Source organism: Paralichthys olivaceus, chromosome 3, assembly GCF_024713975.1.
Source record: "Paralichthys olivaceus isolate ysfri-2021 chromosome 3, ASM2471397v2, whole genome shotgun sequence".
NCBI lineage: Eukaryota > Metazoa > Chordata > Actinopteri > Pleuronectiformes > Paralichthyidae > Paralichthys > Paralichthys olivaceus.
The window spans coordinates 25,729,517-25,801,605 of record NC_091095.1 but is presented as its reverse complement, the minus strand read 5'-3'; the positions used below and the strand labels follow the sequence as shown (position 1 = coordinate 25,801,605).

Genomic DNA, 72,089 nt, shown 5'->3' with positions numbered 1-72,089 from the left:
TCAGATGTTGTACTTACTATGGATATGGGCAACAACTGCATGATTTCAAAGGGGATATTCAATCTATAAGTCTAAAATTTAGTTAGGCGGACAGTCCTGTGAGAATGAACAACGCCCCCATTCATGTTCAGTTTTTTGCATATAGTGCTCTTTGAACACATTCATGCAACACTGCTCCAGAGATTGGTCCGAACAGTCAGCACAGGGAAAACTTCAAACATGATTTTATCTTTTATCACTTTAATAAAATTCCCCAAAACTACAATTTATAAGATACAATAACGTGTTCTTTTTTTCAACTAGTAATACAATATGAGTTCAGCCAATATCAAACATGGTTTAACTTTACTATAATTGGCTCCAACAGAAACCTGCAATAGCCAAAGAGAGAAAGCTGAATAGGTTTGTGTGAGATTCCAAGTCTCTGGAATAGCCACTGTGAAATCTTTTTTCCTACAAACGGCAAATGTGTGTTCTTACATACTGGCAAAATAGTCAAGTGTTTGCATTCTGAGGATTATGAGATAAAAAATCTGTTAAATCTGTTATTATGTCTTAGGTCTCCCATGTTTTTAAAATCTGTGGAGTTGAAAATCCTTGTGGATGCATGAAGCTTAAGCTCAGTTGTAGTTCACCTCAGGGTTTAACCCTCATCTCATCATTTAGCTGCTGGTAAATAAAACAATCCACTTTGCTTGGTTCTTTAGAAGCTTTAGTATCAGTTTTGTGAGGAAAGTCACAAGGAAACTTCACAGTTTACTGCTTAAATGATTCCATACTGTCCAGCACACCTGATTGTCCTGAGCTTAGATACACTGTGTGAATGAAAATGTGTCCTTGGACATTTACAGTTTCATTGTAAAAGTATTCTTACACTTCTCAGTGGTTCAGATAATCTGTATGATGTGTAGCCACTGACACAAAGTTAACACTGTTGATTTATATATATATTTAATGAGTAAAATCTTATTTGATTTTGAAATAAAACACACAAAGGTCCCATCTGTGATAGTTTGACTGGCTAAAAATATCCTAACCTTCACCAAGAAGGTTATGTTGTCATCGCTGTTTGTCTGCAATGGGATTACTGAACTACTGAAAGTACTAATCCAATTCACTTTTTGGAAGGCATTCTAGATAAACTGCTGGTCCAGGATTTTTTTTCTCTTTCTTTTACATGGTGACTGAGTAAGTTAGTCTTGGTGGAGGTATGCACTCTCTGAGGGCCTTTTATAATTTGCTCTTTGTTAACAGAAATCATGTACACAATACCAGGTATGAACTGAAGTAATCAGAGCTGTCAGCTTGAAATCAAATAATCACAGACTGATCTTAATATTTGGTCTGAACATGGTTAGAAAATATAATCAAACTGGACATGGTGGGTTACTTGACTTGTTTATTTGGGCCCACAAAGTTAAGATTCTTTGTTTTACTATATTGCTGTTAATACTACTGGGTAGATTAGTCAGTTTTTTATTATGTTTCACTCAGCTGCTCAGCTCTTAGTTGTACTGTTTCACTTTTCGGCTGAAAACAAGGCTTTACATAATTTATATTTGGAACATACTTTATCTGTATTAAGGTGAACAAAGAAATGTTAGAACCTATACATTCAGATTCCACACAACCATTCATAGTATTCAGTCTTGATTTGTTATTTCAATGATTTTCACCAACTTCTTTTGTGCAGTCCGTCAGTTTAGGGAACATTTTTTAGATCCAGCTTTGATATTTGCCAGCACTTGTTTTATAGACAGCTCATGATTAAATCAGATTAAACATGTTCTTCAACCAAATACTTAGTTTCTTGATCTTCTCTTTCTTGATGATTCTAAATGCATTTAGGGCTGTCTGCCTATCAAACTTCCATTTTCTTACATGTGTTTTTAACAAGAAATGTGAAGCACATATGAATCTGTTACAGCAAAAATGTGTCCTTTGTGATGTCTATTCAGAGAAAGGACATTCTGGAAAAGCTTTCAATGTAACCATTTTACCAGTTGGGGGAGCCAGTTTATTTCCTTAGAGACATAATGTGTCAATTGTGGTTTTAGTTTTCTGAGATCTTTCCACTACTTCAGAAATATTGAAGTTGTTCTCTGGTGCTGTTATTGATAATGGAAACTGGCCTGAAACCCACTCCACACTGATTATTTATGTTCTACACAATGTTTCATACCATTGCCAACCTACATGAAGTTAACTTTTTCAAGTGGTTGACAGTGTTTTTAAGACTTTCAAAGGGTTAGCTGATAAATGTGTTTTACTAGTGCTGAGAATAAATCCACTGTTTTAGCTATCAATATATGGAGAAGAATATACATATTTTTAAATAGATAATCATGTCAATGAATAAAGACAAAAATATATACTTTAACCCTTTTCTTTTAATCTTGAATTATCTATGTCAGATTATTGTAATTGGTTGTCCAACAATTAAATTGTATTATTTTAAGGGACGAAGAGTTGATGCAGTACCACACTGCAATGAATGTGATATGATGACATTTTCCCACACTAATAATTTTAGCAGTTTAAAATGTCCTTACAGCCAGGTGAAGTAAAACTAATTGCCAAGTAATTCATCCCACTTTAAAGAATAGGCTTTTCAGCAAAGAGGTATTGAACTTGATGCCTCTCGCACCTCCACCTGTGCCAAGTGAGTAGATACAGCATCAATCAGGAACCACCCATCTGTTTTGCCACTTTAACTCTTTTTAGAGATGTTTCACTGCCATTCTCTGCAGCTGGATGTACACTACTTCATTTTTTCAGGAGACCTCAATTTCTCTCTATATAATTAAATGTTTGTGTTTCTATAACAAAAGCACAGAACAAATAAACAATTAGAGATTTAACAACATTTCCTTCAGGCCAAGATCATATTTTGCCGATATGGTAGGCATCACATGACCCTGGTATTGTGGTTACTGTCCTAGACCTACTTACTCCCACCACACACTGCACAGGGCAAACGTCTCCTCAACACCATACCTCAATTAGGTTGGCTGGGCTCAGAAGGGTGCCATACATGGCTCTAGTAGCAAGCTTATCCTTGCCTCTGATATCTTGAAGTGGTCAGATTAATATAGTGGTCTGGCAGCCCCATGCAGTCCACTAGAACTGAACTTTCTGGCTGACTGCCTTCACCAGATAGCTGTCTTCCCTCATCCTGGTCACCCCTGTAACCACAATTAGCTTTTTCTCTTTGGTAGATCTTTGCTTGCTAGCCCTATCCAAGTCGGGTTCCTCCATTGTGGGCTCCCTCCACCACTTCTTGGGTCCTCAGCCTTACAATGGCTTGCTCTAGATATTTCTACCCAAATGCCTCTGTGGTATCTATAGCCTCGGTCTGTCCTTAGGACCAGAAACTGGAGTCTTCTGCCTCTTCAGACAGTCCAGTGCATGTCAATGAATGGCCAACAAAGTCCCAGAGGCCAACGTCTGCTGGGTGGGTTTAAGTTTTCGAGTCATTCTCCCTGCAACCAGGGTCTTTGGTTCTCTTTTCATACGCTGCCTTTGTGTCTTCCTCCCAGAGCACTGTAAGTTCAACACAACTTTCTTCTGGGACGCAAATTATGATATCAGACTGTGGTGGCAATCTCAGTTTGGAAATGCCTCTTTTGTCCAGTCTTCCACTTTTTCTAATTTAATTTATTCTACACTGGAAAAATCAGCAGAATCAATTGAGAAAACTAATTTTATTCTTCTTCTCTTAGTCAACAACCTATTTTTCTTTGGTCTGCTGGCAGTAGCACAGGTCTTCAGAAAATACACCTCTTTGATAAGCAAAAATTACTTTTTAACCTACATGTAAATACATATCTGCATTTGCTTTCCCTCTGGATCAATAAAGCATCTATTTATCTATGTGGGAGACTGTTAGATTGGATGTTTGTGCACAGTTTGCTAAGGATGAAGGCTGTACTTATATTCCATATATAGGTTGATGAAGTTGAAAATGGAGATTAGCTCATTCTCTGCTAACCTGGGTCCAGGCCTTATTAGAAAATATGTTATGTGGAGCCAAATAAATGTTTGTTAGAGTGCATTTGAGCTGCCAGAAAAGCAGATACTTGGAAACTGTGGATAATTTTTTCCCAACTTGTACAGACAGCTTGTCTTTGTAGATTGACTGAGATTCTGTGTGTGAGTGACAGCTAAAGAGTGAAAGTAAGTTCTCACACGAGAAAAAGAACTGCATAGCATGCTTCAACTGCAGCTGAAACTATGAGGTATGGCTGTCTGTGTGGACAATAAACATGTCATGGACCACAGCTTGAGTAGGCACTAGCTGGTGGTAGAGTGAGCATTTAGTAGTGCGACAGTGGAAGTGCACATGAGGCAAATAGCCCTGCACACACCAGGTTAGCAATCTCTCATGTTATTATGACAAGTCTAAAAAATGTTTTGGGTCCATAATAACCAAAGGCCTCCCTCGAACTTCTGGTCATTGCTCCACTTGTTCTGCACAGTGACGCTCATTAAGCTGCTTGGTGGATCCTCCATGCCTGGGTCTTCCTCAAAGACAGAGCTTGGTTTTTTCCAGGTCATTCAGGTTACTGTAAAAACAAATGAAAAGCATCAGAGAGGCAATGCATACCATTCTTGCACGTTGTTGTCATTCTTACGCAGCCTGTAGCACCTTACAGTGTGCAGTCTTGAGACTGGCAACCAATTAGAATTACAAATGACATTGATGACAAACACTGACACCTTTAACCCTGAGATAACTGTGTTGTCAGACTTTCACATTCACCCTACTTGTTAAACATTGCAAATATTGGAGCATTCTGCCAAATGTTCTTATTGTATTTACTTAATTACTTAAATGTTGTAAAAACAACCTGTTATTGATTTAATGTACCTACTTTTATCACTTCTAGTGTATGACAAGCAAGGATTCCTCCTGAAGCTGGATGGTAGTCTGTGAGTATACATGTTTTACATATTTCACCTTCCAGTCAAGGTACTATACTACAGGGATAGTATCAGTTAACTATTATTTGTCATATATAAGTATTTTTCATTAAAAACCTGTCAGCTAGGAAAAACTAAACATTACACCAGCCCTCTGTGTAGCTGTGACTCCAGCTCTGTAAGCTGTGTAATGTGTATCTGTAGTTTGTGTGAAAATTGTATTATTGTCTGACTTAATTCCTTCATGTCTGCAGGCCTTTGGAGCTGATCTACAAGTACAGCAATCTCAGTGAGGGAGCCTGTAAGCCTGGATATGCAGCTGCCAAGATGACTGCCATTTATCCAAAGTAAGAATAGACACCATAATAGTACATGACTGAAGGGAACTTCTGTTTTATGTCTAAGATGCTACAACAGTCCGATTTCTTTTGTAAACTCATGGAACCATTGGTCCATCCTAAAAACACATGTGCTCTTCAGATTTCACCATTTGATGCATGTGTTATCAGGTCTCCATATGTTGGCCCCTTCAATAAGCTGGTGTTCCTCCTTCTCAGCCTCCTTCTGAGTTGTATGCAATTTTAAGGCATTTTACATAGTCAGTGCTGATGATCTAGAATTGATGGTACAGAGCCTTAACTGTACTATTTCTTTTCTTGATCCCATCCCCACCACCTTTAAAATTGTTTCCAAGGCACAGTGTGTAGAATTTTGTGATATCGAGTGTTGAAATTGCATGTTGCAGCTGAACACCCCTCACCTCACCCTCTCCTTCCAAACATGAAAAATAACCTTTTGTAGCCTTCAGTTGTCATAAAAACTCAAAAAGTGTTTAGTTTGTCCAGTCTGGACAACTATAAAAACATGGCGGCCTCCTTAGAGAGGACCCCCTCGATGCAGATATAAAGTATTTAAATATAAAGGGCCTTTTCTGGGGTAAAAAACTACAAATCATACAATTTAGATGAAACAAACTAGTGAAAACATCATGAGGATTATTTGACATTACATTTCTTCCAATAGATCCCTTTCACCTAAATCTTACACACTGAACCTTTAACTGCTATCTGAATACATTTTAACCATTGTAAACGTAAGCATTTTCCTAAGCACACTCAAATCTTCAGTTGTTAAACCTCTCTTAAAGAAGCACAGTCTAGACCCATCTATTATTAGAAACTACAAAGCAATCTCTAACCTCTAGTTGTCTACTAAAAGTTAATGGATTACCTGGCAACCAAAAAAGTGCAGGACCTCTACCAATCTGGTTTCCACCCCAACCACAGTTGGTCTACTACGGCAACATGCCGCACAGGAACCTGTAAAAAGCATCCGGATAAGCTGCAGCGACTCCAGAATGCAGCTGAAAGAGTTTTAACAAGAAAAAGGCTATATGACCATATTGCACATGTGCTGAAGTCGTTACACTGGCTTTCAGTTAATTTTTGAATTGATTTAAAAATATTAATACTTTGTTTTAAGGCCCTACATGGTCTGGCACGTCAATATATTACTGACATGTTAGCTATGAACCACCTTGGCAACTTCGATCATCTGGAGCAGGCCGACTGGTTATTCCCTAACAAAAACTGGTGCCTTTAGCTTTTAAGCTCTAAGCAGCTGGAACATCTTACCATATTATGTCAGGTGTGCTCCAACACTTCCATCTTTTAAATGTCATTTATTTTTATTGACAACCCAATCCTACTATTATTTTATGTCTTTATTTTATCCTTTATTACAACTTCTTTCGATTGTTTATTTATTTATTTTTTCATTTTTCTTTCCCTTTCTTTTTCTTTTTAACCCTTGCTTGCCGTCGAGGGTGTATCCTGCCTCTTGCCCAATGTCAGCTGGGATTGGCTCCAGCTCTCCCCGTGACCCTCAAAGGATAAGCGGCACTACTGCTCTGCAATGACTACAGTATTTACATTTATTCATTCAGTACAGAGAGACATTCACAATGGACAAGCTGTGTGCTGTACAATCTCTTTGTTATTCTTAAAGGTGGAATTACTGATTCTGGGGAATTACTTGATATCTGAAAACAAATACACCCCTCTTTTCACTGCTCCTTCAAAATATACCCCCCCATATTCATGCAGTGCATTGCCAAGTTGCACCACTGATCTCAAAAGTTATTATACACTAACTACGCACTAGAGTCAGCCAGTTGAGTCAGTGAGTATCTGTCTCCTGTAGAAGAAGCTGACAGTCAGACATTGATGGACCGTTACCTCTGTACTAGGGCTGGGCAATATGACTTTGAATCAATATCATGTCAATTGCCGCACCCCCACCCCACCGGTTTGTTATCTGCCCTGATGCTGAAGCAGCACATCTGGGCCGCCGCTGCGAAATGAACATTGCAGAAACCAGTTTTTGAATACACACATTAACCGTCAAGATTAAGTCTGTTAGAGGTTCCTAATGCTGGTTTCAATACATTTTTGGTTAATTGCCCAACCCTACACTCTACCACCGGTGTTAGTGACTGCCTGCTGCCCGCTTGGGGGGTGTTATGGACTTGTGTGGTCCTCACCCCTTGTACTGTGCACAAGCACAAATAACCTTGTTGCTGATTAACTTGAACAGTGTTGTGCAGCTAGGGCTGAGAATTTAAACTGGATTTTCTTCCCAGCTCAAGAGCGGAACATTTTGTTATTTGTCCGTTAGACTTTATGAGCAGAATTTAACAAAAAGTTAATTGAATTGAAATTTCTAACCTTACCTTCAAATGTGTTCTTTTTCTGCAAACTTCACAAGCATAAAAAAGGGAAAACATGAGCTGCTATAGTCTCACTTCCTGATGTTTACACGTGGCTGCTCTGTCAAAATGGCAACTTTTTTGAGGAGGTGCACATCAACTATGATGTGTCCTACAATGTAACCTCAGAACCTACTTACCAGGTCTACTAGTCTACAGAGTAGCCATTAATGTAGAAGCATTAATGGGCATTTAGAATAGAAATCCTTATTGCCCCCTTCTGTCTTTGGCTAAAAAGCAAAGCACAGGAGCTGTGTCCCATTTTATGAGTTGTTAATACTGCTGGACCACTATCATCGCTATAATAAGGCTGCTTTGAGTTGGATTCATGATTACAATAAATACACCAGTCTTCACTTCTACAGCAACACAGACCACGCTCCCCTTACCTGTCTCTGTCATGTTATTCCACAAGCTCTGGCACCCTACAGACTTTCACCAGAACCCCCTCACTCATTCATTTATTGTCTTATGTGATTAACTTCCATGGTATGTTTTCCCCAAGCTTAATAACCTTCCTGTAAAAATGTATTAATTTTTCCTGACATCAGTTGAGGAATACACAAAAGTTGGTGGGTGTTTTAAGCTGGACACCATGGTCTTTTTTAATTCATCTGTTGAAAGAGGCACTTTGCCCTTGTTCAGACCTGGCATTAAAATCCATCCTGAGAGATCTGATCACTGGTCAGTTCAGGAGATCACGTTACTTTGTTTACATTACATTAACAACGGCATTGGCTCTTATCACCAAAAACTCTAATCATCTTCAGTGTCTTCGTCGTGTGTGGCTCTGCATTTTCTGCCCTCCTGATGTGTTCTCACAGCAACTCCTGCAGATGTTCTGTGGACCTTACACTAGGGGGCCATGCAGAGAAAGTCTGCAGAAACTCCGTAGGCTCTCACTCTGACATTTGCGTTCACACATACACCTCCTCCGGAGAAGCTTCAGAGCATCTCCAGAGGATCAGTGCATGTCTAAAAGAAAGAAAAAAAGGAGTTAGGAGAGGCTCAAATAGTAAAGACAAATACCACACAGGGATCCCTTTCAGTCCTAACACTTTTTGTTGTAGATTTAATTTTAAAGGATAAAATAGAGATATTCAAAGACCTTGATTTATTGACTGACACATTATTTAAAAGATAAAGCCCTCATACTATAACCTGTTATGAAGGGAGGTACCAGATTATGTTTTACAAGCTGCAGCATGACTTTTGTTTTAGTTTATTCATTATGTTTTATTTAATGATTCTATGTTTTGTTTGTAGACGTTGAATCTGAAAGTGAACTGACACGAGCTGTTAGATATGATAAATGTGTTCGATTTACAGTTTGCAGGAGCTAAGTAGCAGACCAAGGACAAGGCTGGTAGAGATTATGGTGGATTTACTAGACAAATAGGCAGGCTTATGATTTAGTTGGCAAGTAACTACTAAAAAATACAAAACCAGGAAACCACTAGGAAAAACTGACACAGTAGGAACAAGATATGTGAATGAAGGAAAGGAGAGTGTTGAGCATGTAGACTATATACACAAAGGAGGCAGGATCCTTTGACTCAGGTGTGACACATAAGAGCAGGCGCACACAGTCACAGTAGTGGTAAACCAGACTTAAAACAGGAAGCAACTGACACACAAGGAAATATGCCTACAAGAAGATTATAAATTAAAAAATGAGCCCAATACAAAGTTTCAGAAAAGTAAAACCAAGACCAAAGAATACAGTGCTTTATAATGCTATTATGGTGCGTTCACAACAAAGTCGACGCACATTTTTAGATGGTTGGTTAGGTTTGTATTTATATTTAATATTTTATATATATATATATATATAAAATATATATATCGCACAAATGGTGCGACGCGATAGATGTGATAGATCTGATCTATCTCGTCACTTGTGTCCATCACATCATTTGTCTATCGTCGTTGTAAGACCACCATATTACCTTTCCAAAAATGAGTCAGGTATTCTTAGTATAGTTGTAGTATTTTATGGAAAACTCCCTGAGCACAGAGTGCTCCCAAGACCACATTTCTGCCTCTGCATTATTAAAGACCACGCTGAAAGCCCTACACCTGCTTATGTTTTAGCACTATCTTTGAAGCAAGTCTGAAGATACAGGCTTCTGAATGGGCCCATGTGTTGTGCAGATTCTATTTTTTGTCCTCTGCTGCTCTGTTGTTGTCCCTGTGCGTGAGAACCTCAGGTCAGTTCACTTAACCACTTACTCTCTGGGCACGAAAGACACGCAACCCTCGGACCCATCATGGCCTTCAGACAGGACGTTAATGAAGAGTGCTCATGGAGTCCAGTTTGAAACCTGTTAAAATAACACAAGTGAATTCTACTCAGTAGAGAGGCATGGTAAAATGCTTCAGGCATTCTTAACCCATTTAATTCACAATTTTTCTCAGCCAGGAACACAGCTGAAAGAGCCAGCCAGAAGCTCTAACAGGGTCATTCATAAACTGCTGCTGTTTCCAAGATATCCATGTTCTTTATGTCCATGAATCTACAATACTACTACTACTACTACTACTACTACTAATAATAATAATAATAATAATGATAATAATAAAAACAATAATGAAAATAATAATAATAAGTGTTTCACTAAATACATGGGAATAAAAAAACACAGAACAAAACAAGACAAAGCAAAAATAAGAAAGCTAACATCATTATTAAAAACAAATATTATCCATTAAAATCAAAGTTACAAATCATCGATTTAAAAACAGGTAAAGTGCTGCTAAATCTAGGTTTAAGTCTACTCCTTTCATGGCAGGATATTTAAGCAGGACCAGTCCATCAAAACACACCATCCAACAGTGAAACTGTATGGAAATTGAAGGGCAAGATTCATCATTTGTTGCTCTGCAGAAAACCTTTCTTTAGATTATTTTGTAGACCTTCATCATTCCCTGATTAACAGCAGCTTTGCCAAATCAGAGCTCATTTGAAGTTCAAGCTGCAGGTTGACTTGGTTAAAAGAAAACTGTTTCCTTGAGACTGGAGGGTTCTTACACATGAAATTCCTCTTTGGGTTTATGTATTTTAACTTTTGTAGGTTGCAAGTAAAGTCAAGTCTATTTTATTTAGATAGCGGCATACAGGCACTTTTCATACAGATTAGGTTTTGTCTGAACTCCTTATTTCTCATCGCCAGACAACATTTTTCACTCCCATTCTTGTCAGTGGGATAAGGAAGGCACTGAGCAAATTATATCCCTGAACTCTAAGTCAAGGGTGGTCTGATTAGAATATGGTCAAGGTAACTGTAAATTCAGAAAACATGAAAACATATTCTACATATCTTTCATAATTACTTGTATTATCAATTATTCACTATTTGTATTATTAGTCTGGACAGACACAGATAAACTGCCAGGTGGAGGCATACAACTACGAGGTTGTAATTCCAGTTATAATAGTATTATAATTGAGTTTACAGACCCAACATTCATTTTTTAATAATTGACACATATTATTTTATCATTTAGTCACAGTGGCAAGTTTATTTTTTGTGCAGCATTCCAAAGCATAAGCCACTAACTGGATTTAGCAAGCAGTTAATGCAATGTTTTTTTTCTATTTTCTATTTGGCTTTTGGAAATTCTCTTATATAGTGTCCTACTTATGAAATGTAATTTGATCAGAGGAAATCTGAGGACACTCAATGACACCATGGTAAATGTTTTATTTTTGATTAGTGATCTATCATCTAGAAAAATGGACCCACTCATATAAGTACAGTACATCCAGTACATACATGTCAAGTTGTGCTTAAAAAAAGAAGTTCAGCTTTGTCCTTGTTCATTAAGGCCTATTCCCCCAAAGTGGAGACAGATGTGAGGATTAAATGGAGCATAACATTTCTAATGCTGTGAAGCAACAAATCAACTGAATATACTTACTGTCAATTCTGGTAAGGTAAAGCTCTGTGGTGAGAAAATTGCAATACAGTAATTTCTCATTCAATAAAACATTAACTTGGCCATGTTCTCTGCTATTTCTGACAATGTCAGCAAACACCTCACAGCTTGTAAACTCTGAGCTTTCAGAAACTTCCAAGGTTGTGAATACAACAATAGAGGAAACTCCTAGTAACCACTTTTTTTGGATTTGAACAGTTTTATATCTTGGTACAGTATATGGTAGGGTTGGGTGATATGCAAAATATTTCCAATTGGCCACTGTCAGCCCAACAACTGCTGATTGACGATATTGTTTGTCAGTTGTGTGTCTGTTTACAAAAACATACACTGAGGCAAAGGCCTGTATCAGTGAATGCATTTACGGATATTTGTTGAAAGTGGGATACAACATCACCTATTTGGAACTGAAACTGAAAACAAACCTAAAGGAAAGGAAACATGGGTAAAAGTCCATAAACCAGAGTCTAACAATAAAACAAAAACTCTTTATCTAAGAATCCAGAGTCCTGACATAAAATGCATCTGTCTCCTCTGACCTCTTGTGATCAGATCTCATTTAACTATATGCAAATAATTACGGAAGAATAATGTTTTTATCCAGAGCTTACAGATGCATCCAATGACTCTTTGTGTGTGTGTCTGCATGTCACCGCGAGCGAGAGAAAGAGTAAGCGAGGAGGCAGATCATTATAATAGCAAAAACACTAGTAGGTAGGAGGGTAGGATGTTGTTACAGTCCCCAGACCACCAGGACGAGTCTGGTTTGGGGAGTCAGCAGCTTTTTGCTGCTCATTGGCCACTGAGTCAGAGTCAGAGTTCTTGCTCCCAGTCTCACTGTGTGAATTTGGAGTTTTGTCCTCTCCGTCACACTTGACTCTGGGTTTGTTTTGTCAAAGGTAAACTCAGAGGGACTGTGGATTAGCCTGAAACACGATACTGTAAATCCGCTTAAGCATTCTACCATTAATCAGTGCATCTACACTGTTAACGTCTGGGCTATACGGGTCTCAGACAGATAATACATTGATGAATACCACTTCTTCATTCTTACATGTTGTAACATGTTTTTTGTCTGTATCAACAGATTCACCAAACTGGCGCCCATGTTCCTTGATCCAAATTACAAACTATTCTCCAAGATTGGTGATTACTCGCCTCCATTTGGGGTCAAATCACAAGGTATGATTATACATTCTTATATTTGCAGATTAAGGCATTGCCATGTTGCATCGTCATATTGCTAAAGACGCCTAAATCGGACAAACCGGTTGGAGGTTGTATACTGATGAAGCATTAAGTCAGACTGGGAGGTTCTTATGAAAGTTCTGTGGGAGGTATTTGTATTTATATAGCACTTTTCTAGTCTTGATGACCACTCAAGGTGCTTTGCAGTACAGTTTGCCATTCACCCATTCACACACATTCATACAGTGCATCTGTGGCCATTCAGGATTCAGTATCTTGCCCAAGGACACTTCGGCATGCAGATGGGGAAGACTGGGATTGAGCCACTAACCCTCTGGTTGGAGGACAACCGCTCTACCCCTCAGCGACAGCCGCCCCCTAATTTGTTAATTTGATAAATTAACAACAGAAATAAACATGGGAGCGTTCACTGAAGTCATCAAGGAAATGAAAATGCAACAAGTTGAAATTAAATGGTCCATGATGACTGAAACAAGGATAAGCACTGGTATTGTCTCCAGCATATAAATCTCTGCTTAGAAACAGTTTCAGACCTACGCTGAAGTCTCGAGTTTTCTGTTAAAAAGGTAACTTACCATATCAATTTAAATTAAATCTGTTGTTTGATAGATCAGTTTTACTACTAAGCACCAGAAATAAAATGTTTGTATTCAGTCAGATACTGGTATTGTAACATTTACATTGTTACAGATAGATCCATATCTAGGTCTGATAATAGTTGCCCCATTAGTTGACCCTGAATCAGGGTCAAGTTCCCTGATCCTCCAAACACAGCAGTTGGGGTTTCCCACGTCTAAAGAGCTAGGTTGCCAATAAATAAAATGCTGTTTTACTGCATTAAAATTCTTTGCATTGTCATCCCTAGGCTCTCTTATATGGCCTAATACCATAACATTGTCACGGTACAGCCTGTGAATATGTAAAAAACTTCCAGACAGTACTGGGAGGTGTGGTTCAGAATCCTGACCACAGCATTTCCTTTCTCTGACGTTTTACAGTCAGTGACTGGCCGGCACTGCACAGCTAATGTTACAGTAACATTACTCAGTAAGCTGTAAATAGAACTGCAGGATAAACATCACTGTGCTTTGTATTGGTCTTGTTGATATCATGCAGACCATGTAGGAATGTAATAAAAAATAGTTTAATGAATGCAGACCTGCGTGGCTTCAGTCAGGTCCCTTTGCAGAGGTTCAGTCTTTCCTGCTGCAGCTCCAGGAACTATCCTTCGCTCTCCCTCACAGATCCTGTCTGCCTCTCCCTTCTCTTCCTCATTTTCTCCCTTAGTTCAGTACAGCTCTCCATTGTTTCAGTCAGTAAATGTCAGTAAACTGTGTTAGCATTCAGCTATGTAAAGTCAGTAATAAAGCACTACCATAATGCGGTAATATATTTTCTACATGTAAACTATCAACTAGAGGTTATAGTCTCAATACACAAGTAACATTTTTAAATATACCCATCTGAAGACACCCCATCACTGGAGAGAAGACAGCTCGATGTGGTTGTCAACATTTCGATACAGGGAAGTCAAAGTAACTCTCTTTTGGATCTGGAAGGGCGGGGGTGAAGTGAGTACTTAGTTGGTTGCAATATTAGCCTCACCACTAGAGGCTACACACTTAACCTTTAATTTTACAAATGGGGATATCAGAGCACCCCTTATAAAATTGACTCAATTGACACCAATGCTGTGGACAGTGTAAAAATATCACACAACACAATGCACTAATCAGACATTTAAGTTTATTAAGTTTAGTTCAGTATTAGTTCAGTATTAGTTCAGTATTAGTTCAGTTTTTTATTGATTATGAACAATAGTGTGCAGCCTAGTGTGCATTTTTCACCACCACCCTAATAAGTCAAACCAAATGGCAAATGTTTTTTTTTTTCCAAAACTGTGACAGAACATCTGTCTCATTTGCCTCTTGTGTTGCTCCTCCCTCCCTAGTGAAGTATGTAAAGGCCCCCACCAGGCTGGGCCACCTATCTTTGATGGTTGTATAACACTGTAACATGAAGAAGTGTCAGGCCACCCAGCTGTTGGCTCCCAACCCTTCCTCATTTATCACATTACTCTTGTTGTGTTGGAGATGAGGGCGTCGTAACTGATTGCAGAAGAATTCTTTAACTTTCATCTTACTCTTTGCTTTCTATTGTTTCCTCTTTCTCTCTCTCTCTCTTTCTCTCTCTCTCTTGTGTCTACAGAGAAGATCATAGATATTCTCCTATCAGCTACTAAGAGCTATGGCCTTGGAGAAGAACTTGACAGGTATGTCTGTGCCAGTTCTAATGTCATGTTTAGTTTTTTTCTCTCATCCACTGTGTGGATCAGAAGTCAGTTTATATTGTTTCAGAGTACACATACGGCGAGGTACTCATTTTTTCAGTCCTCTTCCTTTTTTGAGAATTAATTTACTATACTTCAAGTTGTTTCTTTGCTCCACTGGCCAGCTTGTTTGCTATATGATCATCACAAATCATAATCAAATATTGTACGGGCTTTTTGGACCTAATAGGTCATCATATATTATCTCTAAAAGCGAGAAAGTCAAATTGTTACATATTCTACACAACAATGACTGTTGCGAATCATTTATTAAACTAACTGTGCTGTTGAGGAAGTTTTGTCTTTATATGGACCTCATGAGTTGCACACAAAGATACTGTGACCTGACCCTGTTTCATCAGCCAGCTGAGAGAATCATGAATTCTTTTTATTTCCCCCCCAGAATTAAGCAGAGCAAACTAAACACAGAACAGATGTTCTGCTGAGTCTACAATACAATTTTATAATCTTACAGTATTAAATCATCAGTCTCATCAGTATCATTCTGTATTATCACAGGTATAAATACTGAATGCTGAAAGAAGCAAATAAAGAAGAACTATGCAATTAATAATTGTTGGAAGGGAAGACTGGAGTGAAGAATAAATTATCATTTTCTATGCTTCACACAAACATAATGCTTAAATGACAGGCTAATTGAAGCACCACATCATAATGGTGCATGTTTCTGTCTTACAGTATGAGCTGTAAGACGTGTGTCATTGTAGGAAACGGAGGAATCCTCACCAATAAGTCTCTGGGGCAGAGGATTGATCAGTTTGATGTGGTGGTCAGGTATGTTGTCACTATTGCAGTTTAAAATAAGATGTTTTGATTATTTTGAGGGATTGATTTTGTATGTATGTTGCAGGTTAAATGAGGCCCCAGTGAAAGGCTTTGAAAAAGATATCGGCTCCAAGACCACCATGAGAATCACCTATCCAGAGGGGGCCATCCAGAAGACAGAGCGCTACGAGGCTCAATCTCTGTTTGTCCTCTCAGCCTTTAAAGCTTTGGACCTCAAGTGGCTTCGACACATGGTCTTTAACCAGAGGCTGGTAAGGAAACTATTTACTCTGCTACTACACTAGCAAATGCATAATAAATAATAATAATAATAATAAGTACTGTCTAAAGGAAAATAAACTATCTGCTAATAATAACACAAAGCCCAGTTTTGAGAATTTGTTTTAAAGATGTCTCAGCTTCACTAGATGGACAATGAGAATGTTTCCATCAGACAGTTTTTATGCAGCCATTACAAAATCCAGAATAATCAATTTTGAAAATCCTAAAAACAGTAATATTGTAAAGGCAGATAGAAAACAGGATTGATTGATGTTGAAGGGCAGCATAAGGTTTTGTGTTGCTCTTTTTAACAATGAATAAAATACTTCAATACCATAGATGCATATTGAATGTATTTAACTGAAAGCATTATAGCAGCAAACTGAAAAGTGTTGCTCCGATTTCAGTCCATCTACCTTCCATTCCAGTCCCTGTTCTGTGATTTAGAGAAAAGACTTGGTTTGCCAAAGTTTTTATCCAGCCATAATGTTATCCCGTGTCACTTTGTCACAATCAGTGATTCAACTGACATATGAAATCAGATTCAGGGGCTTTTCAGCTATTTTGAAGGTGGGCCTAAACCATGACTGTGGGTGAAACACAGAGGACATGGATTTTGTCTTAGATCAGAGCGATGCTGCTCATTGAAGATGAAGATGTAGATATTTGGATAACGTGGATTGTAATAGAAATGGTGTAAGCCTTGTGGTTGTTATTATGAGCTGCATTATCAATCCAGCTGCCTCTTCCAGTCTCTCCTGTGGATAAAGGCCTTATGGTCATACATACTGGAATAGAAATGTAACAGATTCACTAACACAGCTACAGTCACAACATATCTGCTCCAAACTCCCTGCACAATTCCTCCTCCCTTGCAGGAGAGATGATATGGTCAAACACTGGTAGACCTGAAACTTGATCAAAACAAAGAATGTCCTGTATTGTGAACAGCTGCTCACTTATCAATGGTTACTCCACACTTTGGGTCTAACTACAAAACAGACAGCATAGAGCGTTGAGAGTCTTTTCCATGGTAAGACACTGATTTGCACACAAACTACAGCTCTTATTATAACAATGATCAGCAGGAGAATCTGCTAACTGGACCTTGATCTCCTCTTTATCCATGATTGGTCATTGTTAACAATAACATATCGCAATATATCTGATGACGCCAGAAGTCAAGAAGCTATTTATAATTGCTAGAATGAAAGGACCAAGAGTAAGCAAAGTCTCATTCAGTAGTCTGGTGGGATCCACATCTGAGGGGCAAGTAGATGGCTTCATACACTTAACAATATCATTGAGTTCAGCTCAGGTAGAGTCACTGCTGAAAAACAGCTGAAGGATGGCATGCAAACTGAGGGCTCAGAGGGCTCAGGTGCAGGCAGGCTACATGGTTGTCTGCTGTCAGTCATGGATCCTTTTTATTCATTGGTCAGGTGATGCATGCAAATAATGTTGGATGGGGCTCCCACAATTCGGTCAAAAGCACTTTTGCGTTTTGGACATTCTGATGGATCAAAGTGGAAAAATAGTTTGCCCGTGCCTCTTTCACTACAGTGTTCTATTTCATCCTCCATGTGCTCATAATAAACATTAAGTTTGCTGGCTTTCCATTTGCACTCCACTTTACATACCGCTTTAGAGTGCGGGTGGTGTGATTAAACCTTGGCGGCAGATTTGACACCGATATGATTCTAGTTCTTATTGGGGCAATTTAATCCAATTCTGCAAGGCAGAGGTTTTTAAAGGAGTTCACCAGATGTTCAGTGTCAGGTGTGGGCAAGCATAAAAGAGAGATGAGAATGCATTCGAAGGTTTGCCAGCTGTTGTTAAGTTAATAATGCGAGAGCAAATGGGGGCCGGTTTAAAATCGATGTACAAACGTAACACTAGTGATGAGATACACAAGTATTAATAAGTTCCATACTTTCGATCTTCAGGCCATAGGATATAACAAGATCAAGAAGTGTGGCCCTTTTAATGGGATGGCCCAGTGGGGTGAAAAACAAAATCAAAGGATTCTAACAGGTAAAGATATTCCCCTGCCAGAGTATCACTGGCACAACATATATATATATATATATATATATATATATATATATAAAAATCTCCAATAATGCGGATCTGGCCATACTTAGGCAGAGGTAGAGAGAGCATTCTGAGAATTCAGAGAGAAAATTGCCTTTGGGTTTGGGAGGCCGGCAGACTAGGAATGAAATAAGAGGATGCTTGTTGAAAGCAACAAAATGTTGCTTTCAAATCAGGCAAATTCCCCATATGAGACAGGCTTATAGAACCAACCAGGAAGCAATTGTCGGTATCAACATTATTGCTTCCCAAAGTCTTGATTTTCAAAACAGGGCCAGTGGTTCTGTCATAAGTCCCAGTTTTAGGCACTACTACTGTATAAGCGTAAAAATAGCAGAATCCTAAAACATTTTAGTGAAGACAAAGGCTATGACAACATATTTTTACACAGACATTCAGTGTAAAAATTCAGAACTGATAATCACTTCCCCTTTAAAATTGGTAACAAAACATATCATATATACAGTACATACTAGTTTATTTAGAGAGGGCTGAACTCTTAAAATAGCTGCCTTCTGTAATCACTTATAGACACTCAGTGAAGTACAGAGAACACAGTGGACACACTTGAAGTAGCACACACACGCGCACACAAACAATGCTTTGCACAACCAGGACCTCAGAAATGGCACATTGCCTTATTCGGTCTGGGCTTGGGTCCCCATGAGGTCTGTTGGTCCTGACAATGTCGGTTTCCACACCATTGTTCCCCCCAGTACAGCAGAGGAGAGGAGTTGGGTTTCCAGCTCCAATAGAGGAGCAAAATTACCAACTGATCCGTTAGTGAGCAGTTTATAGACTTACAGGGTAACAGTGCTATGAGGTAATAGCTCATGGCATTGCTGTTTGGTTTCTCTCTGCTGCTTACTCCAACATACCTAAGCAAACCCAAAAGCAGGTATCCAAGTAACTGTTCATAAAGGGCCATCAGGAGTGGGTGGGCAGCTAGTAATTAGTGTAATGGCCCTAGGTATACTGATACAGGAGCTTCTTTCTATGGCTGGCTTTGTTTGCTCCTCTTGTTTTTCATCAGTGTTTTAATGGTGCTGGACTCTCCTTCCAGACCTCTGCTCAGGTATTGTTTTCACTTGCTACCTAAGCAACATCATATTTTCCACTTAGTGACAATATTAATGGGTAACTATCAGCATATCTCATAGCTGATACACAGTGGCTTAGATAGTATTCAGTGTTCTCAGCTGCAGGGACAGGGAGACCTGACACATCCACACAAATATGTTTTTTTATTTTAAAACTGAAATTATTTCCATGCAGATGACCATTTTATCTCTGTATCAGAAATAATTTCTACCAATAACAACACACCTGAAAACACATATCATATGACCATTCATGTACACTAAACATGTGAGTGTTAGTGTAAACAGGATGCATATTGTGTACATCACAGCTGGTTGCCAAGTTGCAAAAAATGTGTCCGTACTAAAACTCAATTAAGTACAACAAAGGTACTTGAATCTGAAGATTTTCTTTACAAACCCACAAAACAGTTCACCATTTACATTTGGCGCGTTACGTTCAGGCTTTTATAGCAGAACAAGAAGCAGACACACTGGCTGAGTTTGCATGAGTTTCTCAGATAAAGAGAAGCAGATGGAGCAGGGGGCAGGCAGGTGCAGGTGTGGAGTAAATAGCTGGTGGCTTCAATGTGGCTGGTGTGGAGATCCTGGAATCAGGGAGACAAAGAATTAGTTGGTTCACAGGTAACAAGTTAGATAAGCTAGAGATATTTCTAGAAACATAGAGAGGCCGAGAGCATAGCTGCCAGGTATTGGCACCAGTCGTGGAGGATCATCAAGAGTATACAGAGTCACGGGGAAACAAGGAGTCATAGCTGAGCCATGACATTGCTGTTTGTTATTCTGCTATTATTACAATAATTATTTCTTTTATTTGTTTAGCTTACTTCATATTATGTGTTATTTTCAATGTGAACTGTGGACAAATAAACTTGCTTATCATTTTTTATATGATTGCATTTTGTGGTTTGATTGTGTGGTTTGTTCACTGTAAGAGTCACAGTAAGCACACAATTTAATTACCTCACTCTGACTCTCAGCACAGCACTGATGGCTTCTGGAAGTCGGTGGCCAGACACGTGCCAAGGGAGCCCAGCGACATGCGCATCCTGAACCCCTACTTCATTCAAGAGGCCTCCTTCAAGCTGATTGGCTTACCTTACAACAATGGACAGATGGGCAGAGGGGTGAGAGCCGGTTTCTTTTCAGTTTGAGGTAGAGGAGTAGTAGGAATGGTGAACTGTTGAGTTAATGGTTGGGGCTGGAGCTGTGGGAGCGGACTCTCCAGTCTGTCTGTTTGCATTATGAAGGCATCTGTGAACACACAGCAGATGCTGCAGGGACCTGAGCACCTACGCAAGGCCTGAAAACAAACAGCATCACTATTAGCTTGTTATAAATATAACCATGCCTCAGAGTTCACATCTGTAAGATATCCATACAATAACAGTAAAATGTATATAAGCCTCCTCTGCTGTACTTTCACATGCTCACTACATACTATAAGTGTCCTGGGATACAGGTCATGGTTGGGTTACCTGTTTCAACCATCTCTTTAATTTACACTATTTCTGTTTTTCAGAATATCCCAACCCTGGGGACAGTTGCCATAACAATGGCCCTTCATAACTGTGATGAAGTAGCCGTGGCTGGATTTGGCTACAACATGAGCACTCCCCATGCCCCTTTGCACTACTATGAAAAGATTAGGATGTCAGCCATCAAAGAGGTACATTAAGACCCGATTAGTTAAAGAGACAGTTCTTATCAATTTAAGTGGGGTTGAGCAATGAACTACTGTCGACAGGGTGTGGGCAAGGTTATCATGTTTGTTGATTACAAACTGTCATGTAACCTGGCTTACTGAGCTCAGCTCACAGTGTATTTAGAATTTAGTAATGATTCATGAACAAAGGTAAGATACATTTATTACTATCATGTCAGCAGCAGCTTTTAACTAAGCACTTTATATGCAGAGAACCCTACACTACTCTACACACTAGCAGCCACCAGACTATATATCCGCAGTGATCATAACATTAGTGGACTCTGTTCACATCTTGAGTAGTGTAGCTTACTGGATTTACACTGTGGGTATATAAACCTTCTATTGGCTGTACATTTCTACTCATATCCCTCTATATCTACTCCCTCTGCTGTCTGCTTTCCACACCCCCATATTGTTTAGCAATACCAATATTTTTACCAAATTTCGCGATTGTGGAGATCAGGAGAAAAGCAGCAATGGCAGATAAACGAACAGATTACTCCTGGCTTAACAGGCAATAAGGTCCACGTTATAGTCACAGTGTTCTCACATAGCTGTTTCAATGACCAAGGATTAATTTGTGCGTTTTGATTCAAATCAAAACGCACGACTATCCACTTAGCTCACCCTGTCAGCCAAATGACTAATTGTTTACTGTGGCAGTAAACAAAAGAACAAAAGCGCAGTGATGTGCACATAAACCTGTTCACCAACAGGCACCACACATCAAACCACAAAACCTGCACCACAGAAAACCTCTACTACCAGGCTATCTTAGTCCATTATTGTGTAAATCCAGATATTACATTTTACTGATTTAATCAGGCTACTATGCACTAAAACGAATCAAATATTCTCTACATTGAACAAAGTGAACTGCACACCAGTTACCAAATTCCAGAGCGGTAAAAGCACACTTTGAAAACAAACCAATAAAGTAAAAAATAAACCAATCAGAGTGCAATCTCCCATTTCTTTTAAAAGCCAGGTTGAGCTTGCACCTTGGCCTTCAAATATTATTGAACCACTGACTTCAGACCAGGTAGCAACAATGTGCCAATACCAAACCAAGTTGATAATATTTAAATCATGAAAAATGGCAACTATGTTGTTCTAAAACTAGCAACAATAGCATTGAGCTGGGTTTGCTAGGTGTAAGACCTTTTGTAAGTCAAGCTCATATATAAGAAATCAAAAATCTCCTTGGTGTTTGCTTTGACACGTTTACTTACTTATTTACTACTTACTTATGTGGGCGGCTGTGGCTGAGGGGTAGAGCCTTGTAGATAGATTGTTTTATTTTTCACATACACATTCATACACAGTACAATGCGCAGTGAAGTTGTTTTTGTTCCTGCTACCAGAATAGTAATACATTTAAATACAAAGAAAATAAAGACTAGAACTCAAAAAACTTAAAACTAAAAAGAATTTAGAAGTATTTAAAAAAAAAAGTGTTCAAAAGGTTATTTTTGCCTTAATGCTATAAAGTGTCCACGAATAATAATAATAAATATTAACATTTGAAATTTACAGTATTGAATATAAACATGTGAAATTTACAATATTGCAATATAAACAGTATTACAGTGAAGGTGATTGAAATAGTCCAGTTCAATGCTCACTGTTGAGCAGACGGATGGCCTGTGGGAAGAAGCTTTTCCTCATTCTCTCAGTGTTGGTTCTCAGGCAACGGAACCGACGGCCTGATGGCAGCAGGGAGAGGAGTGAGTGTCCGGGGTGGTGGGGCTGCTTCAGGATCCTCTCAGCTCTCGACCGGCATTGTTTGGTGTAAATGTCCTGCAGGTCGGGCAGAGTTGTTCTGATAGTCCGCCCGGCTGAGCGGACCACCCTTCTAAGGGCCAAGAGGTCCTGTTTCTTGCAGCTGCCCATCCATGTGTTGATGCTCCCACTCAAGATGCTCTCGATGGTGCAGGTGTAAAAGTTCCTGAGCACCTTGAGGGGAAGCCTGAAATCTATGAGGTGGAACAGACGCTGCCTGGCCTTTTTAACAGTCCTGTCCACATGCAGTGACCAGGACAGGTCCTGTGTGATGGTTACACCGAGGTATTTAAAACTGTTCGCCCTCTCTACCTGTTGTCTGCCAGTAAGGAAGCTGTGGACCCACCTACACAGGGAGGAGTTCAGTCCAAGATCACACAGCTTAGTGACCAGCCTGGAGGGGACTATGGTGTTGAATGCTGAGCTGTAGTCCACAAACAGCACTCTCACATAGTTCCCCATCCTAGTGTCCATGTGGGAAAGTGTCTTGTGTAGCATGAAGGTTATGGCGTCGTCGGTGAATCTGTCTGGGCGGTATGCGAACTGAAGAGGGTCCAGGGTGGGGGGCAGAGAGGAGGTGATGACACCCAGTTTAAGATTGAAGTTGCAAAATTACAGATTCTTCAGTTCAGGCAGCAAAGATAAAACTTACAACATAAGAATCATTATTGTGAGAGCATAATTAAGTATTAATTAGTCACTGTTAAGCTAGAAGCCCTGTAGCACTGGATCAGATTTATGAAAACATAATCATTTACTGATTCTAGGGAGGAAAAAGATTAATCCCACTGAATATAGATATATCTGCATTGTATGTGTGTACAAGTGTCATAAAGCTTCATACAGCTTTACACTTGTCATGGAACTTAAGTTACTTATTATTGAAGTAGCTAAACAGTAAAACTGTGCTCCAGAGCAAACTGACCGACCAAACAACCTCATTAGCCTTAGCACTGCCTTTCAGATCCTGAAATATGGTATGTGGTCCAGTGTCTGTGATACTGCACCATTTATTCTCAGCTTGTTTGAATACAAAAGTTATGTTCCTGTGAACTGAATCAAGATGGCTGCGCGTTTGCGAACATTTTTTGTATTTACTTTACCTTTTTTATTGTAAATGCTGCTCATCATAATCGTAACTGCTGCTATCTTTAACTGCTATTTACTATATCCTATAGATATATATTACGTTACTTGCCATGAAGTATTTTTGCACTATCAATCCAGTGCACTATTCTGGATTTTACTACTCTCATCCTATCCACCATGTGCCTTTTGACTGCATGCTATATTGTACTAAGTACTATGTTTTGAGTACTTATATGTTGCGTGTTTATATGCTCTCTCTACTTCATCAGCAAGAAATGGCATTTCAATCCCATCTATATCCTGTACATTGTTACAGATCCTGAGGTACCTGGGAAAACAAAGTTAGTTGCGTGCACAAAAACAAGCAAGGAGGTTCTTTCCTTAGAAAACACTAAGTGTGGCTGAGAGTATGTACCACAGGAGTGACTGTAACAATCTGGTGTTGAGTGGAGGAGAGACCAGGGTTCTTGTAGAGCTGGTGATGAGGATGATTGAAGCCAGGTGTGGGACTCAGGCCAGGTGCCAGGAATAGAGACCGCACCCACGCGCACACACACACACACACACACACACACACACACACACACACACACACACACAGGAGGAAAGGAGGAGGGACACACCATGGAAACGGCCAGAGCCATGACATACAAAGCAGAATTGACAGTAAAGTTGACTTTGTCTTTGACTGAAGTCCAGGGGATGGGAGAAGTTTCATTAAAAGTAAACCAAGCAAAACAAACACACAGCACGAGGGCCGTAACAAAAAATGATAATTTTAAATGAAATGTAATATTAAATGTGTGAGAAATATGCTCTGTGATGTCTACAGCAAACCCCCTCTCCTGTGTTTGTTTGTATTTGTGTGTGTCCCCTCTGCAGTCCTGGACTCACAACATATCTAAAGAGAAGGAGTTCCTGTTGAAGCTGGTGAAGGCTGGGGTCATCCAGGACTGGACCAGTGGGATCTGTGGTGCAGGATGCTGATGGTCTGAATTCCCCCACCAACATGTGCTCCAACACCTGAAGAGGGAAACTCAAGGCTCCTTTGGCCACATTCCCAGCAGAGAGCAGCTGTCACACAGCATGGTCAAAGCAGAAAGAGCATGTTCTGACCAGGACACCCTGCCCAGTGTTGAACTTTCACATACAGTATTGCAAATTGGTCTCTCTGCATTGTAACACAGTATTTAGCTTGTCAGCGTTGCAGGTTAGTGTATATAATATAATATATATATAAGCACCTGGACCAGGCTGCCCTGGTGTTGTGTTTAAACACAGAGCCCGTGCCAAGAGAATACCTCTTCAAGTGTCCTTCTGCTCACACAGCTGAATGTATTCTGCATCAAACCTATAGTTGCTCATTTGTATCTTCATCAACCCTTATGTCACTGATTTATATCTGATTCAGGGTGCACTCTACATGACACATGTCAGCGCTGATGGACCAGTCTCTGACGTCAGAGCGACATGGCAACCATCAACCATCACAGTCAATGTTAAGCAAGAGATCTGGGGAGCACGAGCCAATAAGAGTTCAATCAGCAGCAGCATGGATATCACATTTAAACTCACTGTAGCAGAAGAGACACATTTACTGTTCTTGTGAGACCCCCCACCCGTCATGTCCACAGGATGCAACAGAAGCAGGTCCTATCTTGATTTTACTTACAAACAATTCAACTTTTTTGCTGTTCCTTGTCAGCAGAAGACTGAACACACTTTTTTTCACATGCAAGTTTTCACACACAGGAATATTGGAAGGTGTTTGAAATACCTAATATATGAAGTGCAACCAGAATGAGATACATCCAGCTCTGAACATCTTTTTTTGTGTGTCCTAGGTCTTAGGTCACACTGTTCAGTGTCACTGTTGAGCTACCCACATGAGTTACTAAAGGAGACACACACACTTGACTTTGCTGATGATTTAGATCAAGTCTGCATTTTTCATTCACATTCATTTACAGCTGTTTTCATAGAAACAAGTCATGTAGCCATAATACATATATATATATATTTATATAGTCACTTTATCTTATCACTTATCTCTCTCTCTCTCTCTCCCTTTTGTGAGGAAGTGAAGAACAGGTTCCAGGTCTAAGTAAAATCTTGAACCATGTGCTACTTAAAATGTACCTGAGGTGCACTGAATGATTGAGTTTGTTTTCATGTTAATAGATAGTGTTGGGCAGTTTTTTTTCTGATGCTGGCATTATAGGCCCTTTTCCAACCTTCTCCAAAAAAGATGCTAAACCCTGATGTTAGTCGTCTCTATTCACCGCCCAGACCAAGAACATAAAAAACCTTCCCCTCAGACATCTCACTCGGCCCGGCCACAGGCTGCGATCTCAGGTCCCCTCACCTCAGCCACCAGTCCTGATCAATGTTACTCTCAGACAAGTGACCTGATCTCTAACAATCCATTTCACTTACCTGGAGCAGCTGTGCTGAAAAGTGTGTGTGTGTCTGTGTGTGTGTTTCTTCACACATTCTCGCCTGTGCAGTCTTTCCTCACCTCATTGTGGGGGTTCATGAACTGGATGCAGTCAGATTCTCAAGCCAAAGTATTCATATTTATTATAGGCTGTTCACAAGAACACATTAAAAATAAAGATGTAAAGATTCAGGTTTCTGTGTTTTGTTTAACAGGTCACATTGAGATGTAAGAATTAAAAATCATCCCCTTCAATCAATCAAATGTATTTATATAGCACGGTATCACAACAAACAGTAGTCTCAGGGTGCTGCACAAAAGTCCAAGATCTTAAGAAACATAAAATCCAACTTGTTCCACACTGAGCCAGCATCAGCAACAGCAGGGAGGAAAAACTCCCAAGTGGAAGAAACCTCCGGCAGAACTGGGCTCGGTGTGGACGGCCTCTGCCAGGACCAGTTGGGGTGATAGAGAAAGAACAAGTAATATAGGGGAACAAAAGGAAATAAAAGGGGGGGGTTGAATTGTTTTTCAACCACTGTAACTGTGACCAAATGACTAATGTTTCTACCCAGACACATTACCTTACCTCCTCTGCCCCTCACCCTCAGCAAGAGTGAGGAAAAATTGACAAAAAAACACTATTAACAGATCATGGATCTGCAATGATAAAGCACAAGGTCTCCAAGAAGAGGTCAGTAAAGTGAATTGATGAGACATTAATGTGATGAAGAGGAAGAGGAGGAAAGACAAGCTCTTTGTGTAACATGTCCCCCAACAATCTAGAACTATATCATAATAACTAAGAGCTGGTTCAAGACAGCCTGAGCTCTAAATTTAAGTTTTGTCCAAAAGGATGGTTATAAGGCTACTGGAACAGCAGTCAACAGACTCAGCTCTGGGTTGTTCATCAGAATCAAAAACCCATCCATCATTTGAGAAATACAACTGTACCTCAGTGAGACAGAATCCCAGCCTGTGACTTTTCACTGATGTCAAGAAATATACATCTGATTCAGGAAAATATGTGAAAGACGATTCAAGTATTTTGACACCTGAGTGTTGACACCTGTTGGTCAATGCACTGCTGTAACACTTACAGGTTCAAGAATCAGTGGAGGCTGCAGAGAGGTTTTTTTTTAAGTCATTTGTCCTGAGGGAGGACAGACAAGCTAAATGAAACCAGTTGATGCAAGTCATCACTGATTTCACCTCAGACAGATTACTGTGTTGTCTCTTTAGCTTTTAAGTAAAGGTAAAATCAGAGTAAAAGTAAAATTGGAATCATTCCTCTTGGACCTAACTGCTGACTATGTGGCACCTCTTTTAACCTATTTGTTTCCTTTATTTATTCCTTTCCTTTATTACTTGAAAAATCATTCATCGTGCAAATTACTGCCAGTTTTAAGATGATGTGAGCTTTGAGGAGAATCTGGGAACAAGGTCACGCCCCTGAAATCTAACCTTTTGTGCTGCAAAACCAGATGGAGAATGAATCACTGAGATAATTATGTACTTCAGGTATACTCTAAACATAAAAAACAAAACTTCTATAACTTTAATGAAAAATTTAGCACTTGACAGAAGGGGAACATTCAAACTCAAGAGTAAGAAAGGTCCTTCTGCACACTGAAAACTAGTGCAGCTTCCACACTGTGCTTATTTCCATTGTATATATATGTTGTAACTTGATCCAACATGCAACTTTAATGATTGAGCTGCTCTTGCTACAGGCGATACTGTTTGTGTCCTCATACAGTAGCTCAGGAGCGCTGAAAGAAAACTAGCTGCTTTACTGATGTCAGTCAATGTGCACCGACTGGGAGAGAACCTTATATTTCAATGGTGCACTTGACTGTCTGAGTAAAGACAACTGCAAATGTGATTAATCTCACTACTGTTGTGAACGTTTCCTGGACGCTGGTGAAAGGAGAACTCAGGCAGCAGCTGATGTCTTATGCAGAAGATTTTAATGTAGACTTGAAGCATCAAGGAGACCAGAAGGTGGAACAATAAACAAACACTAACAGAGTAACATGAGACATTGTCAAGTCTGAAGATGTCTCCCAGAGCATCCCCATATCTTCCTCTCTTTGCATCACCCATTCTAACAGCACATCCATGAATAGCTAGAATTGCTGTCACTCTCTATGTTACATGAAGGTGTTTGCATCCTATTGGATACTGGTGTAATACGCAAATGAGTTGAGGTTGGTGAGAGTTGAAGTTGGTGCCTCTCTGTGTGGGACATCTCAGTTAGATTTGAATGTCTCTAAGCGTAGACACTACAATGCACTGATGGTTGGTCCTTTATCTATAACCTGACCGTGTATACTGCTTAGAGAGAGAAGGGAGTCTGTGGAATTAGTCAGGCACTATTCTCTTAATGGTGTACAGATATAATGTGATATACATTTTTAACATAATACAGTATATAGTGGCATATACAGTAATGTGTGAGGATATGAAAATTCCTCAACAACTACTATGACTGTGTATTGTGTAGTGGTCAGTGACAGAGAATCTGTAAGAGACCTGGATGTAAATGAAAAAGGGGTCAGGGTTCATTCCTGCTGTCGAGAGTCAGGCACCCGATCCTCTCAGGTATCCCTCTATTGGGACACTGAGCCAACAAAGAAATGTAGATCCCTGTTAAGGCACAGACATATCAGTGGCACAGCTAGCACTAAACGTCATATACAACATATTGAAAATATTATGATGGGCTAAGTTAAGCTAATGTTAGCTTCTTTCATACAGCTGCCAGCAAGCCGGTGAGGTCTGTTCATGATGGGTCAAAAGAAAATATCACACAATCGTCCAAATGTGAAAAGCTGCACATTGTTGTGAAGCATATGTAGCAGTCATAACCAGGATTATTTCCACAAACCTCATTCAGAGCCTCACACAACACCAACAACACCAAGCATGTTCCGATCAGGAAGCATAAACTCATCTTGGTCCCTAGCTCACGAGGTGAAAGGAGGGCTAGGTTTGCAGGTAGAAACAGTGGTTCCAAGCTTTATTTAAAATAACAAGGGGTCGGATGCAAAAAAAATATTACAATTAAAAGTTACAGTGTATTGACCCAACTCTACAAAGCAGTGATGGGGACAGGGTGCAGCAGCTTCTAAATATCTTTCTCAGATGCCCTGTAGCATGACTAACATAGATGTAAATGTCATGCATCACTCAAAGTGTGAGTGATGCATGTTTATAGCAAATCTATGGAGCAACATAAACAGAGTTGAAGTATGCTAAAAGTGTGACATCAATACACCAACAATGTCTTATTCCAGCCTTCATCCTGGTCGAGCACTGCAGCAGGAAACATATTTAGAATGTATGAGATCACATACAGCTTTGCATATGGACAGAAGAAGCAGGTGGCCACTATTAAAAGAGGATCCTTGACCTGACATGTTCTCACGCTGTGTGTTTGGGCGGGTGGCGGGAGGGGGGGGTTACAGGGTGAGTGCACACAAACAGAAGCTCCTTACTACTATGTAGGTGGCCTCGGGATGACAGCATGAGTTTGGCGAGGACAGAGGGACAACATCTACATACCCGCTACCGTGAACGGCCCGGCTCCGGCTACAGACGAGGTTTTCATCCTGTTCACTTCCTTTTCATGTGTGGAACCTGACCCCAGCCAATCAGCCCACGCCATCATTTTGGTTTAATTAATCTTGGAGCTGGAGGCATGCTGAGGTCTGCTCTGCAGCAGAGTGTGGCTGTACAGGCTCAGGTTGCATTGTCCTTTATTCCCACTGACAGTGTGTCTGCACTGGGTAAAGCACAGCCCCCTGTGAAAACGTCCACTCCATCATGGTACATGTGGGGGCTTCTTCAGATGCAACCCATGCAGCTCTCTCAACGTCACTAAATTCATGTCAGAAAGATTCCTTCAGTCTCTAATGTCACATTGAGGTGAACAACAGAGGAATATTTGCTACTAACCTGAATGTAAAGTTTTAACCTTAGTATGTAAAGTTTCTTGAGATAATGTATGTTATATTTGGCACTAGACAAATACATTTGAATTGAATTTAACATAGTCACTCTGTAGTTTAGAGGAGTAGAGGTGCAACAGTTCCCACAATCGTTTCTTGGTTTGAACCAACCAATATTTTAAGGGTTTACCACAGGTGTTTCTGTGTGGTTATATATCTCTGTATATCTACTCTATGGAATGACAAGCCTGCTTATGAGAATTTGAGAAATTATGAGAATTATGAGAATCATGAAAATTATCCTAAATTACAAAATAACCAACACCATAAATAAATGAGGAAAACAGCCATTTTAATGTACACTATATGTACTTAATTAAAGGAAGAAAAAATACAGCCTCATGTTCACTATCACACCCATCTTTGTCTCTTTTACATATCATAGCAGTAACCACAGGGATCTGTAGGATTATGTATTATTTCTCATAATACCATTGACACACTATGTGGCAGGATTTCCAAATTCTGTAGTACCCACATCACATCCTATCATGGCTTGCAGGCCAAATCCACAGTAACACCTTTTCATTTTAAAATGCCTTTTTACAATGAAATAATACTTCCAGATGAGTGTTTTAGCTCCATATCAGAAATAATCTCGATCCCACTTACACCTTTAAACACATTATCATTCTGGTAATGCACATGCTGGTGGAAATTGACAGTAAAGAGCAGATTGTCCACTCTGAGGTCAGTTTCCCTCACCCTAAGGGGTGGCTGTGGGTCACCCTGTAACCAGAAGGTTGAAACTGAACCCCAAATTATCCCTGACGGCTGTGCCATTCTCCAAGAAAAAGTGCTGCCCATTGATGCACTTTATGAATGTGTGAATGGAACAAAGTTGTGTGAAGTGCTATGAGTGGTCACCAAGACTAGAAAAGTGTTTTATAAATACAGACCATTTATCATTTACATCTTCATGGGGATACATTGATGGACACATGCCTCCATCTTTACAGCAGCTATGTTGGAGTCAGGTTTGGTCCATTTCTTGAAGAGGCACAACTCATCATTCTAACACCCAGGGTCATGACCTTTTCAACACCATGTATTTTTGTCCAGTCAGGCGACTCTCTCTCTCTCTCTCTCTCTCTCAGACACACACACACAAACACACACACATAATGATGCTGTTGAGAGGGAGCAGTTTGCAGATGTGAAAGCAGATGTTTTCTATAAGTTTGAACTCCCATTGTGAGTATAAATCACTCTGAAACACCACAGCGCCACTCTCAAAGAACATCAGCTTCTCATAAAAACTGGAATATGTAGCACATCAGTAGATGTGACTTCATGTTAGTGACACATAACCAATAGTGCACATTTAACAGGGAGGAAGTCATTTAGACCACTACGTCAAGAGCAAGTAAAAACAAGGATGAAATGGTGGGCAGTCAGCTCCAGTCAGCAACACTGCAGGCTTCACCCCAGTGTCCCAGAGTTTGTTCTAACCAGTTAGTCTACCTGGCTCGACTGATGGGGATAGAGACCTCTACAAGTGCTGTTGTTGAAGTCTTACTTGTAGTGCCTAATTTATCCCCACAGTGTTTCCAAACCACACTCAAAAATTGAGTATTGCTGGTATGTGAACTAAACAGGTTTACGCAGTCTGCATATACTGAAGTCTGCAGTGGGGATGCAAGTACATGGATTATACATCTTTTCAATGTGATGCATACTTGTTTCTGTATGCATCAAAACATATAAGTTAACCCCCAGCAAGCATAAATGAAGGTATGTGTGTGACAGAGACATGTCCACCTGAAACATTGTGAAGCTTTGGTAAGAGGTTTCCACATTTTTTTCAAACTGGGACTTTTCAGAATTAGGCTATAACCATGTTATGTCATGTAACTATGTATTTATTGCATGATGTTTGCGGGTTTGTGTTTGAGTTGTGTCTTTCTCTTTTCTGTGGCCACTGACTCTATCGCTCAATAGATGGACTCCTCCTTGTCCTCTGTTGGTTAGTTCTCTTCTGTTTTATACAGCTATGTTCACAAACAAATATTGGTTCTTCTGGATTGTTTACTGTTTTTGCATGAGTTGTGGTTTTCCTTGTTGCAATTTGATGTCACAATCCTTAACCAATCAGAATAGGCATCACAGCTGATCAGCCCTTATCTACTGAAACTCCCACGCCCAAAGTGAAGAACAACAGCTGAGTGATGCCATTTTACATGTATACATGTATTTTATGATGAGGACTGCAGTGGAGGTTGTCACAAAAACACTGTGCGGACTGTATATCACAGTCCAGTATTATAAGTCTGTGAATGCGTCCTTGAGAACAACATCCTCACTGAGCTCAGGAAAGTGAACGTTTTGACTATGCACAACCTGCAAGTTTCCCCCTGCAAGACACTGTTAGAAGCATGTGTGACCACCCATGTCAAACACTCTGGCTAGACCCCAGGGGGCTAGTGGAGTCAGTGCCAAAAGGTCAGTGTGAACAAAGTAACATCAAGGTGCCAAGTCCTTCAGAGCTATAGTGAGACTCTCTGATATCAGGAGCAGCAGGGTGCTCTGTGAGACCCACTGAGATCCTGGGGGGCAAGACATGAGTCAGTGGCAGGCCCTGACCTCAGGGTGTGTGCTGATTGCTAGTTAGTGTTCTACATTCAGTGCACATGCTGATGATTGTGGTTGCTTCATCATTATGCTTCTGTCTGTGCCTGCCCGCTCGCTAACATCAGCTGCCAGTTGGAATTGGCCGTGACTGAAGATACATGTGAGGTTTGGCAGTCAGCTAACATCATCGCTCCGTGGCTCATGCACTTTGTAAATCACAGTGACCCCACAGTGTTGCGTGTGTAGTCACATGCAAGTAGCGGCTTACAAGAGAAACTACAGAAAATGACAATGGTAGGAGGTCAGGCTGCAGTTTGTGCAGCCTCTCCTGAGACCCCATTTCCTCCACATTATTCATCTTGCACTAACACACTGTTTGTGCAGCTGATGACCCAACAGCTGAAAATACATCATACTGACAGGCGCTAAAGTGACTTTAAATTAGTATTGAAATAAAATTATGTCAGCCATCAATTTCTTCCTGAAGGGTTAAGCCATCATTCTGTTAGCATGGAACAGTTAATTATATCCTTTGGGAAGTGAAGCGGAGAGGACCAATGATGTAGCGCTCCGTGTTAGGACGAGATTTATGGAAAAATAATCAGGTGCAGCCGGCCAAACATACCGTATAGGCTGAGAAGCGAGGCCTAACAGGGAGGCAGAGCTGGGTCGACTCATGTAAGTGCACAAGATGGAAGATACAACTCATCAAAGGTCGATTTGAAAGCATGCAGGAAAAATGTGTTGGATAAAAGTAGCTATGATCTTAAGAATCTGAGGCTGCCTAAGGCAAAAGTTTTAAAGTAATTATCCACTCATCATGTCAGTATGAATCCAGAAGAACAGCCCATCCCCCACTGGAGATGCAGTATGCTTGATTGAATTCAACTTTCTGTACTTTTCCTGCCGTCACCTACAATCAACCAGTTTAAACTTGAAGATAACTGTCACAAACTATGGATAATTCTGATTGAGTCTGTGAAATCTCAAAATAATCTCAACACAGAGGCCACTTACTCATAAATGTTAAATTTGTCTTCTTGTGTTCACTTGATCAGTGCTTGTGTTTCTATCTGACTTTACTGCAGTGACCCCACCCTCAGATCTCAGCTCGTACTTTGGATCTCAAAAGAGTCAAACAGTCTCAAAAGTGACAGTCACACTCATCAACACTGCTGTCACTGCTTCCTCTCACTCATCTGTCAGTATGAAGCATCAGAGTTTGGCCAGTAAACATGTGTGAGTTTTTTGTTCAAGTGCTTTTATATTTAGAATCTACACAAGATAACACACTGGATGCATTTTGTCCTACAGTACATGCTCTTGAACAGACAAAGGCAATCCTGTGTCAAGGATCATGAGCTGTGTGGCTACATTTCCCCTTCACACTTACAACAGCTTTATGTATGTATTTGTTTTAAACAGTCCACAAGGACAAAACGAATATCACTAATATACTGCATGGACTTAAAGGTACAGTGTGTAGAATGTTGTGATATCTAGTGTTGAAATTACATGTTGCAGCTGAACACCCCTCACCTCACCCTCCCCTTCCAACAAAGAACTTGTGGTAGACTTCATTTGTCATAAAAACTCAAAAGGTGTTTAGTTTGTCCAGTCTGGACTAATGTAAAAAACATGGCGGCCTCCATAAGGGAAAATACAAAGTATTTAAATATAAAGGGCCTTTTCGGAGGTAAAGAAAACTACAATTCATATAATTTAGATGAAATGAACTAGTGAAAACATCATGAGGATTATTCTACATTAAATTTCTGCCACTAGTTCCCTTTCACCTAAATCTTACACACTGGACCTTTAATAAACTTAGCCTATGTGTCAGAGAAATGAATCAGAAATCCTGTAGTGTGCTTCAATAGGCATTTTACATTATATGGAGTAATGTTTTAAAATGAGACTAAAATAAGTGTACAAATAAGATTTAGGATTATATATATTTATTACACAGCGAGTATAGCACTTGTAGCTACAGATGTGGAAATGTGTTCAAATCACACCCCCTGCCTTCTCCTCACATGGAGTAGATTTTTTATGTGTGCCTGATCCATCCCAGTCAATCCTCTGCTGATATATTGACACGTTCTCTGTTTCTGAGAGACACCTTCCACCTCCTAGCATATCATTCCTAATTCACAGTATTACATTTTATTGTGTTTTAGCTTTTCAACATGAGTTCAACAGTATTTATGTGTGTGTAAAATGAAGTATAAATATACAATGGTGGTTTAGTTCATGAAAGCATTCAATGAATATGACAAAAAGACATTTCTTGTCTTGTGAGTGTGTGAGTCTGACTGGTTGAAGAGTACTGTAAGTGATCAACTGTTAAAAGTGATTTTCACCTACATGCAGTAAATCAGAGAGAAGAATACAGCTGTAGAAATACTGAAATAAGATTTGAGGGGTTTCATTTAACTGTCTCTATTTAAATGGCAAGAGACCAAATTTAACAAAAGGAAAAGATTAAATTAAAAGGAAATAAAACTGGTTTGTGTAGTTGATTGTTGTTCTTTCCTCTCCAATTAATCATCTCATGACCCCAGAGATTTATCTTGGGATCCTGTAGAGAGGCCTGACCTCTTGGTTGGGACCCACTAAAACTAGCTTCACCTTGAGCAGTTACAACTGTAAAATGCTCTTACACCGTTTAGTATCAGCATTGCCAATCAAATCATACTATAAACTGTAAAATAATATAACACCGTGACTTTTACTGTTGGTAATTTAAGTACATTATTACTTCTGTACTTTTTATCAGGTGTTAAATGAAGTCCAAGTGTTGTCTTGGATTGTGGCTGAAAAATTGAGTAAAAATGTCCATTTATGCCAGTGTTTCTAGCAGCATGACAGCAGCTGAAGACAAAACATACTCACAACTATGTGATATGTGGACATAGTCATATAACCTCTGTGAGGTGGTGTCAACTAAAAATCCTAGGTACTCTCTCAGTAAATTTACAATTTAGCAAGATAGAATAAAGGGGCTAACTATAGGCATGCCATAAATGAGCACTATGTGTGGATAATGTCATTATATACCTGACTTCTGGAAATCAGATTTTCAGAACTAATTTAATTTAACAGAATATAGTAGTCGTAATCATTTTAAAATCAATGACAGTAAATGCAAATCTAGACAAACAACTGTCAAATAAGTCAAAAGTAAAATCCAAATTTAGGTGGAATCAAACCCATGAAATATTTTGCAATACAAATTGTTGTACATGTATGTGTGTAAATGTATGCACATATGTGTATAAAGTTTCTTTGTTATTATTGTCATTATTACTATCACATCTGTATGAATGTATGTATCAATATTTGTTTAGCTATATATGCTATCCTTTTTTACTAAAAAGATTTTTGATTGAACATCATACAAGCAAATGTTAAATTGTGAGATCTCCTACAAAAAGTTAAACATGAATCTGTGACAAAGCTGAAGCTGATGAGGATGTACCTGTCAAGATCCAGGCAACAGTTGCATACAAAAGATGACTGTCTGATTCCTGAACACACTGTAGTATCAAAGTTCAATATATCCCCCCAGGGATTATTGTAAAATGTTTACAGTGGGATGCTAAAAGGGCAAGGTAACTTCCAGGAGATCCATGAGAGTCAATAGGTCCAGTTTTCCTTCTGCTTGAATCAGTTCAGTTATTAATGTCTCCAGACAGTTAAAAAAGGATTGTTACATAGTGAAATACTGGATGATGTCATGTTGATTAGAGGTGGACCCTGTGGGAAGCTGGGTGACTGAAACGCTCCTGATAGTTAGATATGATATGACAACAAAAAATGTACTTCTAATCCAGAACCATCTTGAAATGAAGGACAAGATCTTTCTCCAGACAGTGGAAAGATGTAGTTTACAATGTGAAAGAAGTTTGGTGTCCAGTTTTGTCTGGGCTAAACACAAAATCAATTCAAAGTTATTTTCTCTATTCTAAATTTAGGCTTCACTTTTTTCATGTGGCAACCTAGGGCTATAGAACATGTGCTTTGATAAAAAAAAAAATTCTTGGCCATTTTGGTGAGTTTTTTGGGGGGGGGGCTTGCTGAGTGATAGCATGCAGGTGGCTCCTCCTGTGTAGCAGACATGCTGTAGCTCAATGAGCAAGGTTGTCTAGAATAAATGTTTGCCTAAAGAGATGCCACCCAGGTCACCCCTCAGTGCCCCTCTGAGCTGTTGTCTCCTGCCCCACTGCCCCTGTGTCAGGCCTCCGCCACAGTCCCGTCACTTGCATCCATCACACTGCCTTTCGAGCTGAGTGGGGACCCTGGTTGGTGGAGGGTGGCAGGGTCAGGCTCCAGCAGTGATCAGCCAGCCATCACTGCCCATAGAAGGAGCTGCAGCCTTCAGAGGGTTTAATCTTGTGTTTTTGGCTCAGGGCTGCTCGAGATGCTGTGTGGAGAGAGGGGTGGGGTGTTCCTGACTGAAGAGGAACAATCAGAAGAGGGGTTTACTTGGAGTTTTACTTGAATCCTAGCCAATCTTGATAAGTCACAAAGGATTGAGGGTTGCACACCAGCACTTGCTTGTAGGAAATATGTTCCTGTATGCTTCCTAAATGTGTTCTCTGGGCAGTTTGCTGTCACACATAGTGTTTCCAGTGATTTCAGGGTAGAAATGATGTCAATCCTGTTTTGTGTAATTTAATAGAAATACAACACACTGAAGGTCTTTTCTTCTTAAGTTAATCCACTCAAAGAGCTGACTTGGCTTGTCTAATTGTACAATATGTCCATTCTGGTGCTGGAGTGTTGAATGAACCCTCTTGAAAAATGTTTGCCCAGTCTTGTTTACACACATTTGAAAGTTTATTGTGGGGGCTGACATATAGAGAAAGGCCCCCAGTCTCCCTGCATGCCGAGGTGTCCTTGAGCAAGGCACTGAGCCCCAAATTGGCATAACAGTGATGCATGATAGAGTGATTGCAGCACATAGATGCACAGAATGAATGTGTGTCAGTGGGTGAATGGCAAAAATGTACAAGTGCTTTGAGTGGTCATCACTCAATCATCACTTAATTTTGTCAGACTAGAAAAGCGCTATATAAATACAGACCATTTACCATTTACATCAGTTCTATAATCCTGACAATGCTGTGGTTAGGTCTAACTAGAGTTAGGGTAAGGTCATTTTCAGTTTAGGAAACCTTCATTGTCGTGGTTACAATGATAATCACACTTTTAAGTTTAGGGAATGCTTATGGTCATGGTCAAAATACATCCAGAAGCAGTGTCCGCCATTGTAGTTTATTTATTAAACAATATGATTCAGAGTATGGAAAGTCAGTTCCCGGTGGGTTATGAGATTGAGTTGTGATGGAGGACCGTGGGATTCAAGATTAGAATTAGCAGCACTTGACCTGTTGTAACTCATCGCTCAAACATAATATTTACAGTATTTGAATGTGTGATTTTTAACTGGTTTTAATTTTAATTTTTTTTTTAATAACTTTCGATTAAATAAAATATATTATCATTGATTATCCCTAGAGACTTTTGTTGTATAACCTATGTTATTTGTACATCTTCAGTATGAGTTTGCCCAATTAAAGTTAGAACACAGCCCCAAGTAAGTCCACGCTTGCATGCATCAGTAAATGAATATGTTTTACAATATGATGTTTCTTCTTATAGGAAACACTGCTGTCATGCTGACGTGTCCAATAGGTTCGTTCTATTAGAACCGGCTCCCCTCAGTACTGTGAAGGATTCCCCATGTTATAAAGAAAGCAAGCGTTTATGTGATGGAGGAGGGAATATGACACCGCAGGCTTCACACACACACACACACACACACACACACACACACACACACACACACACACACACACACACACACACACACACACACACACACACATCTGGAGGTGAAGCAGTCAGTCCACACCTGTCTGTCTTGCAGCAGGACGCACAGTAGCTCTCTGGGCTCAGCAGCTTGTCTGGCCTCATTCACTCGGCTCGGCTCGGCTCGGCTCAGCGCTCTCTCTCTCTGTCTCTCTCTCTCTCTGACTGTGTCTCCAACCATGAGGACCTCCGGGATCTGGGCTGCGCCACTATGCCGCGGGATATGAGCGACGGAGCAACGCAGCGCTGCGCACAGAACATCCAGGTGTCAGTGGATTATCAGAGCGCAGGGAGGACAGTTGGCTTTTCACACTTACGTCCATGATCAGGCGGGACAGCACACTTGGCAGAGGTAAGACCACAAATACCATATTCTGACAAACTTTCTGAGGCTTGTAAACTGCAGCTCCCTTCCTCTATCAGCTACAGCATGTCATGTGCATTGACGTAATAACACAATCCACATTCCTTCACATGTTTTTGTGGCGAATAGGTCCACTTAAAAACAGTGTGCTGGTTTTGAGTCGCAGCTCCACATGGTCACTATGTTACCTGTCCAAGGCCTGATCAGTGACTGCCACGGACTGAGTGAAAGACCTGAACGATACCTTATAATGACCTGAATTATCGACTTATTTCATTACTTGTACACTGTAAACTACGTACAGTTGTAGGTTTTAGTCTGGAAGCACATATCACGTGGCAGAAGTGCAGCTGTAGTTCATAGAATAAGGCAGCATCTCATTTGCAAAGGGTACAACTTATCCCATATATTCATTATTTAATATTTACTTGAAAGAGACTTATAGGCTAAGATTGTCACTATAGTCTTATTGCTATTATGACAACTAAAACTATACTTTAGTTTCATGGATAAAAATGAGTGAGTGTTGTCCTTTATTACATCAGATGAAAAATATTGTTCGATTTTGACCTGGTGATCATTATTTAAAGATATTATTACAGTGCTGAAATATTTTTAAATTAATTAATTTATGTAGTAAAATCATTACAGTAGTTTCAGTGCACGTCTCTTAGAGAGTTTTAACTGTCTGCTATCCCAACCTCTGCATCTTCAGGCATGGACAACCTGATATTCTATAAGAACAGTTTTGTCTGTTTCTCTTCACATTTATCATGCACCTATTCATGAGAGATATAAATTAAAATCTGCTTTATGTAGATAGCACGTTCTGGTGAAGTTGGATTTGGCAATCCATTTAGGACATTACAGATAACGATTTGTTGGACTGAGCTTTGGCTCGGCAGTGACTTGCTTCCCTGTGCAAGTGTCTATTTTGGGTACATGACTGTAATGTGCTGAGGAAATATTTAAAACCTCAAGCTGTGTTGTTCACATTTACTTTTTAACCTAAATGTTTATTTTGACAGTGTAGCTTACAAAAAGCAACGAGTGGCATTGCAAACCAGTGTTAGATTCATGTAGTTTATTGAATAGTTTAATATAAATGCATAATCAAGGCTAGTTTAATAGACTGTATGCATGTGTCACCCAGCAACAGCCTTCAGCAAACACACTTAGCTCAGGAGCTAGAGATCCAGATATTTTTTCAGGAGTTAAGATCAAATCAGATCAAAAAATTCAGTGAAAGCTGTATTTACTGTCAGATGAACTACTTATCTGTTTACACATTTGTCATAAACTTGTGGACAGAGATTTTCAGGCACATCGTATGTGATGACTTTGCATCTTTCAACTCTTTCTGCAGTTTTGATGCACTTTTAAAGTAACAGAAAGAAAGAAAGCTTCATCATACTTTTTATGTTTTATGGGTTGAGACGAGTTTTATGAAGTGATCAAACAACATCCCAAACCTGCAGCCAGAGGCAGATATCTGTGCATCGGTAAACTTTTTGTAAATTAAATTTAAATATTATTATTAATAATAAATGTTTTATGCATGCCCTTTTCTGAACATCCCACACAAAAACTAACCTTGCCCTTTTCAATAGAATTACCAAATCAACAGACATGGATCTAGATCAACACGATGTCTAAGACACAATTTCAATCAGCATTCAAAAACTCTCTGCATTTCTTCATTTGAATGAATGTCCCTGCTGTTTGTGCCTGAACTCCCACCTGTGCACTGTGTGTGTTCTGCACTGTGCACAAAGAAAACATGGCAACAACAGGCAGACAGAATTTCAAAGTAAGGAAAATACCAAATTGCTGGAGCCCTGTTAAAGTGGACCGAACCTGACCCCTAAAAGTTACGTATTGTTGGAAATTTTATTGATGGCAGGATTATGTACAGAAACATTTTTTTTGAATGACTGAGTGTTGTAGTACATCTATGTAAAAAAGAAGAGTAGTATACGTCAAGGAAGTGCACAACTGTTACTCCAGAGAATGAAGTTCCGATGTATTTGCAACTTGTAGTAACATAATCTCAAGTAGACAATAATAAACAATCACAGCACATGAAGGTAGAAAAACTACTATGCAGTGTAGTCAGAGAAGGGCACTGTTACTCCAAATCAGGCAGAACTAAAATGTGTGGCAGATGGTTTACAGAGTCAAAGGCAGTTGGAAAATCATTTCCAAGATGTGGGCTAGAGGCAGGGGGTCAGATCAACAAAGCTTATTTCCACCACATTGAAAAATTGGCATTAATTTGGAAAACACCAAACGATCATGAATTATTTCATTAAGCTAGTTTGTACTGTACTTGAAAACTATACATACCTTTATCGGTCAAAGAAAACCGTAGGGCTACTCTTCTGGGTCTGTGTGTGGATATTTTGCAGAGAGACACTACAGGACAGTCACGATATTTAGTCTCTCCTGTTGAAGTTATCCAGATTAGATCATGTACAGTTTTGTGGCTTTTTAACTGATACAGGAAGTTAATATTGTCAACAGCTCTTTCTTATAAAAACAAGGCAACAAGTACAACGTGCCATTGGAAAGAGGTGTGGGCTTTAAGCAGATATTGACATAATAGCAGTGGATTGCTTTTTTCATAGTAACCAGTAAAGTTGGACAGACACAGGAACCCTGGTGAAGCACAATGAGAGGAACCAAGGTCCTTAGAAGGTTCATGATCACCAAGAATAGTTCCTGTGGTGAAAATGCACCTATAAGCGTTGTCCCAATTCAAGGCGCACATCCTTTGGAGGACTCAGTTTGGGAAGGCCACATCCTCTACTGCAATGATCCCAAAACCAAAATGAGAGGGTCTGGTATAGAGAGGATAACAATTTCCATCTAATATCTATTATTATTATTATTATTATTATTATTATTATTATTATTTATGTGATCTAATATCTATCTCCGCCCACATAGCCACCTTATTAGCTCAGTCACCAGCATGCAATTTTTGCTATTGCTACAACAAAGGCATTGCAATTTCAGCATTCAATTCATTCCTTTACTCACCAAGGTCTGTCTCCAGCAGTAGAAATCAACGCTAATGTTTACACTTGTTGTTTGTTTCTCTCACTTGCTTGTTTTGTCTGAAGTTAAAATACATAACAGCTAGCTCCAGCCTGGCTGGCCCTTCTTCTTTCATTCCGATAGCGGGTAACAAATGCTCAAGGTTGGGTAAAAAATGATGTTCAGTGGCAAAGAAAACTCACGGATAAGTGAAGTCTCAAGACTGAATTTTACATTTGCGAATGTGATGCAAAGTTGTATGAAGCATGAATAACATCAGTGCCCTGGAACGAGCTTAGTGCAGTCATTATTGTGTTATAAACTACAAATGTGTTTTTCCCACTATCACATGTCATAGTGTGTACTATAACTCTCATATTATATATATTGAAGTCATGAAGGCTTTATGCTGGAAAACATATCCATTGCCTGGACAAGCTATTTTTATGTGCATTATGTCACCATCACGTCTCGTGTAAGGGACAGGCTGGTAGTCAGAGAAACAACTTCTTTGGTATTTGAGCTGGCCAACACGCTGGAGTCTGGTATTCAGCTTTGTCTCTATAAAAAAAGCAGCGTGTTAGTCTAGCAGCAGCAACTTGACTCATCTGTTTGTGTCTGCATTCAGGGGCACATGCAGCCCTATACAAATACACCTATGTTTGGCCACAATAAGATCCTAATACACAATCACTAAACAGTTACAAAGATAATAAGAGTCATAGATGCGTGAGTTTAAGTTAAAGCCTTACAGCTGAACTGATTCAAATAGGAATGTATCTTTTCTATGAGACACGTGTGAGGAACAGTGAGGCTAAAACATCTCATTTTAAGACAAACTGTGAGATGAGGCTTTGAGATATGTGAGAATTTGTTATTGGTACTAAGTAATGATTCACATTGAATCAATGAATGAACAGAAGCCCACACTCCAGAGCAAAAATGAAGCTTACAGACTTTAGATTTTTGAAACATATAGTAAATGTTATTATATGGAACAAGAGGCTCTTAATAAAATAAGGTGTGTGAGATTAACTAGTAGACTAGTTATTTTAATGTGTTGGGTACAGGTTATTTAATCAACATTTCAGTCAAATAATTAAGACCGGGATCATAAGACTCATTAACGGCAGATACACAATATCTAAAGTCTTAAATCAGGATCCAAAAAACAGACTCACCACACTTCCTTCTGGTTATTGTTGTTTCCCTGGGTATACATTTTGTTTTCAATGTGACTGTTCTACATACATCAATAGGAAATTTGTCAGTTGAAGATGCCCATCAACAGTTTACCCAGAGCACAGTAAACCCTAAATCAGGATAGGGGCTTTTATTTATCTGCACACAAACATTCTGTGTTGGAGCTGCACTTCATCAGCTTGTGTGTGTATTTCAGCTCTAGAACAATGTAAAAGCAGGACGAGAAGTGAAGAGAAATATATCCTTGAAGTGAAGAAAAAGATATCCCTGTAAGCTAGTTCAGTTCTACAAACACAACGCTGTGGTGCTGATGGCTAAAGGCATCTTTGTAACCAGAGCTAACATGTCCCAGACTGCCTGACACACTGATATCCTAATTAGTATCTCCTGTAACCAGGGTCACACTCCAGCTTACAGTGTCATGACGATGTAGAACACTCCATTTCATTTTCCCAATGTTGCAGCTTGTGTTCAGTAAGTCATTTTATTATAAATGTTGTAAATATAGTTTTTTTGTTCATGTACTCTGTTTCGTCCTTGGATCCCTCATAATCAGCTCTCTCTGAGGTTTTTGCAATTTTTTTCCTTGCTAAAAGGGTTTTTTGGTAGTTGTCACTTACTCTTGTTGAGTTTTAAAGGCAGAGGATGTCACAACTTGTTAAGCCCATATTCACACAAATTTGATTCTAGCTTTATGATTTGTAAATATAGGCTATTGTTGGATCTCCCTGACTCCCAACGGGTGCATCGCTTTTTATTATTATTATAGTGTTTAAACACACGTTCACGTAGACAGCCAGCTGCACCGTAAACATAGTTGTTCGCTTACTTGCCGATGTACTAAGCGTGTTACCTGAAGATACCACTAGAGGGCACACCAATGGTTTGTAAGGCCCTTACATCAAGCACGGTGTGACAATGGCGTGTATGTTTCTCTCATTCTGCCAATGCGAGAAATTGATGATGAAAAACACCACCAGTATTTTCGAATGTCCACCAGGATGTTTGATGATTTGCTCCGCCGGATTAGCCTGCTAATGATACATCACAACACAAAGTGAGCCAATTAGTTAAGCAGAACGGCTCGCGGTCACCCTCCGCTTTCTAGCAAAAGGCATTAGCTACCCCTGATCCTGCCGGTTAAGTGCATATTGCGTCTGGTGTACAAGTAGCGTTAATTTCTGAGGATGTGCACAACCGAAGCTCCAAATGGACAAGGGATATGCAAGTAGCTTTCTTGCGCACACGTATGCGTAGTTAACAGCAAATATATCTCTGGCTTTACACATACACTTCACTCACCCGCACATGCTTTATATGACTGACCTACTGATTCCTACACATTGTATTGATTAAATAGTTTTTTGTTAAAAAAAAATTCAGTTTTTGTAGCAGCCAGTGTCACCTCCCTCCTTGTCTCACTCTTTGAGCTGGGTTATTACAAATGGGGGCTCGTCTGTTGCATGTTTTGACCTGGTTTAGATTTTTTTAATTCAGTTGTTTCAATGTTTGTGAATGGCTTGATGGCCGGAGACTGCGATTTTTGTGAAAGAGACCAGTGATCAATAATGTGTTTGGGTGTTGTGGCTTGGCGTTACACACCTACTCAGCTGTGTGCCTCATGTTTTTTGAATGAGTTGAGTAATTTGGTTGTTTAGGAGGTGTTACAAATGCAGTAAGTAGGCTGACGCTGTTCTGAGTTGAGTTGTTTCTGTAAAGTGGGTGTGCCGTAGCTTATTGGGGGTGAGTCTCTGTGTCGCTGTGCTATGAAGCGGATTAATGGTGCTCGAGTTAGCCTGCATACAGGCTTAAGTTGCTGCTGTTCTCTATCCCTGTAAGGCTAAAGGGTGAACTCCCTTGGGATCATCTGTAGTGTGGTGTGAAAGTGGTTGGAGCAGTTATCTTTGGAGCACCTATGAGGCTGCAGGTGGAGTCACCAGTTTGATTGCTTCACCAGATTACATTCTGATACAGGGAATGGGTTTTACTGTGTTGCATGTTCCAGTGCCTAAGTTAGATCTTGACTGTGGCTTGGAACAGGGTGAGGTAGCCAGGGGTTATGCGCCCTGCACTGCCAATCCAAGGAAGGATATCATTCTGGGGAATTATCTGTGTGGTAGCTAGCTGTCTTTGATCTCCTGTGATGACAGCCTCTCCTTTTGTCACTGCAGTGCAGAGTGCTTCCCAGATGTGTTCACAGTGACAAGGCAGAGCCTGCAGTTGAGCAGAGCAGCACAGAGGGGACTGGGACCTCTGTTTCCATGCCTGTCTCTCTTTTGCCGGTTTCTCACAGCATACTGGTACTGTCAGAGGCTGATGGGAAGAGTGCTGCTATGGGTTATCTGTGTCAGGATCAGTTGTTGGTGAGGAAATGGGTTCCTCATGGGGTAAATCGTGTTGGGGATTCGGTTTTTCAGGTTGTTGATCTATCAAAGTTTAGCGAAGAGTGCAACATCCTCTGTCCTTAACCATCAACAACAGTAAGGAAAAGTACCCCCCCCCCCCCCCAAAAAAAAAACTATTAACGGGGAAGAAACGTAGATACCTCAGAGAGACCACATGTGAGGGATTCCTCTCTCAGGATGAACATTGACATTTACAACATTGATTTCAAGAAAAAGTTTGTCACATTATGCAAAAGTGTGTCATTGTTTAAATTATTTGTACATAAGATAATGACTGATAGAGGTGAAGGGAGCAGCAATGACAAATTAATTGAGGAGTTATTGTCAGTAATGGTAGAGTATGTGAGTAGGCATATTGTATATCAAGCAGTCTTTTTGTAATCTTAGTCAATCATCAGCTGCCACCACGATCAGGATCCACCATGATCCACAATCCATTGTCATGATCCACTAATACGATTATGATCCGCCATCACAATTTCTCTTTTGCGATCCACCATCATGATCCACGATGTGGTTGCAGCTGCGTTTCTGGATTCTGGGAAAGCAATCAAGTCAGTAATATGTATTAATGAGACATCAATGTGATAAAGTGTCATATGACCCCCGACATTCTAGACCTATAGCAGCATAATTAAGAGTAGGTCCAAGACAAGCCTGGACCAGCACTAACTATAAGCTTTATCATAAAGGAATGTTTTAAGCCTGGACTAAACTTGGAAACTGGGAGATGATTCCATAGGAGAGGAGCCTGATAGCTGAAAGCTCTGGCTCCTACTCTGCTTTTCGATACTTTAGGGTCAACAAGTAAGCCTTTTCTTAATTGATTTCATTGTTCTGGTTTTATTGATACGTATAGCTGGGTGTCATCTGCATATATAAAGTGAATAAAATTGGGCCAAACACAGAACCATGACGAACACCTTGATTTACTTTGGTGCGCACAGATGACTCATCTTTAATTTGCACAAATTGCAATCGATTTGATAAATAGGATTCAAACCAACTTAGAGACGTTCCTTTAATGCCAATTAACTGTTCTAGTCTCTGTAATAAGATGTGATGATCAAATGACCGGTAAACCAGTGAAACAGACTATTGTTCCCCATTCCTACCATTTCTCAGCCATTTGAGCATTTGATAATAGATTGTGTTGGTCCCTTACCACACTTAAAGTCTGGAATTAACAGTAAATGGTCAGGTCTGAGACGAAATTAGCACTTTTGTAGTCTTGATGACCACTCAAAGTATCTTGTCCAAAAACACTTCAGCATGCAGATGGGGAAGAGGACAACTGCTTTACTGCCAATAAGTAAGTATGAATTACTTACTTATTGGTAAGTACCCCTGTCCCAGAGAGCTAAAGTGAGTTTAGGAAGCAGACACAGAGAGGAACAGTTTGTGAATGAACAGAGTTTTTAATGAAAAAAGCTTGTGGCAGGCAGGCAACTGGCTGAAGTCTGGCTGAGGTTGAGCAGGAGAGAGGGCAGGCAGGTTGAGCTCTGGCGATCCTGAGGTACAGGGATAAACAAAGTTAGTCGCTTGCACACAAATGCACGGGTGTCTGGAGACATGGACAGCCACCAGAACCTCTGCCAGAAAAGATGAGGGTGCGGTGAAAGCTTGGGTGGCAGGTGAGCTTGGAGGAGTGCCCCCACTGGAGGACCCAGGCTGACTCGGGCACAAAAAGTGTGTTAGGTGGGCCATTACCTGGGTCAGGGTGTGACTGTTGGGCCTCCCGTACCAGGGTCTCCACCTCCCATGTGGCGGCTCCAACCACACAGGAGGGAGGAAGGATGGTCTCAGGCTCAATGGTAGCCTTTCTGGAGCTGTTTGGTAAGAGAGGGCATCGTACTTGGTGTTGTGGGTTCCAGGACGGTATGTGAGTGTATAGTGGCCTAGAAACAGTGCCCAGCAGGCCTGGCGAGAGTTCAGCTGCTTGGCGGAGCGCAGATAGGCAAGGTTCTTGGAGTTTGGCTCCCTCCAGCCAATGTCACCACTCCGCCAGAGCCAACACCACCACTCAGAGTTCCCGGTTGCCTACGTCGTAATTCCTTTCTATCTGTCCTCACCTGCCCCTGCTCAATGATAAAACCCAAGAAGCTCACAGATGTTACATGGAACTCACATTTTTCTGCCTTAACATACAGTTTGCTTCTGAAAGGCAGCGGAGTACTGGCAGGACATACTGAATGTGCTCCTCCTTATTCCGGGAGAATATCAGGATGTCATCAAGGTATACGAAGAAGAAGCAGTTCAGCATGTCACAGAGGACATCATTGACGAGGGCTTTGAAGACAGCGGGGGCGTTTGCGTTCCTTAGGTCCAGCTTAGAGAACACTGAGTCTTGATGAAGTGGCTCGAAGGCAGGGTCAATTAAGGATATTTATTTTTAATGGTGATCTTGTTTAGTCCCCTAAAATCAATGCATGGGCGGAGTGTATTGTCTTTCTTGGCCACAAAAAATAATCATGCGCCTATAGGGGACGAGGACAGACGAATGAGTTCAGCTGCCAGGGAGTCCTTGATATAATTCTCCATGGCCTCCCTCTCAGTGTATGGTCTATGTGGAGGCAGTGTCTGAGCCTTTAATTTGCAAAAAAAAAACTCAGCTAGATCGTGGCATTCAGGAGAGACGTGGATGAGATCCTGAGACACTGGTGTAAGTGCTGGGCTTTTCTGAGAGGGGACCTGGGCAGACTGCAGGCAATGGGAATAACAAAAGAGGCTCCAGCTGATTACAGAGCAGGTTGACCAGTTCATGTGAGGGTTGTGCATTCTTAGCCAGGGCTGAACAAGGACTATAGGGGCATGAGGGGAGGGAATGGCCTGTAATTTCAGCTTTTCACAGTGGTTTCCAGACAGAATCAGTTCCACCTGATCTGTCTGGTGGGTGATGTGGGCCAACCACCTGCCAACTAGGGCATTAACCTTGCGTGGAGAGGGGATGGCTTCCTGGGAAATGTTGGCCTGAAGAACAAGTGATGTGTCGATGAAGTTGTGCTGCTCCGGAGTCCACAAGGGTGAGGAGGGGATGGTGATGCCATGAAAATTTAGAGTGGCATCGAACTGCATGCGTGAGTGAGAGAGTGAAGTGGTGGCACATGTGTGACTCATCAGATCCTCTCTCACATCTGATGAGCCCTCTCTTTTGGCAGGGATGGACAAGCAGTAAGTGTCCCGCCTTACCGCAGTAAATTCAAAGTCTCAGGAGTCGCTGGCGCTCCACTGGTGAGAGGCGAGCATGACCTAGCTGCATGGGCTCTTCTGCTGAGAGGAGAGGTGGAGGGCTTGTGGAATTTGTCGGGGAGGGAACACCAGCTGACTGGGGACAGGAAGTTAGCCTGGGTGGAGCTCGAGTGTTAGGGGAGTGACTATGCTGCCCCCTGCGGCGCTCACAGATGCAGTTATCGATACGTTTAGATAAGGTTATGACTGCGTCTAGACTGTCTGTCTCGTCTCTGGTCGCTAACTCGTCCTTAAGATATTCAGCTAGCCCGAACACCCCTTGTAAAGCTAGTTCATCCCACCCAGACTGTGCTGTGAGAATGCAGAACTCTATGGCGTACTCTGCTACTGATCCTTATCCCTGACGTAGTGTGATGAGCTGGTTTGCCACTTCCTTTCCCTGGACCGGATAATCAAAAATCTTTCTCATCTCTGCTATGAAGGCAGGATATGACTGACAAATGGGTGACCCTCTATCCCACAAAGCAGTAACCCACTGAGCTGCCTTACCTGCTAAGAGACTAGGGCTGTTTGGTATACCGGTACTAAATTGGTACCGGGGTACTGATGCATTTAAAATGGTACTATATAGCGCTTGGATAAGACCGGTACTTTTTTTTTTTTTTTTTTTTTACATCGCCCCGCGTGACGTCAACACGTACCATTTTGAGCCGAAGCGAGCAAGCCGGGGCGAGCAGGTGAGCAGGAGTCTGGAGAGAGAGAGAGATAAAGGAGAGGAAGAGAGACAGGAGCAGAGAGAGAATGGCAGCTGCTGCAACCATCACCACGCCGCAACTCGTAGATAAACCAGGTGCGCGAAGTGCTACATGGAATTACTTTTGCTTGAAAACTAATGAGCACCGTGAAGCCATTAACACCGATGCACCACTGTGCAAATGGTGTTACAAACATGTGTGGCCATGGGTGGAAACACTTCCAACTTGACAAAACACTTGAAGGAAAAGCACCCAGACCTGCACAAGGAGTTCAGAGAACGACAGGTAATAACTTATATACCCATGAAAAAAAAAGCCACATTCAGTGCTAAAAGCAAGCAACCCCAGCCCCCTTCACTCTCCACAAAAGTAGCTGTAAAAAATTTTTTTAAATTTAAGCCTGTCTTTGTGGTATTTTATTTTATTTACTGATGCATAATGTTATAGTGCTAAGATTTTCTATTAAAATAAAGTCAACAATGAAATTTTTTGTGTTCTCTTATTATTTCGAAAAGTACCAAAAAATATTGAAATACATGTTGGTACCAGTACCGATACCAAAACGTTGGTACCGTGAAAACACGATAAGAGACCGATGATGAAAGCCACACGGGACTGATCCGTGGAATACGTCATTGGCTGCTGTTGGAACACCAGGGATTACTGGAGCAAAAACCGACCAAGGAATCCATGTCTGCCGGGTCTATCGTAGGCCAGCTTGCTCTGTTAAGATTTTGTTGTGACTGGACCCAGAATCAGACACAGAGAGGAGCAAGCAAAAGGTTGAAGGCTGGCTGAGGGTGAGCAGGAGCGGGGGCAGGCGGGTTGAGCTCTAGTGATCCAGAGGTACAGGGAAAAACAAAGTTAGTCGCTTGCACGAAAAACAAGCGAGGAGTTTCTTTCTCTAGAAAACTCTATGAGTGCGGCGAAGAGTGTGTACCACAGGAGTGACTGTAACAATCTGGCGATGAGTGGAGGAGAGACCAGGATATTTGTAGAGCTGGTGATGAGGATGATTGAAGCCAGGTGTACAACTCACGCCAGGTGCCAGGAGTAGAGACCATGCCCATGCACACACACACACACACAGACAGGAGGAGGAAAAGGAGGAGGGGCACAGAAAACACCATGGAAATGGATTGAGCCGTGACAGTTTTCATTACCTTGTTTAGCCTGTTTTCATATTCTGTGATGAGCTTTGGATTGAGAAATGCACCAGCAACCTTTCAGTGCCTTATGAACATGGTTGTGTCTGGGTTCGAGGACTGTGTTGTGTACTGCCTGTGCGATGCCAACCTAATAGCATTGTCTCATTCTTGATAGGATAGGGGAGTATCTCCTGAAATTGGGCCTTTACAGCTGTAGGTATGCCAGATGCTTTATCATTACAATTATAAAGATGCAAATTGTACCATCATTGGTGTACCAGACTTTATAGTCATGGTTATGATAATAAACACATATTGAAGCTTATGGAACAGTTGCAGTTTGGTTAGGATAAGGCAAAAATAACTACCACTTCCCATGTGCAATAATCACTGTGAATTTCTGGTATCTTTGTATAGTGTTTACATTTTTGCTTGACACATTTATATGTATATTTATTCTTTTTTTTAATTTTATTTCTATATTTTAATTTTTCTCTATCTTAATGCCCTTCTGCTGCTGTAATGTGGAAGTGTCCCCAGTGTGGGATGAATAAAGTCTATCTTATCTTATCTTACTTGCTGAGATTTAAGGAAAGATTGTAGTTTGGCTTGAAATAGATGTTTAAGTTTAGAAGAGCTTCTATTATGTGGTTACAGTAATAAACATTGGAATAACCATGATAATAATTACATTCATAAACATGTGGTTGAGACTGAGATCCATCCACCTCAACCTCCTCCTGATGTGGGCCCATCTATCCACCTCAACCTCCTCCTGATATGGATCAGCTGTAATGTTGACACATGCTCCTGGTATGTCGGCTGTGATGTCGACACATGCTCCTGGAGCCGAGCTGCAAAGCGTCCAGCAGAAATTGCTGGCAATTTAAGTTAAATTTACGTTTTAGTTAATAATGATGCTGAAAAACAACTCCTTTGTCTCTGTCTGTGTTTGGGAGACCCCAGTTGCATCAACTTGTGCCACAATATGATACAATGATACTTATTTAAATGAATCAATCATTTGTCATCATATGGTATGAATGACATCATGATGTCATCATTATGAAATGTATTACAATTAAATAATTGGCTTTGCCTGTTTGTGGAACAGGGTATGCATCGCCCTTCTGATGAATATCATTAATTGTTGCTGTTATTACAATAGATTACCAATACTACAGGCAACAATCTCAGTCTAGGCTGAACTGTAGTAGCTGCAGTCATGTTTGTCAATAGTGTGGCATCGTATGCTATCATTTACACATGCAGTGAGTGTTGTGTAATCTGATCCACACCTCCCCTCGTACCTTACTCTACATCCATGTCTGCTTTATTGAAGGTGGCAGATAGAAGCTGAGCTATTTCCGGGAACGTGAAGATGGAAAACAAGGAACCAATAATAGGGCAAAGACAAACTTTACTCTTGCTGTCTAGTTTCTCAACTTTTACATCCTGTTGGATTCATAGACCTAATCTTTGTGTCTGTCATAGTACAAGCTTCCACTCACTGTATGGAAACTTTGTTGTAATTTCTTTGTATTATGAGGCACAGAGGGAACTTGAAAGCATCTGTGTTATTTTATCATGCTATAAAATGTACTATAAACTATGTCAAATATTTTGGATTGGATCCCAGATCCTTTCTAGGATGTTACATGCCTTGCTCCTTTTTATTAGTCCTGTTTTAAGGTTTGTTTATGGTTAATAAATCAAGAAACGTTTGATCAAGTGAATTCTTCTTCAGTAGATCCTGCGGGTTAAAACTGGTCCTTTAATAAAAGAGCTGTGTCCGCCCCCTGTGCTACCTTTTAGCATTCACAGCTTGAGCTGGTCTAGAGTTTTTGAACTACAAATGGATTTTCGTGTTTTTTTCCTCTTTGATATTACCTGTGTGTTGCCAGTTCTGTGGATTTTCTATTGTTTTCTTTGCTGCTCATGCTGAGCTCTTCTGTTTACACAAGACAAATACAAACATAAATCTTATTACTTCCTGTGTGGCAGAGGAGTTCTCTAAGCAAAGACCTACCAGCTGCCAAGTATATAAAATACAGCAAATGTAAACTGACTTATGCAGTTTCACATTTCAGAGGCCACCTGCACTTATGAAAATTAATTAGCATGACCAGTTCATATGATCAGACTCTGTTAGTTACTTCTTTAAAAAATGCAACAAATCTGTCTATCAACTTTTATGAAGTGTCTGAGAGGCAGGCTAGCAGTCTGTTACCCAGACAGAGGCTCTGAGCTGTGTGAGAGACGAAAGCTGCTTTTAAACTGCATCCCTGAACTTGACATGTGTCAGTGCAAATGTCTGAATCATTTGAACAGGACATTGCATGTACCCTGACAGTTACCTATACTGCAGAGTCTTAGTAATGTCTGATGGAGTAAGTAAAGTGAAATCTGGAGAATTCACAGTGTTTGAGTGGTAAATGTTATTGATGTTTCTATCATTTCCCCTGCAGGCTTTACCCAGCTGCCTCATAAAACCAAACCGAATACTTCCAGTATGTGTGAGCATGTCTCTCAATAATCTCCAGTTGTGTGCTGCATCTGTGAAAGGTCAAATGTGGACTGTCATGGGGTTACCCCATGCCCTGTAATATATAAGGTGGCAAACACTTATACACCATTAGTTGCAGCACCTCAGTAGCATTAGCATGGCTGTAGCATTAGGTAGCATGGTAGCATGTTAAGCTAGCACTCACAAACCATTTAATCTTTCTGAACTGTATTGATACACAGACTCGACAACCTTTAGTCAGAAATAATCTCTGAGACACACAGGTTTATTTCACAAACATTTATTCAATGTTTTGGGTACATGTGTTTGTGATGTTATATCCACCCTCCCTCACAGGGCCCTGGTCCCACTGGCAAACAGGAAGTGGGAGATTCCAACTCCATTTGTAGAGAGGGGTATCTGGAGTGTACCACATAAAAGCCAGTCCAGAGGGGTGTTTTAAATGATATCACAGAAATGCTCTTTTGAAGGTCCAGTGTGTAAGATTTAGGTGAAAGAGATCTATTGGCAGATATTTAATGTAGAATAATCCTCATGATGTTTTCACTAGTTCATTTCATCTAAATTGTATGAATTGTAGTTTTCTTTACCCCAGAAAAGTATCTTTATATTTAAATACTTGTCATGTTTTTACATTAGTCCAGACAGCACAAACTAAACACTTTAGTTTTTATGACGACTGAAGGCTACCACAGTTTCTTTTTCATGTTTGGAAGGAGAGGGTGTGGTGAGGGGTGTTCAGCTGCAACATGAAAGTGCATGCTCGATATCACAAAATTCTTCACATTGTACATTTAAATGCCCATCTAATATAATGTTGTGATATTTCTGTGACAGAAATATCACAACATCGGATGAAATGCTGATGGGTATGTATATATTTTTCAATGTCATGTTTGGTAGAGATTTGTTAATTGATATTTGTCTTAATGGTTTATTGTAGGAGGGGCTTCCGCTATAAAGCCCAGGGTGTAGATGCTCTGCAGGGGGAGTTAAGCTTTGGCCTGGAGGCTGTGTGTACTAGAGCCCACGAGTCAGTGGCCTAGTATGGTATTTTACTTCAGTTTGCAGAGTTTTGGGGGTTTTTGTGTTTAGTATTTTTCCATTTTTTTCCTCAACTCTGCACATTTCCACACTGTACCTGCACAGGACTGGTAACAAGAATAAATTTAAGCACCAGGTGAAGTCGAGTCCTGTCTCCTTCTTCCACCATGGGGCTCATTATTACATAGACCCTTTGTGGACCAGATTTTTTTTCACATTTTCACATTTCATATGGGAAAATTGCTAAATTGCGAAAGGTATTCTGTCCTACTTCCCTTCTCTTTGAGTGATCACTTTTCATGTAGCAGTTGAAATCCAAGCATATTGACAAAGATTTTTGCTATAGAAATTTTTTGAATTAATATTAATCTATTCATTCAAATCTAGAAATCTTTTTTTTTTTAAACACTGTTTTATATATATTAACTTGGATGTAGATTGACTTTAAAATATGATTGTGGCATAGGATGATGCCACTGGGGTCTCACCACAACAGCTAGTGACAAACCATTCGCTTTTCAGCATTTTTATTAAACAAACATAAACTCACAAATCTCTAAACTTAGTCAAAAACAGATTAATAATTATATTTAGGGTCATCAGAGGTTAAGGTCACAGTGGCCTCACAAAACATATTTTCGGCCTCTTGACCCTCATATGTGTCTGTCTTTAGGAAATTCCTTTCATTTTTGAACAATTGTCACTGAAAAATGAACTGATTAGATTTCGGTGGTCAGAGGTCAAGGTCGTAGTTACCTCATGTAATTGTGAATGCACAATATAAATATGACGCAAATATTCACTGTGCACAAAGAGCTGTTCATCTGTTTATCCAGAGAGGCTCAACTCAGTACGCAGAACCCTGCACTGGAGAATCAGTTGTTGTGAAGATACCCGTTATCATGAATGCACTGTTGTTGTAAACGACATTGTTACTTACATTGATGAGTCCCAGTAGCCACTGCTACAGAGCACTGATCGCCTGTTTATTCAACATTCATTTGACACATTACATTTCGCACTTCGCTAGGCCCTTCACAATACACATGCAAAGTGTAAGATGAACTGTCCTGAAGATATGTGAGCCACATACAGACAGACAGAGATTTCTGGAATTATTCGATGAATAATCATACATGTCAACCTAGAGTGATACTTCACATTTTAGACTCAAACTGCACAGGTTGGCAGTGGTATACAATCGACAGGCAGTAACTCTAGATGTCTTTTGTTCTCCCTTTGAGCCATCCATTTGTTTATGTGAATTTTTGAAAAAGCTTGTGCTAGTTTTCACAGCTTAGATGCACAGGGAAATGATTTCTTTATTCAGATGAGTCATTCCATCTAAATGTAGATGGACCAGACAATAATAACACAAAATGGTTCTCTGAAATGCTGTCACAGTGACATCCTGGTTTCACCCTCAGTTCCCATGGAGCTGTGGTAAACAGAGCATGAATCACCATTGAAACTCTTGATTGATGAAGATTTAACAAAAGCAAATGTACCTTGTTATTAAAGTGAAAGAAAACCAGAATTCCTCCCACGTGGTGGAAACATTCTGCAAGGCATTTAAAAGAATGATTATCTAGACCTCTGAATGAAGAGTTCTTTTCTTTATTATTATCATTATTATTGTATTTTTCAGATGACAAAACCTGGTGGAGGCAGGAGGCGTCGACAACCCAGCATCACCTGAAGAACTGGAAGGTGAGCGTGCATCACAGCAAAGCAGTCTTTTCTTTTCCAGCTGACCAGAGGTGGAGCAATCAGTGAAGATTCATTATGCATAACTTTCCCTCCAGTGCAGTTTATCTGTATTCTGTAAGAGCATACAATGTATCCACAGATCTCATCCTAAAGGAGAGGTGTTTACTTCTGTTTTGAATAAAAGGAAAAGGTGACAGGCTGTGAACTCAGGTCTCCTGCTTATACGTAAGTCTGAAATGAAGTGAAGTGAAACACATTTATCAGTGAGCTAACAACTACAGTATATTATTAGTTGCCTAACTTTATATAGAGAGAGATAAAAGAAACAGTGGTAACAATTTACAGCTAGGGTAAATAAGCCTGGAAAAGATAGCGAGTGCAGGCTACACTTCCCATTGGCCCTCTCGTCAAAGCTCTGCGTCCAAAAGACATGCACTGACTGCTGGACGACAACTTTTCATGCACAGCGGGAGCAGGGTGAGGGTGCACGCAGGCAGGTCATTAGTGACAGCCCATCATTTCGCTCAGTCAAAATTAAATGATTGGCCGTGTTTATTACAGTCCTGTCAGGGCCACTGACACCACCTATTTTTTTTTCTTCAGACGACTTTGATCATTGATAGCTATAGAGACGTGAAGGCGATTTCAACAAATAAGATAAAGACAGAATCACAAACTCTACCTTTAACCTACAATTACTCACCACATAACATACTTATTGTTGCGGATTAACTCTGGGGTTACAGAGCACTTTTAAATGTTGTATTCTGTGTGACCACATTCTATAACCACAAGATCATTAACAAACAGTTTTCCCCATGATCATTTTCTAATTACTGCTTTTTGATAGTAAATGTGGAAGCACAATAATTACTTTTTCAACATGCTTTGCTCAGTGTGAGCCTTATAAGGTAGTAGAACCACATGAACAGTCATTCTCACTTAATAAAGATCTCAATAAAATCTAAGTGGACATGCATTATTTTCAAGATAAAGACCTTACTTTTTAGAATAGGAAACACATGCTTAGTTAAGACTTAATGTAGAGTTAATTGGACATTATTAAATCAATGTATTGTGTTTTGTTACAAAAGAATTGACTATGAGCATTATTAGTGTCTCACTAAGTGTTATTGAGAGAGAAAAAAGCTTCACATGGTACCAAATTAGTTTATCCACATTACTCTATACAAACTTAATATCCAGCAGTAAAAGTTAATGCTATTAACATAACATGTCAAAATTGCTCTCAGCAATTGTTTTATTTCAGGCTTTTGTTAGGGCCCCTCTACTCATGTTGAGGTCCTGAGTAGTGGAGATCATTTCAGCTGAATTTTCAGTCATCTTCCTCTCACATGTTTTATGGAACAGATACACCTTTACTCTACTGAACTGCCTACAGAGGTAACCTCTCATGTTTTACTTACACGATACAGGCCTAAACCTGGCAACTGACAAGCTCCACTCTGTCTTTACCCTTCTTTAATGAAAGGATGTCTGACAATCAGAGGGAAAAGTAGGCCAGTAGGATATGCTGGCAGACTGTCGGCATATATGTTTCACCCCCACTACACTGCCCATTTGATCTGGGCTTTAAGTTCCTGCCAGACACTGCAGAGAAACTCATTTCATAAGTGATGTTAAAATATTAACCTTACCTGTCCAGTGGGAAAGTGTCATGTGTCAATTAAGTAATTAAAAAGGGGAAGGTGTTGGTTTCCCATACGACTGCAGAGAGAGGGGGCCTCTACATAGGTACCATCAATGAAACAGGATGGATCAGCTTACCCAAGGCAGCTTTCACTTTCCACAATGTATGTAACACTGTAGATCATTAAGTTCAATGCAAATACTTAGTCCTAGTGGTATGGCTCCAGGGATGGCTAAGTCCTGGAGCCATTGGTCAGGCACCACTGAGATCTAGACTGAAACATGACAATGGTAACATTCCCCTGAGCATGAGTGACTGTAAAGATGAGTTTTCATTTAACTGGTGTCAGCAGGTCAAAGTTTGCTGCTCTCCAGTGAAATATCTAAGAATCCCCAAATAATGTGAGAGGATGTCGAATTTATCAAAAGTATTAGAATATGTTACCGACCTTAAGTAATTTAATGGATACCTTACAAATTACATTTAAGGGCATGTATTCTATAACATGTAGTCAGATTCGTTTTAAAAATAACCGCTGGACTTGCCTATTTCTGCTCCAGCTAGTACATGGGGTAACATACCTGACATACCAGCATAGGTAGCAGCTCCACCTGACAGGACCTACTTTTGGTTGAGAGTGAAATGATCCCCATCATGAGGAGTGAGACGGACTGTCAACACTGTGGGGTAACGTTATTCTAATGAGCTTGACATCCAGACTCCAGACTATGGTTACGTTTAGGTAACAAAAGAACTTTGGTGTTTTTTGTGTCATGCTTCTCATCAAACTGTGATCTTTTTACAGGCCATGATCTTTCATTAAACAGATCCATAAAAAGTTAATAATTCTGAAATCATATTATATATCAGATAACCTCATGTTAATAAATGGTTTGTATTTATATAGTGCTTTTCTAATCTTGATGATCACTTGAAGTGCTTTGTTCCACACAAAACATTGTTGTTTGTGTAGTGTAAATGTTATTTCTGGGAGCTCGAAGTTGTTTAATGTTGCTGTAGTTCCCAAATTTGCACATCTCTGTGTCATATTATTACAACTTGGTGACTTCTAAGCTTGTTTGCCCAGCACTGGACAAAACCTCTACACAAAAGTATCACTTAATCCTACAATTTGGGAGCTCCTTAAAAACATACAACCCTGTCCACATGCATCCCACAAAACAGAAAGCCTGTTCCCCACAGTAACAGTGTGTTCCTTGATACTGTCAGGTGTTGTTATGGGTGGTGGCATCGTTGCTGACACTGGTGGAAGATGTGTTTTCTGAGGACAGTAAAGAGGCTCAGTCGGACATCCAGCGTGTCCTCGGGCAGCCCTCCTTGTCTCCTGGAGAGGACCTGGGACAGGACAGCATTGCCCACATTCCCTGGCCTGATGCCTTTGGTAAGTAATTTACTGTCTTATCTCACCAGCAAGCTGTCCAGTATCACTGTTTGCGGCGGTCAACAACAAATTCGGGCACTTCAGTCTGGACTTGTCAGTTTGGCACACACACTCAGTGAGCAGTGGAGTGCACAAAATCAGGCAGTTAAAGGTCAAGAGTTACAGTCAAAGTTCATGTCAAACATCAGGATGAAGAATGAAATCTCAGTGACTTCGGGCGGGCTGTGGCTGAGGGGTAGAGCGGTTGTCCTCCAACCAGAAGTTCAGGAGTTTAATCCCCAGTCTTTCCCATCTGCAATGCCGAAGTGTCCTTGTCAAACCCCAAATGGCCCCCTCATGGAACTAAAAGTGCTACATGCACTGTATGAATGTGTGTGTGAATGGGTGAATGGCAAACTGTACTGTAAAGCACTTTAAGTGGTCATCAAGACTAGAAAAGCTTTTTATAAATACAAACCATTTACCATTTTACTTTGCTTATGGCATGATAGTATCTCTAAAACTGTTGATCTCCTGAAATGTTGTTCTGTTGATTAGAGGTAAGTCAGGTCAGAGCAGGGTGTCCATTTTTCAGATCAGTTTCATAATTAACCAAAAGCAACTCAACTGCTCAGAGATAGTTACCTTAGTGCTTGGCTCTGTTGATTCCTTGTAAAGCTGCCTGCAGCACTATTTGCCTCATGCTGGCTCTGTCTCTCCCTCTTGCATGTCACGCTATCCTCCATGCAGTTAGCCAGACCTTATACATGTAGTTTCAGCTGCAGCTATATGTGTACCTGCAAGTGGCATTCGATTAAGTTCTCTTACCTGAGAACTTCTCTTTTTAATCTCTTGTCTGTGTGCCAGTCTCACAGGCTCTGTTGTACAAAAGAGCAGATTTCAAATTAGTGGCCATGCTAGCTGTATTGCTATCGTCATATGGCTTTCTTGTGGTACAAAGCCTATTATATTTAACCAGGCAGCCAAAATGCTCCAATATATGAGACTTAAATGATGCAAGAGGTTTTTAAATTCTACCACTCCTTCAGTAGCCATGGCTTTCACTGTCACAACTGCTTTGATTTAAAGGTTCAGTGTGTAAGATTTAGGTGAAAGGGATCTATTGACACAATTTTAATAAAAAATTATCCTCATGATGTTTTCACTAGTTCGTTTTATCTATATTATATGAATTGTTGTTTTCTTTACTCTAGAAGGGGGCCTTTATATTTAAATTCTTTATTTTTACATTGAGGAGGTCCTCTCTGTGGAAGCTGCCATGTTTTTTACATTAGTCCAGACTGGACAAACTAAACACCTTTTGAGTTTGTATGACAACTGAAGCTACCACAGGTTCTTTTTCATGTTTGGAAGGGGAGGGTGAGGTGAGGGGTGTTCAGCTGCAACATGCAATTTCAACACTAGATATCACTAACTTCTTCACACTGTACCTTCAACTGCATCTCTGCATTGAAATGTTGCACAAGATTAGGCTTCTTTAAAAAGTCAAAGCTACAGTTAAACTGTATTATAGTGACCCTATCCAGTCAGCCTATCAGCTCCCATGTTCTAAGCCAGTCAAGATGGTGCATGTTACGTAGTTACTATTCATGCTGCTTGTTGGTTGACTTTAGTGAGTTGGTGTGGAATTATAAAGTTTTTCTTGGGTTCAGGTTTTATGTTGGATTCTGCCTGAATGAGTTTGCTGTATCCCTGAGCTTTAGTAAAAGAGCACATTATTTAAGTGAGCGCTAAACTGCCATCCTGTCTCCTGCTCTATTTCTCAGTGCTAACTTATTCTACACTATGAAAACTTTGTCGATCCATATGGATCACAGATCAACCATTGTCCATTACACCATTAGTTAATTCAATTTCAATTTTCACTAGTCAATTTTATTGTGTTTTATTGTTCTGTATGTTGGTAAACTTTGTAAAGCTTATCCAGTGGCTGGAGCCCTGTAACATTGGCTGCCTGCTCCTTGGCCTTTAAACTCTCCATTTTCATCTGTGATTGTAACATTACTCAGACAGTTTCTGTGCTGCTCATTCGCGTAACAAAAGCTTCATAAATCTAAGCTGTAGGCCGTAACATATCAGCATGTCTCTCCTTGATGACTAATATAGCCTGTGGACATTTGCCTGGTAGTTTTCAACACTGATTGTGGCCTTGGTCAATAGAGCAAGGTCCCCTGTGTATGACAGGGTAAAAATAATGACTCCGGTGTGCAGGTTTCTGTCATGCATCACAGTCCTGTTCAAGACAGCCAGCAGAGAAATAAGATGAACAGCTCTGGATTAAATGCCTGTTTATTGTACCACTTTTGTATAAATAAATCATGTTTTGAATAATGGTCACTCTATCAAACAAAGTGGGATTAAAAATAAATAGATAAAAACCTGATAACCCACCATTACTAATGAATCAGACTGAAGGTGTGTGCTGCAAGCATCACTCTAATCTTGCAGTTTCAGTCATTAAACTTTTTCTTGTTAATATGTAAAAAAAACAGAAAATAAATTAAGTTTATATGCTATATTCTGTATGAGCAACATACATGCTTATTAAAGAATCCAGAATGCATCTGTTAAAAAGAACACCTAGCTCTTTATTTTGATAAGCATACATGTGCACACATGCAGGGGGGGCAACCTTGATACAGTTAAGGCTATGATCAGAGTTTGTCCTTTTGAGAGCTGTCATAGACTAACTGTTGTTGTCTAATTTAGGAATTTAGTAATACCTTATTTTGTAAATTAATGCACACTTGTAATAACAGTAACAGTCTATAATACTTTTTAAAATACTTTCTAAATGAAAAGAGAGTTCAAATTTGAATGAATTTATTAACTAATATTAACTGACAAAAAAGCAGCCATGTGCAGTAATATAGGATATTGTGGATGTGATACATTGAGATACATCAAGCTGCATCATTGTTTCCTTTGTTGTTGACTGCTCTTGTGATTAACCTAGTGAATACCAAAGTGTGAGTGAGGGTAATAAAATCAGTTCTTAAGTAAGTCACAGATGTTCTACAATATGAAACTTTTTTGTTTTAAAACATTTTTTTTCTCACTTGAGCCCCTGCCCCCCAAATTGTCTGTGAACGTCCCTTTCAAGCGGGGAAGCCTGGGAGCTGGTTACATTTTACATAATTTCATTATACTTTTGTAGATGTAGTGACTCCCAGTGGCTTGTCAGAAACAACATCACAAATCATAATGGAGCTAATCACTTATATATATATCGAAATTAACTAATCAAAGTCAGTTGTGATAAACATGTAATATGATGTCATCAGGATTAGATGGGGGTGAAGCAGAACTTAGTCCAGGAATTCCCCCCAAAAGAAGGGAAAAGAGAAAATGTAGTATTCCAGGAAATGATAGAATAAAGAATTCATACCTTAGCAAGAATAGACAACAATTAGAAAATGTATCAAATATATGTATTTATCAGATGAATGTATTTAGGTGATATAGCTCTTGTTAGAGTCTTTCTGTAGCCCAAGTGATCAAGAGGCCATACGAGATAAAGGTCTGGGTGAGCAGAGAACCAAATAAAAGTGTTTGCAGACAGAATATATGTGGCATGAGTGATTTGGGGTCTAAAATATAGAACATAACAAAAGGTCAGCAAAAACAGAACTAAAATAAAAGGTCATTCAACTTAACTAAAATTAAGGTCTGAGGACCAAATTATATTAAATGCCAACAGAAATCATAAAATGGTACAATCAAAAAGAATTTAATGGTCCGAGACCAAATTTAAAACAGTTTGCATGTTCGATGAGGGATGTATTATGTAGAACTTCAAGGTCAGAGGACCAAATTATATAAAGTGCCAACAGAAGTTATGGGGTCCTAAGATCATGCAAGGTCACGAAGAGAGTGAATGAGTGTGGGGGGTGACCAAATGTGAAGATCTGAAGAAAGTGCATATGGAAATGGAAAATTTGCTTATATTACTAGAACAACCAGAGCCAGTGAGTAATGTAGTGCACATTGAATGAGGGATTTATAGTGTTGAACAAAATAAAAGGTCAGCAAAGGACCAAACTTAAATAAAAAGGTGTTTCAGGGTTTCAGATTGGAAACTTGTTAAATTGATGCACCTGGCAGCCTGTCGTTGCACTGAGGACAAAGAGAGGGGATCTTGTTTGAGAATTTAAATGGCACTGTGGGACAGAGGAAGGATGTGTGACCCGGCGCTGCCGCAGGAATTACAGGAGATAGATTGTGATGTGGATCTGCGGCTCTGAACATGGCAGTGATGATTTTCCCTTAGTAATGCTTTATCAGACTCGGGAATGGCAGAATGAGGCTGACTACATAAATGTCTATGCCTTGTAATATTTTTGATCTGTTGTGCAGAAATTTCAGCAGTCTTAGGTATGTATGGCCCACATACAGCCGGAGATGGGTCGGCTGAGTGAACCTGTGCCTGGCTGGTTGCACCAAGGAGGTGCAGAACTGACTGACTGGCATGAAGCAGAGGCTGCGTCGTTTTCAAGGGTTTTTAGACAAGAGTTAGATGATGTTCTGTATGGTGAAGGCCAGGGACTGCAGAGTGGTCGTCAAAATATTTTTTGTAGCTGAAGTGGGTGCAGGAGCGGGGGACAGGGACGATGTGTTTCTTATCTTCGGTCATGGGGCTGTGTAAGAAACCGCTTTGTTGGTGCTTTATGGTTGCAAACATGTGCGACTAGGGAGCCAGCTGGAGTCGCTGGATCATGCTCGGGATGGGATCTGCGATCAGGTAGAATCAATGAACAGCTTGCTTGAACCGCCAGCTCCTATAGCTGAGAAGGAGACAGGCCTGGAGCTGGCATAAAGCCGCGATGCTGAAGCTCATCATTGAGGAAATCAGTGTCGCCTGTGGGACATTCATTGTGTTCGCTAGGCAAAGGCGCCTGCGCTGACCACCCGAAGAATTGGAAGTGATCTCTTGGAGCAGATCGATGCTGGGGTCTGAAACCTCCCGGAGATAATCATTGTCAGAGGCTGACATGGAGATGAAAAACGATGTGAAAATAAGCAAGGTGAGTGAAAGATTTGCCTTACAAGCTTCAATGAATGGCGGCTGACTGGAAGAGAGGAGAGGGATTTAAAGTTTTGACAGCAATCGCATGATTGGCTGGAAGGAGCAGTCGCTGGCGTCACTAACTATATCTTTATGATGCTGTTGGGAAAACCTAAGTTGTGTTTGTCCTGTTCGTGTGATGCTTTAATCTTACAGTATAGTGTTTTTGATCACCCAAAGGCTTTCTCGTGACTGCACTCTCACAATAACAGTGTTTATTGGAGTTAGACATGATTGCCTAATTCCAACTCAGATGTAACATGAAATAGTTGTATAATTACATGAAATAATGCAAATCCATGTGGCATGTTTTAACATGGCTGAATATGCACCTGAGTAGAGTCTGACTGAGATGGTCCTGTGCGCTTTGCCTGGGGAATATTTCTATGCATTTTTCTCATCTTTTTTTCCCACATGATTACAAGCTTTCTTTTTGTAAAACACCAAGGCATGAACTGACATGCACCTACACTACTGTAAATACGCCTTCTACAGTGGTAATAACCATTCCACAAGGAACATATTGGAGACATTTAGAGAAAGTTCAGAGAAAAGCCACCCCCCAGGTCAGGAAGTAAAAAATCATTCAGACCTCGGCCAGGTCTTCACAGAGTGGTGGGTAACTCTTGTTTGAAATGTTCCTGGCAACCAAGAAAACAACAAGCTCCTGTTGGAGCTCAGCCAGCAGCTCTCCTCCCCTGCTGATAATGATGCCCCTCGGTGGAAGTACATTTTGCACTACTCAAACTAAGAATTTCACTCCCATTTCCAACACCCATGTCTGCTTTCAATTTCATCACAAATGCCCTCCCCTGCTACTTTATATAAGTCTGTTCTAATGCAGTACATAAACTTAAGTGTGAGAAGTTTTTCACCTTCCAGTGTACACCAGTCCATAAAGGCCACGTTTGACTTGTGGGCCTGTGTTCACTAAGTGTCTTATCTAATCATTACGAATCATTATTTTAATCTTCGGAGTCATTCACAAAGTTCTGAGAAGCATTTTTTTTTATCTCACTCACTCATTTACATTGATCAATTGGTGGGTGACTGGTTAACTTGTTGTCCATGAATGTGGAATACAACCCAATACATAGGAGTAAGAAACAGCATTTGAGGAAATAAGTGATGTAAAATAAAGTGCCCTGTGAGGTGGTCAGCCTTTACTCTTACACTTTGGTTGAAAATATCAAGGAAGATCATATTCCACAAGAAGGGTTTTCAGTAAAATTATATTTATAAATGTATTTTGTTATGTTGGTCATATTGTGAACTATAAATTCAATAGGATTTTAATTCAACATGATTTCTGACTGGACAGATCTAGTCAGACAGATCTATCACACAGAAGAAATCTTTATTTTTGAATTTGGAGGGCAATCAATCATGTGAGGATTTACACAAGTTTTGGATCATGTTACAGGAATGAAACAGCTCCTCTCCTCTGTCTCTATTACATGATTCTGCCCATCTACAATGTTGCATCATTTTAAAGGTTCAGTGTGTAAGATTTAGGTGAAAGTGATATTGGCAGAAATTGAATATAAATAATCCTTGTGATGTTTTCACTAGTGTGTAATCATCTAAATTGTACGAATCATTGTTTTCTTTATCCCAGAATAAGCCCTTTATATTTAAGTACTTTATATTTACATCAGGAGCAGGTACTCTCTACGTGGGCCACTTTAACAGTAGCCCAAAACTAGACAAACTAAACACCTTTCCAGTTTTTATGATGGAAGGCTGCCAATTCAATTCAGTTTAATTTTATTTGTATAGCGCCTAAATCATAATATACATTATCTCAAGGCACTTTACATAGAAGGTCAAGACCATTAAATTGAATTTATATTGAGAAACCCAATGGTTCCAACAATGAGCAGCACTTTGGTGACTGTGGAGGAAAATCTCCCTCGCTAACAAGGAGAAACCTCTCGAACCAGGCTAAATGTGGGAGTTCATCTGCCTCGACCGGTTGGGGTGAGCAAAGAAAAATGGGGAGGAGAGGAGAGATGGGTGGAAAAGAGGGGAGAGAAGAGAGAGAGATAGTGGGGAGGGGGAGGAGGGGGAGGAAGGAGAGAGAGGCGAGAGAGACCAGGAATACTTGAGCACCATTAGGTATCAGATCTGACTAGTTAAAATGTAAACAATAACAGTGTAAAGAAGTTATTGATTATGATTATTATTGATAACAGTCAATAAGAGAGAAGTGGAGAAGTGCTCAGTGCATGATGGGAGTTCCCCCAGCAGTCTATACCTATAGCAGCATGACTAAGGGATGGTTCAGGACTCACCTGATCCAGCCCTAACTATAGGCTTTGTCAAAGAGGAAGGTTTTTAGTTTTACTTTAAATGCTGAGACAGTGTCTGCCTCCTGAACCCAGAGTGGGAGCTGGTTCCACAGGAGAGGAGCCTGGTAGCTGAATGCTCTACCTCCTGTTCTACTCTTACAGACTCTTGGAACCACAAGAGAGCCTGTGTTTTGTGAACGAAGTGATCTACTTGGATAATATGGTGTCATGAGCTCTTTGATATATGAAAGGGCTTGATTGTCAAGGGCTTTATATGTGAGGAGCAGGATCTTGAATTCTATTTTACAGGGAGCCAATGTAGAGAAGCTAAGACAGGAGTAATATGATCTCTCCTTCTAGTTCCTGTCAGCACTTGTGATGCAGCATTTTGGACCAACTGGAGGCTTTTTACAGATTTCCTGGGACATCCTGATAATAAAGAATTACAGTAATCTAGTCCAGAGGTAACAAATGCGTGGACTATTTTTTCAGCATCCTTCTGAGACAGGATGTTTCAAATTTTCTTAATATTGCGCAGTTGGAAGAAAGCTGTCCTAGAGACTTGCTTTATATGTGGGTCAAATGACATGTCCTGGTCAAACATAACTCCAAGGTTCCTTACAGTGGAGCTGGAGGCCAAACTGAAACACTCCAAGGTGACTATCTGTTCGGACAGTGATTCTCTGAGATGTTTAGGGCCAATTACAACGACCCCAGTTTTGTCTGAATCTAGAAGTAAGACGTTTTGGTTCATCCAGGCCTTGATGTTCTTGAGACATTCATGAAGTTGAACTAAGTGATTAGATTCATCATGCTTCATAGAAATGTACAGCTGGGTGTTGTCTGCATAACAATGGAAGTGTATGTGGTGCTTTCTCATGATGTTGCCTAAGGGGAGCATATATAATGTGAAGAGTATCGGTCCAAGGACAGAACCTTGTGTAGCTCCATGAATAACTTGCATGGGCATGAAGGAGTCATTGTTGACGTTAACAAATTGAAATCTATCTGATAAATATGATTTAAACCAGTCTAGTGCAGTTCCTCTGATCCTTATATGTTGTTCTAGTCTCTGTAACAGAATCTTATGATCTATGGTGTCAAATGCTGCACTAAGATCCAACAGGACGAGTACAGAGACAAGTCCTTCATCTGATGCCAGAAAAAGGTCATTAGGGACTTCCAATAGCACTGTTTCTGTGCTGTGATGGATTCTAAATCCTGACTGAAATTTGTCCAGCAAACCGCTACCATCTCAGTAATCACACAGCTGGTTAGCAACAGCTTTTTCTAGGATTTTTGAAATGAAGGGCAGGTTTGATATGGGTCTATAATTAGCTAAAACCTCTGGATCAAGTGTAGGCTTTTTAAGCAGAGGTTTAATAACAGCTACCTTAAAAGCTTGTGGTACATAGCCGGTTAACAAAGACATATTAATCGGTTTTAATATGGAACTGCCAATCAGGGGGGAAAGTTCCTTAAAAAGTCCAGTTGGGACAGAGTCTAATTGACAAGTTGTTTGATTAGATGATGCCACAGGTCTGTTTCATGTTTTGGAAGGGGAGGGTGAGGTGAAAGCTGCAATTTATGTGTATGTATTATATTTTAATGATACAACCACAGAATTCAGAAATGTTCAAATAATATTTGCATGAATTGAATAACTGACTGTCGAGGTGCATGTGTGTTTCCTATTTCTTGTAGAAGAATTGTCACTATTGCAGGAAGAGGAAATTCACAAGGACAGATGGCGGCGCTCCCCCCGTGAACCAAACTCTCTCAGAACATCAAGGAGGAACCGAAAGAAGACCAAAAGCAGCCATGACTGCCATTTGGAGAGGAAGGAGATGCGGGTCCGGGATCTTGGCCTTGGTTATGACTCAGATGAGATAATCCTCTTTAAATACTGTGTTGGCACATGCCACAGCTCCCGCAGGAACTATGACCTGGCTCTCAAGACCCTGTTCGACAATGGGAGCATTTCCGGAAAAAAGGTCAGCGGTCACCCCTGCTGTCGGCCTACCCGCTATGAGACCGTGTCCTTTATGGACACCCAGACTACATGGCAGACAATTAAGTGGCTCTCTGCAGCCAACTGCAGCTGTGTGGGCTAACTGCAAGAGGAGTGTTTATCTCAAATGCACAACTTCACAAAAGCTCTTGTGTGGAAGAGCAGGATGTTGTGAGGCCTTGTTTCTACATTGGGTGACCTACGCCTTGTTCATGTGGTCTGAAGCCAGGGCCTGAGTTGGGATCCACAGTGCCGTGGTTTGGATACCTCCGGACAGAGTCTGATGGCACCAGCAGGCTATCTGGCTGTCCACCTCCAGCAGAGCAGTGGAAGGTTTCATAAATGCCAACAGCAATAAGCACAGAGCAGAGAACTCTGCACTGTTCCATTTTATAGTATATCATATTATTGTCCTTCACTCTGCCTGCTTAAGGCTGTCAGGTGTTGCAACACCCCTCAGGCATGTTTGAGATTTTGAGCTCTTTGGCAATAGAAGCTCAAGTTACTGCTTAAATTCTAAGCACTCATCTTGAGTTGTATCAGCAGAATTCATAATATTTAATTAATGACATCTTTGTTATTTTTGACAGGAGCTCTCACCAGTTTTCTGATCATTTAGGTGATTTGTTAGTATAATATTGATTTTAATTTTAATTAACAACAATATGTTTATCGACAGTAATGGCAGATTAGCATTTGAACTGCTGCTTGCAACAACCCAAACACAGTCCAAATGAAAGTCAGGGTACTGGCAACAAGTAGATACATTTATGTTAAAATAGATTTAAAATTGAAGATGTTGGCTCTATAGTTTGAACTGTAATGCAGCTTCAAAGGTCTGCATGTACATGTTGTGGACTGCATGTATATTTTGTGCTGCTAGCTTGTAGCCTGATAGGTAACAAAGCTGAAAATTTAGATACAATAACTGTCTCTAAAAGAAAAAATAAGTCAGACTAATCAGAGGATCATGTCTTTGAAAATTACATCCACATCATTGCATTTTTTAAATACGTCTCTTTCTTGCTTGGTTTTTAATAGGATATATCCCTTATCCATTATTTGCCATAAAGTTAATCCAGTGACCCTCTTATGATGGATCCATCTAAAGACAGCCTAAAATAAACCAAAACACATCAACCTGTTTGAACACCAAAAACTATGATGTGAACACACTAATAGGAAATTAAATGTTTATAGAAATATTTTCTTTGTAAATACAATGGTCTTTATAAGACCAGGATTTGCTTTCACCATGTGATACAACTCTACCTTTCCTTCCAAGGCAGCTCAACTCAATAACATACTATCTGGTCTGAAAAGTTGAATTAAATAAATCAAAGCAACACACATACACACTAATTTATATTCAGAATGTATTTTGTTATTTTAGAGGGTGACATTTAAATCTTTCCTTGTAGAATATATAACATGCTGTTCTCGAGCTGACCTATGCTCAGTGTAAATGCCATGTACAACAACCGTGGTCTCATCAAGTGTTCACATGATGAGTCAACCCAAGTAGTCAACCCATAGCACGTTTTGTAATGGCTACAGGCACTGTCAAGAGTGGCAGAACAGGGAAATGTTTGGGGCTGTCAAAAAAGGGGCCCCTGATGGCCCCTCACATTGTGGATAAATAAATACATAAAAAAGAAAATTAAAAGCTTTAATGCTCCAATTTGTTTCTGCTGTAGGTCACTCATATATATATATATAAAAGCATCATAAGAAAACCCTATTTTATATATATAGATCCACTTCACAAGGTGGAACATCCTCTGTCCTTAACCCTCAACAGAAAAAGCAAAGGGGCTGAATATTCTGGCCTCCATAGAGACCCTCTCACAGTCGGCACACCAAGCTCCACCCTCATCTAACATTAGTCATAATGTCATTTTCCAAGATAATTTATTGGAAACTTGGCAGTGCTTTTATATGCCTTGGTCCATGATCTCAGACAAAACCTGGTTAGGTGTGAAGCTACCACATTTATGTATCCTGATAAAAATGTGAACCACTGGTGTAACCCTGAAAACCCAGGGTATAACCCTGAAGGTATGTCACTAACCACATCCATGTTTCTTAGTACTGGCCAACGGAGAACTTGTTTTAGCGCAGCTTGTTTACAACTCTGTCAACAGACTATAGTAGGATGCCATCATAAATATAGTCATGAGCCAAACGTCTGCCTGACTGACTTTTCACCTTGTGGGCTATTTTCAGATCAGCTGTGACATGATACCACTCAGTCTGTAGTTTAACAACACATGTCTTTAAATCCAGATTAACTTTCCAGTGCTCGTGTATTACTGTTGTAGAGCAGATAACGTGTATTGTGGTCACATGTCATCACCCAAACAAGAAGCGTATAGACTGCAAACTTTGTCACTAATAACATAATACCACACAGCGTGAAATGATCTAAACTCTGTAAAATTGAAGAAGAAAACTGCCTTCAGTTACCACAAAAAGACTGTACTAGACCATTCAGTTACTCATTCCAATGCAATGATCTTCATTTTCAATCCAACTGCATTGTACCAGTATAGCAAATGTGAGGTAGAGATCATGGTTATGAGAAGTAAGCTAAGCTTATAAAAGCTAATAATATAACAAACTACCTACAATTAAAATGTAAAATAAAAATGTTGAGCACATGATGCAACAGCCTTTTGTGCATGATAACAACATCATTTTTTTATGTAACAACCTAACATTTAGCATATTGTTATTGCTCAAGTGCAATGAACAGGACATTATCCTTCACTTCCCACCGAACAGTATCAATTGTTTGGTTTTTTTGCCAGCTCTTTGCAGTGGCCACAGATTTATGTGTTTGTGTGTCTTTGTACACAGTTAAAATTCTTGTCTCAAATGTGTCCATGAAACATGTATCCATTATCTAATGCCTTATCATTTTAGGGTTGCAGGGCTGGTTTATTATTAATGACATTTACAGTATCTGTGGTTATTACATATTATTATTATTATCATTATTATTATTATTAGTAGTAGTAGTAGTAGTATTAGTAGTATCAGTTTCATAGCGTTTAAAGCTGGCTCTGGATGTAAATGTTATGCTGCAGTATAATGGATATTTACAAGAAGTTTATGTAATGTGAGTGGACCACATATACTTTATTCAGCACAAAAGGCAGTTGCAGTTTCCAGCCCTTGCACATCTAACCAGTATTCATTCTACTTTTTTGTGTCAAGCTGCATTGAAAACTAGTGTGAAATATGTATGATAAGCATTTCTCGCCTGTTTTTACTTTGTGTGTTGGCACTGTGTATCTCTGAAAAGCATGTTTCCACATATAATACCAGGATAACAAAGCACCTCCACACATTTTTATTATCAAGTAGGTTCTGTTTC

The 72,089-nt window shown here is 40.1% G+C and overlaps 2 protein-coding genes and 1 long non-coding RNA gene across 4 annotated transcripts in view; 2 read left to right on the top strand and 1 right to left on the bottom strand.

Moving 5' to 3' along the window:
- The window catches only part of st3gal3a (ST3 beta-galactoside alpha-2,3-sialyltransferase 3a), a 32,193-nt gene extending 5,560 nt beyond the window's left edge, over nt 1–26,633 (top strand). For both annotated transcript variants that reach the window (XM_069522615.1, XM_069522614.1), the window contains exons 3-11: nt 4,890–4,932; nt 5,178–5,270; nt 12,717–12,811; nt 15,047–15,110; nt 15,867–15,962; nt 16,039–16,225; nt 20,410–20,556; nt 20,952–21,098; nt 24,891–26,633. In XM_069522615.1, coding sequence (XP_069378716.1) covers nt 4,890–4,932; nt 5,178–5,270; nt 12,717–12,811; nt 15,047–15,110; nt 15,867–15,962; nt 16,039–16,225; nt 20,410–20,556; nt 20,952–21,098; nt 24,891–24,995 — 977 coding nt within the window. In that variant the 3' untranslated portion in view covers nt 24,996–26,633. The remainder of the gene's footprint in view (nt 1–4,889; nt 4,933–5,177; nt 5,271–12,716; nt 12,812–15,046; nt 15,111–15,866; nt 15,963–16,038; nt 16,226–20,409; nt 20,557–20,951; nt 21,099–24,890) is intronic.
- LOC138407264 (uncharacterized) lies at nt 6,854–14,631 on the bottom strand. The gene is made up of 3 exons (XR_011240697.1): nt 14,298–14,631; nt 9,923–10,014; nt 6,854–8,665 (listed from the first exon to the last, which is right to left on the bottom strand). It is a non-coding gene; the product is annotated as an uncharacterized lncRNA (long non-coding RNA).
- Nucleotides 26,634–38,942: 12,309 nt separating the features above from the next.
- On the top strand, nt 38,943–70,182 carry LOC109625360 (neurturin). Its single transcript, XM_069522599.1, has 4 exons — nt 38,943–39,258; nt 56,229–56,290; nt 59,172–59,343; nt 68,404–70,182. Exons 1-4 carry the CDS (start codon nt 39,228–39,230, stop codon nt 68,811–68,813), a joined length of 675 nt encoding a protein of 224 aa, XP_069378700.1. The 5' UTR covers nt 38,943–39,227; the 3' UTR covers nt 68,814–70,182.
- Nucleotides 70,183–72,089: the final 1,907 nt, after the last annotated feature.

Excerpts from the sequence above, each read along its gene's own strand:
- LOC109625360 (XM_069522599.1), top strand. The coding sequence starts at position 39,228 with ATGATCAGGCGGGACAGCACACTTGGCAGAG. Across the intron at positions 39,259-56,228 it reads GGACAGCACACTTGGCAGAG|ATGACAAAACCTGGTGGAGG; the intron begins GTAAGACCACAA and ends TGTATTTTTCAG. Across the intron at positions 56,291-59,171 it reads ATCACCTGAAGAACTGGAAG|GTGTTGTTATGGGTGGTGGC; the intron begins GTGAGCGTGCAT and ends TGATACTGTCAG.